Here is a 64,440-nt window from a genome sequence, read left to right on the forward strand (position 1 = left end):
CGCAAGAACTACGTGCTAACCCAACAACCCGCAACTCAATGTCACCCCAACCCTGCACCACCGTTGAGAAAACCCTATAACGGACCTCATCCATTCTGTCACACGTGTCAGCGTCATCATGCTGCTGCTACGTTGCCGCCAATGCAACCGATGCAATCGCTTTGGACACCACAGCAACACTTGCCGTGAAACCACCATTGTCCCGATTGCTCCTCCACGGGCTGCTCATTAGAGCCCTCGTCCTGTGCAAATGGCTCAACCCATTAACCAAGTGTGTGCCTGTTATAATTGTGGCAACCCTAGCCACTTCCGCAATGCGTGTCCATGACTCGCAAATGTGAAGCCGCCTCAACTTGCTCCTGCTCCGCTATTTCAACTCCAAGCTTACCAAGCCTATCAAGCCATTCAGCCACAAGTTCCTCAGTTGATGGCTAATCAAGCTCAACCGCTGCTAGCTATTCAAGCACCTGTACCCCAAGAGGGTCAAACCGCTGAAGCCGTTGCAGCTCCCCAAGATAATCGTAGGCGTGCTTTCATGATGAATGCCCACCAAGCTCAACAAAACGACGATGTGGTGAACGGTACGTTTCTTGTAGACGATCACTTTGCATCCATTTTATTTGATACCGGTGCCGATATGAGTTTCGTATCCTTAGAATTTGAACAGTTGCTTGCTAAACCTCAGTCTAAACTTAAAAGCTTGTACACTGTTGAAGTAGCGAATGGTAAGTCCGTGTCGATCGATCCCGTCATTCGAAGTTGCAAGATAAATCTTAATGGCCATGCATTCTCAATCGATAACAACTACCTGCCTATACTCACCTGCTACCCTAAGAGAGATTATCTAGAAAACCAAACGAAATGTTTCAAAACAAATGAAAAAAAAAAAAAAAGAAAGAAAAGAAAAAAAGAAAGAGAGAAATCGAAACCAAACGGGCCTATTGAAACAAAACGAGTAGAAATAATGTGAGAGTCAACACCTTTCACTATCCAATGTGAATGAATGAATCCATGTAATGAAGAAAGAAAGAAGCTTCATCCCACCTTCCTTCCTTCCTTCCTATAAAACTAAACTAAAGCCAAAGCCAAGTCAACATCTTCTTCATTATCTTCTTTCTTCGGTTTCACACATTGATTGAGAAAGAAAGAAAGAAAGAAAGAAAGATGAATAATCCCAGTAACGATGATGAAGACCGCCCCCAGTTAGCAAAAACAGTGGTAATCATCAGCATTAATCCAGACAACCCTCATTCCTCCAAAACCATCACCGCTTTCACCTTCTCCAATTCCAATCCATCACATCAACAACCACCACCACCGCCTCTACAACTCCTTCCAGGTCCATCACATCACACGAGACAATCCCTGTTTTGGACTCTTCTGGGCATCGCTTTTTTTGCGCTGCTAGCTTTCTGTTCTTTACAGTCAAAACAAATTAGCCTTATTCATTATTTAACTACAACTTCTTCCGATGATCAAAACCATGATGATGATAAAAAGCAGCCTAATTCTTTCATCTTCCCATTGTACCCTAAATTACTAGGCTTTAGAGAATTGGAGGTTAGATTGAGGAGGAGGCTTGGTGCTAAAAATGCAGTTTTGCCTCTTGATATTAATATTGATGATGGAGGATTACCCACTAAAGTTATAGCTGCCAATGCTGCGGTTTTGCCTATTAATGCTGATGATGATGATCTAATAAGAGATGGGTATATATCTACATATGCTGCTTTCTTTCATTTTAATCAAGTATTCTTTTACTTGCATTTTTAGCCAAAAATTAAAAGAATTTTCTAACCCAAGATAGAATCAGTTTGGTAGATGCAAAAACATTATATACATAAATGGATGAATGTTTCGATGCAATTCGTAGGATGCGTTTTGTTCACCAAGTATTTGAATTTTTAATGAATTTGGGTGAAAAACAAGGGGCAACTTCATAGAATAGTAACCAACTTTAAAAAGTGTTCCAATTAGGTCACTTAACTTTAAAAAGTGTTCCAATTAAGTCACTCAACTTTCGTGTTTGATTAAATTAAAAGTTTTAACATGGTTTTTTAGCCAATTTCTTTTCTGTTTCACATATGAAATCTTTTTATCTTTTTTTTGAAGTTGACGTTGAGTGGCGACGTGAATTTTATTTTTTATTTTTAAATTTTAATATAATTAACGTTTTTTAAAAATTTTTAAATTTAACTACATATATTGCAAATTCCGACACCCACATCTTATCATCCATTTCTTTCTTGACGTACACAAAAATCGGTGAGACTTGATTTGAAGATTTAGTGACCCGATTTGGGGAAACTATGCATCAGTGACCTAATTGGAACACTTTTGAAGGTTGGTTTCTATTCTATGAGATTTTCCCGAAAAAACAATCATAACTTTGGCTTGGCTACCAAGGTTGAGTCGAGCTTGGCTTTAGACTTGCATCGGCTGTAAACTAGCCAAGCCAAGTTAGGCTCATGCTCGACTTGTTTGTAGGTGTTAAGTTCGAGCTGGCTCTTTGGCTCATTGAGCAGACTTTTTTATTTAAAAAAAGGATTTTTTTACAAAATTAATACATATGTACGTTGCTTTACGATGTTTGTGTTAATTTAATAGTTATGTTTCATTGTTCTACCTTTTGATTTCAGTTGATCAGTCACATTTCATTCTAAATTGTTTGTATGCTTGTTCTTTTGAAATCCGTACAGCTTGTATTACACACAGATTCATGTTGGAAACCCACCAAAACCATATTATCTTGACATAGATACTGGTAGTGATTTGACATGGATTCAATGTGATGCCCCGTGTACCAGCTGTGCCAAGGTATAGTTCTTAAAAATTTCAATTGGTGATTTGGATTTTGTGTAATTATTTATATAATTATTCAACTGTGAATGCAGGGAGCACACCCTTACTACAAGCCTGCTAGAGCAAATATCTTATCTTCCAAAGATTCATTCTGTTTTGATGTCCAACAAAATAGCAAATTTGGGCATTGTGAGTCTTGCAGTCAGTGTGATTATGAAATTGAGTATGCGGATCATAGCTCTTCTTTGGGGGTACTTTCAAGGGACTACCTTCATTTAGTAGCTATAAACGATTCATCAATTAACCCTGAAGTTATCTTTGGGTATGTATGATTCTTTTCTTATATGCCCACTTTTTACTTATGTGGCAAAACTTACATCTTTATTGTTATGTGACAGGTGTGCGTATGATCAGCAAGGCATACTTTTAAACTCTTTGACAAAAACAGATGGGATTCTTGGTCTTAGCAAAGCTAAAGTGAGCCTGCCTTCTCAGTTGTCAAAGGAAGGTATTATTGACAATGTGATTGGCCATTGTCTTACGTCTGATTCAGTGAGTGGCGGATACATGTTCATAGGAGGTGATATTGTGCCACAAGCAAAGATGTCTTGGGTTCCTATGCTCAATGATGCTTCAATGTGAGCATTTTTTTACTTTCATTTATACCTGTCTCTCTCTTGTGTATTGTATGCTTCATTTCTGATATCTGTCTTTATTTGCGAAGGAATTATGTTGCAGAAGTTTCTAGATTGACTTATGGATCTAAGCAACTTGGTTTCGATCGTTACAAAAAAGGAAATGGACGAATAGTGTTTGATAGTGGGAGTTCTTACACGTACTTCACAAAACAAGCTTATTCTGACTTAGTTAGTATGGTAAGTGACTTATGCTTATCGGGATGATTAACTTAAAAATGTTTCTTCATGTAAAAAGTGTCATCATGAAAAATTGCATCATGATATGCGTCAGCACTAGAATCCTTCTTAGATTTTATTTGATATAGTCGATGCATATAACTTTTTGTTTGTCACCCTTACAATTTCAAGTACATAATTTGCAGCTTAAAGATATTTCTCGTGATGGCTTCATCCTGGATGCTTCAGATACAACACTGCCCATTTGCTGGCAACCCAAAACTCCAATAAGGTGCTTATAAATTGCTTATTAGTATATTGAGGGGCAAATATCTTAAATTCAATATTTAATTATTAATATTTTAAACCCATTTTTGCATTCAAAGCATTGTTTCAGCATCCTCAATTCATACCCATTTTTTTAAAATCAGTATCTTTATGATTTGGATTGGACTCATTAACAGATTTTAGATGGAATTGTATTCTAGTTTACTTAAAGATTACGGGGTACCTATACATGTAGTGAGTATATAATAAGAGATGATAAATATTTACATGCTTACAGATCAATCAAAGATGTTGGAAAAGTTTTCAAGCCGCTAGCTTTTCAGTTTTGGAGAAAGTGGTGGACTATTTCAGCATATTTACAGATTCCACCAGAGGGCTACTTGATCATAAGTGTAAGATTTAAAATTTTTTTTTTCTAAATATGTTATATGACAAAGCAATGATGACCTATATTATAATTGCATATATGTGTTTGTAGAACAAAGGAAATGTGTGCTTAGGCATCCTTGACGGTAGTGATTTGCTTGACGGATCACATATTATTATTGGAGGTATGATTTGGTTGTACATTTCTAACGTTAAAAAAATATGGTATGCAAAAAAACAATATAAATTTTCTCACGGATTAAATGGGTTGTGTTCATGTCAATCCATGACTACATTCTTCATGTTTGGTTCATGTCTCACACAATTTTCGACTTGCTAATCCGTGAAGACGGCCCATTTAACACCCCTATAACCTGCTAATAGTGGTCTCAAATCATATCTTTAAAAGTAATTAGTAGTGTATCTATCCCATAGTTTTTAGCATGTTTTAACCATATTAGTTTATAGCATTTGTTGAAAAATTTGACCTTTTGGTTTTTAAGGTCAGAACAATTTTTAGCAAGTTTTAACCATATTTTTGTTGCCTTTGCAGACGTCTCGATGCGTGGAAATCTGATCGTGTACGATAACGTGAAGCAGAAAATTGGGTGGATGAGATCAGAATGCGTCAATCCAAAGCAATCTAACGATTATCTTCCATCAATTTGAGCTAATTCACGTGTTGTACATATCATATTGTAAATTTTCAAACCACGTGTTTGACCCCTTTGTTTTGTTAACTTAAATGTACTGCTTGTCTTATAAATATACAATTGCGAGGCCACTATCTTTTTCCACATATATGTTGGCTATTATAGCCTTGGGATCAAGAAGTATGCAATATTTTTCATGCACTTAATTGGTCAACGTGGTTAAGCCCGTTTGAGAGCAAACATATGGTCACAGACTAGGACCAGCTATAGTTTAAATAGAGACCCAAGTTTGCAATCAGGTCTCCATTTGAGTTGGCATTTCAACCAATTCTTACTGTTTAACCTGTTTGCATTTCAACATTACTGGTGTCTTTCAAAATATTTTCACATACATAACAACACAACAAAATGGGTAAGAAATGTCACATTTTCACATATATAACAACACAAAAAAGATAGTTAATTGATGAGTATCACATAGCACGCAACTCTTTTTCATCTGAGTCGCTCATAGCTTGAGTCCATTGCTGCTTTAAATTTTTGGTTGAATTCATGAAATTTTCGTCTTCACCAACCACGCTAAACCTGTTTACAAAAGATTTACATATGTTCTTCAAAGGAAAAAAGAAGGCAAATTGGAAATAAATAATCTCAACTTTTGTGTATTGGTCGATAGTAATCCAAACTTTAAAAATCACTACTAGCGGTCTCAACTTTCAATTATTTTTGTCTCAATAGATCCCCGTTAAAAAGCACTTAACGCCATTATGTTTTTTTTCCCAAGTTTCAAACCGATGTTTTAGGGCTTTTGATCAGAAGAACGATACGAGTTGACCGATGTTTTAGGGCTTTTGATCGGAAGAACGATACGAGTCGACCGATGTAAAACATATCTCGAAACGGTGATTCAAATGACTTGATTTTTGTTAATTGGAAATCCAAACACCCGAATTGAAACATTGTTTCGTCGCTTGGATAACCGTTTCGAGATAAGTTTTACATCAGTCGAATCGTATCATTCTTCCGATCAAAAGCCTTAAAACATCGGTTTGAAACTCGGGAAAAAACATAATGGCGTTAAGTGTTTTTTAACAGAGGTCCATTGAGACAAAAATAGTTGAAAGTTGGGACTGCTGGTAGTGATTTTTAAAGTTGGATTATTATCGGCCAATACACAAAAGTTGGGATTATTTATTTCCAATTTGTCAAAAAAGAAATATAAAATAATATAAAGTTCGCAGGTTTAATACATTATTCAAAATATTGGTATTGATATCTTCTCCAGCATTAACATTAAAGGAGTGAAAACTTGTTTCTATTACTTTTAGTTATGGAGTAATTGAACGATCCTCAGTGACAACCTTTATTTCTGGGCAATCATAGATTACCAAGGTATGCAAGGATGGCAATGTAATATCCTCATTCCCTAAACAAAATCCTTCAAGACTTGAAAGATACCAAAGTTTCAAGGACTTTAGACAAGGAAACTTAATCTCACTCACTTTCACTTCACCATCTTCTTCTTCCTTGATAATAGCCTACATATTCCAACAGTCTTGTATATGTAGCTCTTGGAGTTGCATGACACAACCAACCATGAAAATGTAAAAACATATTCTAAACTCTCGCATTTATTACTAGATAGTCTTGTTAGGTTTGGGAACTCCAATGTTCTCCACTGATTGCTCTTCCATATATACTTCAGATTCTTCAGCCGCTCTAAGTGCACTTCTCTTAGCTTTGGAAATTTGGTAACAGTTTGTGATTCATTGTTTGTCACTTCCATTGCCACTTCAAATACCTCCATCACATTCTTACATTCATATGCATGAATTGTTTCGAGCTTTTGCAATTGTTGCAACTCATTGGATAGAAAAATCTTTGCATCATCATAACAGAGATCCAAATTGCACTTGATCAAACTATGAAATGACCAAGGTTCGGGTCTAAGACAGTAGGCCGTGATCTCATACCGTCTAAACTCGAGGATGATGTCTAGGAAACCGAAAAAACAAAAGAAAAAAAAGATAACATAAGATATATGTTACTATGTTAGATGTAGAGGTGCTTTATTTCCAAATCGTACTTTATGAAAAGAAATAAATGTTAGCACTCACTCAGCGTGTAGCTGACTTTTAGTATGCATACATGTATTGTTGATGACGTGGCAAACGTGAGGTGCGCGCGAGGCTATCCATATTGAAGATCTAATTAGAGATAGAAGTTATTATGTAAAAGTTTTAATTTCCCGCTGCAAATTGTATATGTTTCCGCTGTAACAAACCAAGTTTATGAGTAAATCCAATGTCCAATGTAGGGCACCCGGGCTCGGGGCCTTACATTTTTGCTAAAATATCAAGGACAATTCACTTAGTAATTTAAGGAATTGTCTCATCTTTAAAGTAAGTTATCTCATAAATACTTAATATAAACCACTTGCTTACATAAATGATGTTTTAGTGGAGATCATGAAGTTATGCATATATATTTTTCTTTAATTATCATGGAATAACATGACTTAGGAATAAGGTGTATTCCACATTTAATTACCAAAGCAAATTTATATCACATGTTTACCAATTAATTGTTAAACCAAATTAAGAGAAGTTCTAAAATAGTCTTTAAAAAAATAAAAACCAAAAAATATTGTCTTTAATTTATGCGTTTAAATTTCTTTTAAAAGTTGCTTGTTAAACAAAACTACTAGTATATTCACTTCCGATTAAAATAAATACAATTATTTAGTAGTAAAAATCAAACAAGTGTGTTCGTGGATCGATTGTAAGGCCCCGAGCCTGGTGCCCTACTTTGGATGTTGGATTTACTCATATACACAATCCATATATCAGAGTGAATAAAAAACTTTTTCGCGGAATAATAAAAAGGTCAACCATTCATTACATAACTTAACATTCTTGTTTAAAACATTCAAATTGTCTTAACTTAAAACATAAAGTAAAACATCGTGTCTTCCTTCTCTATATACCAGCCACTCAGTCCATACCACGTGTCATCCTCAAGCCAACTCCTTTAACCTATTTATCTACGTGCATACTAAAAGTCAGTTACGTTGAGTGAGTTCTAGTTAATTAGGCAACATACATTGCATTCACGTACTTACATATACGCATCCGAAGATACATATTATACATATACATACTTAACCTGCTTACATTTCCTTTATACATACATACATTCTTTCATACTTTCATACTACATACGTAACTATCCCTACCATCTCAGATATTATTAGGGTCTGATCCCTTCTATCTCAGACATTATTAGGGCATGGTCCCTTCTATCTCAAATATTATTAGGGTCTGGTCTCTTCCATCTTATATATTATTAGGGTCCGGTCCCTTCCATTTCCGATATTATTAGGGTCTGGTCCCTTCTATCTCAGATATTATTAGAGTCTGGTCCCTTCTTAAAGAATAACCATACAACCATTCATACATTCTGTCATATATACATATAATAATATACGTCTATACATATACATTCACATGTCATACACTTACCAAATATAATAAGTGTATTAACCTATCACATAGAGTATGCACACTGCCCCGAAAAACATAACAGAGAAAAGGGGCTAGAAACTCACCTGGATCCGGTTCCTTTATGAGTTTATGGTCACACCTCTTCTCAGTTGGGCACGACTAACTATGTAACAATTTAAAAACATTGCTTAGCTACTCCTATTCAAACCATACTTCTAGGTTAGTAAAACCCCTAACGAACGGGGGTCCGGGGGCAGCGCCTTGATAGCGGGGTTCCTGGGGCGGCGCCCCCTAGCAAGGTTCAAGGGGCAGAGCCCCTAGTTGGGGTCGAGTTACCAAGTCAGCTTGGGAAAATTTTATTTTCATTAATAAGCCTTTACTAAAAATTTCATCAGAAAATTGAAGTTTTAAACTAATCGAGTTTTTGCTAAACCATTCGAATAGAGTTTTCATTCTAATCGAATCTAGTTTTCATTCGATTCCCTTCATTTCATTTTTTGATTCAATTCGTTTTATATTCCAAACGAATCGAGTTTCTCAATAACTCGATTTGAATATACTTTTCCATGCCTTTCAGCTATAAACGTTCTCTTTCAACCCTGTATGACTGTTTTATCAATAGAACGGGTTCCGGGCCAACAACTTCATTTCCTTACTTTAACATGGTCTGAACGTCATTAGTTCGTCCCGACTCATCCCAAACAACTTGTTTACTAAAAACTTTATGTTTATCTTACACCCTACAGTCCGATTTCTCATCATACCAAAGGGTTTTGCCAAACAATATAAAATACACAACCTTTAAGATAAAACTTACCTCTTTTGGTTTCGGGTTCGAGCCTAGATGCAGATTTGAACGTGCTTCGGATCTGGTTCGACACTCAAATCTGACTATGAATCTTGTTGCATGATGATGCGAGACTCGAAACCTACTCTCTTTTAGCTTGGATTTGAATCCGGAATGGAAGGAGGAGTGTTTGTGTGTGTTTTTGATTGTGTATGGACTATGGAGGCAAGATAGTGTAAATGAGGGTTTTAGGGTTATAGAGAGGTTTATGGTGCTTATATAGGATAAGCCCATAGATCTTAAGGCCCACAACCCTTCCCCTAATCCATTATTTATTTTTCAAGATCACACTTAACTTATTATTATTCAACATAATTTAGTAATAACACACAAGTAAATAAAAAACATTCTTTTATTTATTATCAAAAGTAGAATGTTACATCAATACTTGGTTCTTACCCATACTATACTACATATACGATAGGTACATTTGTCATTTGTGTGTGCTCTAGTTAAGATAAAAATCATTTTTATAAATTTAATTAAAGCTCAACATTGTGTGAAACAAAACTTTTGAAAAACCAACACTTTTCCATACCAGACAACACATCACAAGCCTATTATAATGGTAATTACCAACAAATGGATCAAGAGATTAACATATCCAATAACCGTTGTGAGGTCCTATCTATTTCCACGTATGTAACATTTTTTGCTCAAATTCATAATTTCATATGGCTTGTACTAGCTATTGCTTTTAATTTAAAGTCAATATTCTAATCATTTTATCATTCAAACCATTTTGTCAATTTGAAATGCTACTTCTGAACGCACGTTGTTTCCAAATTGAAATTGAAGCGTGTGTAGGGCTGTGCTTTTTCTAGGCCAGACCGGTCTGAATGTCTGATTATTGTTGAAGAAACGTGGATCGACTCACTGGTAGACGATCTACTTTCCTCGGGTGTGATTATGCTATTTCACCGATGGTTCTCTGGGATCTGATGGATCTGGGTTCTTCCACCTACAAAATGAACAGCACCGTAAACTTACCCCTCAGAAAGGGACAGAGGGGTCCTCTTTGGGGTAACCCTCTGGTGTGAGAATAAGTATTTGTGGGAGAAGATAATAATATATGAGAGTAAGGAATTTGGAGTGTATTGCTTAATAGCTGAATACTCTGTTATTGTCTGTTTCAGTATGACTGTCCGTTGTTCTTGTGGAGTTGATGCTGTATTTATAGTGCTAGGGTTTCCAATGATTGGGCTCAGACCCAATTAGGGCTTTGTTGGCCTCTTCCAGTTGCTTTGCGCCACGTGTCCTTTGGGACACCTGGTGCTTTTTCATTGGTTATAATCACGTGGTAGCACATAGGTTTTGCTGAGTTGTCCACCTTTCATTGGCAGCTGTCAACATCAGCATATTCTTATTCCTTAAAAAGATACCTTCTGGAAGGTTGTCTGACGTGCACAATCAAGGTTGCCCTAATCCTGATTTGGATAAGGATGAGGCTGATTATGTGCATGTGTGATATGCGCCAATCCTGAGGATGCGCGAGGTCTTCTCTTTATTCTCACGCGCAGATGTTTCATGCGCAGATGTGATATGCACGAGCATGTGATATGCGCCGCGCGCTGATGCGCCACGCGCATATGTGATATACGTGAGCATATGTGATGCCTGGGCATCTGTGGTGCCTGGGCATATGATGCCTGAGCATGTGTGGTGCCTGGGCATATGATGCCTGAGCATGTGATGCATGAGCATATGTGATATGCGTGAGCATATGTGATATGCGCCATGCGCATAGGTTTTGGCTTTGTGCCTTCGTAATGTCTTGATTTCAAGCCTCTTGTCTATATCTTGTGGGTTGACCCGCCTTGCTCGGTGTTGAGGCGGGTACATACCTCTTCAAGCCCCCCCAGTCTAATGTGTGTCTTGTCTCGCGCGAGCGAGGCAAGATAGATATTAGACTTAACAGTTTGTTCTTTTAGTAGGGGTTTGTCTTTTTCTTCTTTTATTCATCGTTGCGCGAAATTCTATCCTCTTGGTTGAAAACGAATCGTCCCTGTACGTGGTTGGTTGTTGTTGACGTGGGCCAGTGATGGAGACGTGTCAGACCTTTCGTGTGCTCGAGGTGCTACAGTTGCCTTTCGTGTCCCCTCACATGCTGTCAGGGACACGTGTCGCGCTCGCGTTGGTCCGTTCCTGCGAGTGGTGGCGCGTGAATTCTGGCAACAGCTGTAGAGTTTCTTTTCGTTTCCCCTCACACAGTGTCAGGGACACGTGTCGCGCTCGCGTTGGCTTACACTTGCGAGTGGGGGCGCGTGAAGTCCGATCAGCACCAATATTTCTCTCTCCTGGGCCTATAAAAGCCAGCCCTTAGAGTTTTTTATCCTTCATCTTCTTGTTTATTATTCTGAGCTCTTTTCTTTCTTTCTTTCTATTCCGATTACGTGTCTTCGGCTTCCAGATTTCTGTTCTTTAGAAGCCTCCCCTGTTCGATTTTACAGTTGTATGTCTGATAGCTCAGACAACACAATCTCCCCCATCCATTGCCGTGTTAAATCGTTAGTAATGTCTACATTGAAGAAGACCGGCAAGGGGAAGAAGGCTGCTGAGGCCTCATCGGAGGAGGTAGGGAGGACCAAGGTCGTGAAGAGGTGGAATGAAATCCCCTGCAAACTGAGGCAGGCCGATCTTGACAGCCTTATCGCCTCTCAGGGTTTTCTCCCCTTGTTTGGCTGCATGTTGCCTGGGGCCGGGCAAACGGCGGCGGACCCGCCTACCGGCTATATATCCCTTTACTGCCATTTTTTCACCCACTGCAACCTTCGTCTCCCGATGACAAGGTTTGTAGGTGCGGTGCTTAGGTTCTATGGGATTCATATATCCCAAGTCCATCCGTTTGGACTTGTGCGCATGACTCATTTTGAGTTCATGTGCAAATCTCAGCGCGAGGAGCCCACCCCTCGGCGCTTTCAATTTTTTTATAAGCCCAAGATCCAAGATTCTTGGTTCTCATTTATTCCTCGCAGTCAGAAGGTGAAGTGCTCCACTGTTTCATTCAAGAGCCTTCATGACTGGTCTGAGAGGTTTTTTTACATCAGGGCTGGTGTGATCCCCATCCGCATGACCATGCGCGCGATTTCTTCTGCGCCTGCGGATGTGGGTGTCTTCAAGAACCCAACTGGCGCCTGGGTTAAAAAGTTGACCGCCGAACCATCCCCCGCCAAGAAAATTTGTGAGGAGGCGCTGGTGGGGGTGGGTATGAGCAGGAGGTGGGCTGACAGCGCGACTGAGCCCGTGATCCAAGTTGACGGCTTGTGTAAGTTGATCTCATTGCATTACTTCTGCGCGAATACTTATCTTTTTGCTGATATCATTTGATTTGTTTTGTGCAGTCAGCAAGGAGTATGTCCACGCCGCCTATGATGAGCATATGGAGGGTGGCTCCGTCGCGCTGGGCGCTGGGGAGGTTGGCTTCCCCGATCGCTTTGATGACATGTTCATCCCTGTTGATCTGGGATTTGTCTTTGACAGCGATGCGCCTGGTAAGCCTTTGTACTTATGCATTTTCCTTAATAATACCAAATTTTGCTAACACTTCTGTTGCGTGTATTGTAGACGCGCTCGAAAACTACGAGCTGGAGCTCGCGGAAGAGGAGGAGGAGGAGGAGGCGCCCCAACTAAAGCGTAAAGCTAAGGGGAAAACTGGCGCAGGGGCCTCTAAGAGACAGAAGAAAGATGTTGCCCCTGTTGTTCAGGATCCTCCTACTCAGGCGGGGGGATTTGAGAAAACCCAGGAGTTTCCCTCCAAGTTTCCCTTGTCTTCCCTGCCTCAAAAAGTGGGCAGACCTCCTGTCCACACGAGGTATGGTGCTACTACCTCCTCCCTTCGCGCGGCGGAAAAGGGTAGCGGCGTTGCGCCTTCTACAGGTATACTTTGCTTATCTTTTATGGTTCTATGAGCGCGATTCTGATAGAATTACTAATGAATCTTTGCTCACTCAAATGTTTGTAGAGCCGGCGACAGCACAACAAGATGCCGAGGCTGCGCCGGAGGTCGCTTCGAAGTCCCCTGTTTTACCCTCGAAAAAGGGTAGAATGGACTTCATGGCGATGTTTGCCTCGCGAACGGAGTTGCGCCAAGGTACGTATTGTGCTTGTATTTTCTGACTTTTTACTTTTAGACCAAGTCATGAACCATTTCTTTTTGTTGATTTTTTCATAGGAGTCGTAGCTGGCGTACAAGCTGCTGGCAAAACTCCTGGCGCTGGTGCCAGCGCCGTTGGCTCTGCTCCTGCTCCTGCAGGCGATGAATCTCCCCTCATCGGGATTACTAAGGAGCAGGAGGCCGTTTTACGCGCCGATCTGGCGGCGTCGAGACCTCCCTCACCTCCTCCTGCGCACAGCCCTCCTCGCGAGACTGATTTTGATTCTAGGTCGCAGGAGAAGAGGCCTATTTCAGAGGAGGATGAGGAGGTTCATGCTGAAGACTCCTACGGCGGCCGCGCCAGCCCTGCAGCGCCACGAGGTTTCGCGTCGCCGTCTTCTCGTGGGCCTGCCGCTGACTTTTCTGCTTCGTCCCCGCAGGTATAATTTTGTTTTTGCTCCGCTGCGCGAACTTTCATATTAGTTTTTGATGACTTAGATCATTACTTTGTGTTTGCAGGAAGCCGATCACATCTACCGCCCGAGATGGAACATTACTGAGGACAGCTCATTTCAGTCCATGGGTGTGTGTGAGGACTTCTGGGCTCATTCTGTGCCTCCAGCTGAAAGGAGGTTTCAGGAGGCCCGCGCTCGCGATGACTTGCTGAAAGACCATCTGTTTGCTGGGTCGGCTTTCTTTGCTGCCTCCCAAGAGCTTCGCTATGATTACGTAAAGGTACGTGATGCTCTTGCGGAGGCCAAGCAAGAGGCTAAAGTATCTGCTTGGCATCTTTCTGATGCTCGAGAGAGAGCTGAGAAGCTCCAAGCAGAGCTCAGTGAGAACAGGGCAAGTGCCAACACCGCGTTTGTGAAGCGCGGGCATGAGCTCCAGGCTGCGCGGGAGAAGCTTCAGGCAGCCGAGGCGGACGCGGCCAAGTACGCGCGTAGAGTGCGCGACTTGGAGCTGGACGCGGAGGCGCGTGACCAAGCTCTTGTCCAGTCTATAACTGACAAATCATCGCTGGAGAGTGAGGTTGCGCGCCTGAAGAGGGAGCTGGCGGCCGCGCAGGCCGAAAAAGATGAAGCCTTGGCGACGGCAGCGTCTAGCCAGGAATCACTCGAGCTTGCGCGGGCGGAAAAGGAAGAAGCCTTGGCGGCATCAGCGTCCGACCAAGAAGAGCTGAAACAGGCTAAGGAAACTGTTGAGTTATTAAACTCTCAGGTTCCTGCTCTTGAGACGTCTGTTGCTTCCCTCGCGCAGGATCGCCAATGGCTAATCTCACAGGGCATGACTCGTTGCGCTTACGCGATGAAATACTCAGACGAGTTTCAGGCCCTTGTGATGGATTGCAACGCTGCCGCGCGCCTGGTGGGTCGAGCTAAAGGGTTTACGGATGGCTATGAATATGGCATGTTGAAGAAGAACCCATCCGAGTACCCTTATCAGAGCGACGTTGCCTGCGCGGACATGGCCGCGATGGGGGAGAAGTATATGAATACTCCCATTCCCATCCTTGCGCAGGTATTTTAACCTTAATGAGATTACCTTGACTTATTTTCCAAGTCTTTTTGTACTCATATTTTTCCTTATGATTTGCATATATCCGCGCTTGCTGACCAGCCCGATCTCGCCGCGCTAAAGAAATTACTTGACGAGTGCGAAGGGGCTGGTGGCGGCGATGATGCCGCGGGGAATGCTGGCGTTGCTAATGAAGAAACGTGGATCGACTCACTGGTAGACGATCTACTTTCCTCTGGTGTGATTATGCTATTTCACCGATGGTTCTCTGGGATCTGATGGATCTGGGTTCTTCCACCTACAAAATGAACAGCACCGTAAACTTACCCCTCAGAAAGGGACAGAGGGGTCCTCTTTGGGGTAACCCTCCGGTGTGAGAATAAGTATTTGTGGGAGAAGATAATAATATATGAGAGTAAGGAATTTGGAGTGTATTGCTTAATAGCTGAATACTCTGTTATTGTCTGTTTCAGTATGACTGTCCGTTGTTCTTGTGGAGTTGATGCTGTATTTATAGTGCTAGGGTTTCCAATGATTGGGCTCAGACCCAATTAGGGCTTTGTTGGCCTCTTCCAGTTGCTTTGCGCCACGTGTCCTTTGGGACACCTGGTGCTTTTTCATTGGTTATAATCACGTGGTAGCACATAGGTTTTGCTGAGTTGTCCACCTTTCATTGGCAGCTGTCAACATCAGCATATTCTTATTCCTTAAAAAGATACCTTCTGGAAGGTTGTCTGACGTGCACAATCAAGGTTGCCCTAATCCTGATTTGGATAAGGATGAGGCTGATTATGTGCATGTGTGATATGCGCCAATCCTGAGGATGCGCGAGGTCATCTCTTTATTCTCACACGCAGATGTTTCATGCGCAGATGTGATATGCACGAGCATGTGATATGCGCCGCGCGCTGATGCGCCACGCGCATATGTGATATGCGTGAGCATATGTGATGCGTGAGCATATGTGATGCCTGGGCATCTGTGGTGCCTGGGCATATGATGCCTGAGCATGTGTGGTGCCTGGGCATATGATGCCTGAGCATGTGATGCATGAGCATATGTGATATGCGTGAGCATATGTGATATGCGCCATGCGCATAGGTTTTTGTAACACCCCGACCAAAGGCGGATTATACATCGGGGCGCCACATATTGTTACATTACTCGTGACACTATTGGGTGTCAATATTTAATAAATATATTCATTCGCGCACGCGCAAAGTAAACATAAGATAACATAAATCATCATAAATCAATATATTATAAATCATAATATTAAAACAGAAATAACTTGTCTTGATACATTTTAATCTAGGTCCAAAATAAAGAAAACTTCCTACGTGTCCTCGAACTCCAAAACAGCTACTGCAAACCTGAACATGTGTTAAAATAACGTCAAACACTTGCGTGTTGGTGAGAAATCAAGTTTAATACAATACATAGATAACAATAAATCTGCGCGCAACATGTGTATGTCTGGTTTTCAACAAGGGTGTAATCTGATCGGGACCAACTCTAAGATTCATAGACTGCCAGTGCTCACAATTGAGCTCACAAACAAGACAAACTGTGCATGTGTAAACAAAAGAGAAAATCATAAACGATAGTTCTCCCGTGTTCATCTAATGGTACCATGAGAACTGCGGAATAGACCGACAAGACGGTTAATGATCCACACATACAAATAAACAGCCAAGTCTACGTCCTCAACACATGGGATACTGCGCGACTAAAGTTCATAAACAGTTTAAGACTCTAAGTTTGTATGAACACATGAACATCCCAAAACATTAAAAGCAAAAAGGGATTAGATACGAGATTACTCACTTGATAAACGATGCGGTGTAAGATAAAGCAAGAACCAACTTTAAACAAGCACAAGTTAACCTATAAATAAGATTATTGTTTTAATGATTGGTTTAAGTCTTGATTATAAGTTAGCATAATTAATAAGTAAATTATTATATAATATATATTATATATTACCGGAAAAGCAGGGCAGAACAGGGAGGAAGACGGAGGCAGAGAGGAAGACGGCAGAGAGAGTAAGGAGGAGGTTAAATTAAGTGTTTGTGTGTGATGTGTTAGGAAAAATAATATTATTATTTATAGAGAAACCCTAGGAGACATGAATCCAGAAAAAGGGGAAAAGGTTCCAAGACAAACAGAACAAGACAAAACAAAAGATAACAAAAGATATCAAAAGCAAGTTCAGAAAAGTAAAAGATATTAAAAGATATGGCAGCAGGGAAAAAGAGAAAAAAAAGCTGACAGGGAACAGTAAAAAGGCATGGGCGGTTCAGATAAAGGTACTGGTCAAGCATGGAAAAAGCAGATCTCCAAAGATAATGTCAGTCACTTCTTCTGCCAACCAATGGGGTTGGTGCGCATGCTGCGCCGAAAGTAACTTTTCAGACATAAAGCAGATTAGGTCAACGGCTCAAAAGATAAGACATCACAAAAGCAAACGGCTAGATTAAACAGAAGAAAAGACTCAAGACATAGCGCGAGAAAGCTTCAAGCGCGAAGGCATACACAGAAGGTCAAGAGAGCGCGAGCGCGAAGGCAGACAGAACCAACCTTTGCGCGCCGCGGAAAGAACTATATTTCTAAGCGCGCCGCGGGAAGAACTTCAATTCTAAGCGCGTCGCGAGAAGAACTATATTCCTTAGCGCGTCGCGGGAAGAACGGTATCCATAGCGCGCCGAGGAAAGAACTAAAATCCTTAGCGCGCTGCGGGGACAGTTCGTCTCGCGTATCGCAGTAACAGGTGGTCTTCACGCAGGCTTCCTTGTAAGGAGTCTGGCGCGTGGAGCTGCGCAGACAACCTTAGGCGGGAAGGAACAAAGGACAAGCAAAGAGAAGAAAAAGAGGGAAACAAGGCGTAAGGGCGGGACGGCGACAAGAGGGAAAAGAAGGCGGAAAGAGAGAAGAAGAGGGGCGGGATGGCGGAAAGAAAGAGAGAGAAAGAGGCGGGAAGGAAAATATATTATTATTATTAAAAGTAAAATATAAGTATAAATAAATATTAAATCATAAAAGAAAGAGATCGGATAAGGGAAACGGGTACCTGGGTCGGGTCGGATTCGGGCAGATGTCACAGTCTCCCCTACTTTAAGAAATTTCGTCCCGAAATTTATCTCGAAGTAGGTTGCGCAGAGAACAGGTGCGGGTACTTGATCTTCATTTGATCTTCCCTTTCCCATGTAAACTCGGCTCCGCGCTTGGACTCCCAGCGAACTTTCACGATAGGGATGCGACTGCGCTTGGTTTGCTTAACCTCGCGATCCATAATTTCAACGGGCTTCTCAACGAAATGCATAGATTCATCAACCTGAACTTCATCAAGTGGAATGTGAAGGTTCTCGTCGGCTAAACACTTCTTGAGATTGGATACATGGAACGTTGGATGCACATTACTGAGCGCGGGCGGCAGGTCTAGTCTGTAGGCAACTTTTCCTACACGCGCGAGAATCTTAAATGGTCCAACATATCGAGGAGCAAGCTTACCTTTCTTCCCAAAGCGGACAACACCCTTCCAGGGCGACACTTTGAGGAGAACAAGATCACCAACTTGAAATTCGAGAGGCTTCCGCCTACGATCTGCGTAACTCTTCTGTCGGCTTCTGGCAGTCAGCAGATGATCACGGATCTTGGCGATTTTATCGGTTGTCTCTTGAACAAGTTCGGGTCCTGTGATTTGAGCTTCACCCACTTCGCTCCAACAAATCGGGGAGCGGCATTTACGACCGTAAAGTGCTTCAAATGGGGCCATACCGATACTGGAATGATAGCTGTTATTATAAGAGAACTCAATCAAAGGCAGGTGCGAATCCCAATTACCTCCAAAATCAAGAACACAAGATCGGAGCATATCCTCAAGAGTTTGAATAGTTCGCTCAGACTGACCGTCAGTCTGAGGATGATATGCCGTACTCATGTCCAAGCGAGTTCCTAGCGCAGATTGGAGAGACTTCCAAAAGCGAGATATAAAACGGCCATCGCGATCGGATATGATGCTCAAAGGAGTACCATGGCGGCAGACAATTTCCTTGACATAAAGCTGCGCGAGATGCTCAACACGGTAGTTTTCACGAATGGGCAGAAAGTGAGCAGACTTAGTCAAACGATCCACTATTACCCAAATGCTATCATGTTTGCTTGCTGTCAAAGGTAACTTGGTAATAAAGTCCATCGCTATACTTTCCCATTTCCACGTAGGAATTTCTGGTTGTTCGAGCAAACCAGATGGGCGTTGATGTTCAGCTTTTACCTTAGAACAAGTCAGGCATTTAGCTACGAACACAGCAATATCCTTTTTCATACCGGGCCACCAATAAGTAATGCGCAAATCCTTGTACATCTTATCAGCGCCAGGATGAACGGAATACCGAGATTTGTGCGCTTCACTCAGGATATCAGCGCGAAGATTCTCATCAAAGGGAATCCAGATGCGATTAAGATAGCAGAGAATTCCACTCAGATTAGGGACAAAGTGCGCTTTCGCGCCACACGCTAACTCGGCGCGAAGGTTACCATTACTGATGGATGCGCGCTGCGCGTCACGAATGCGCGATTCAAGGTTGCTTTGGATCGGCGCGAAGTGAAGCTGCGTGCGCGGCAAGATACAGTTAAGCTGGCAGGGTTTTCGGCTGAGCGCATCGGCTACCACATTAGCCTTACCAGGATGATACCGGATCTCACAATCGTAATCGCTGATGAGTTCGTTACATCGGCGTTGCCTCATGTTAAGTTCCTTCTGATCAAAGATATGCTGAAGGCTTTTATGGTCAGTGTAGAGGATACACTTAGTACCATAAAGGTAGTGTCTCCAGATCTTCAAGGCAAATACGACTGCGCCTAGTTCGAGGTCGTGAGTTGTATAATTCTTTTCATGAACCTTGAGTTGCCTTGATGCGTAAGCGATAACCTTGCCTCGTTGCATAAGAACACAACCGAGACCTTGGTTGGAGGCATCGCAGTACACGACAAAATCATCATTACCCTCAGGTAGCGCAAGAACAGGAGCTTCACACAACAAACGCTTGAGCGTTAGAAAGGCTTCTTCTTGCTTCGAGCCCCAAATATACGGTTTACCTTTGTGCGTCAGAGCTGTTAAAGGCAAAGCGATCTTCGAGAAGTTCGAAATGAAGCGCCGGTAATAACCAGTTAAGCCCAGAAAGGAACGGATCTCAGAAGGAGTGGTCGGCGTAATCCAGTTCTTGATTGCTTCAATCTTGGATGGGTCGACATGAATACCCATCTTGTTTACAACATGACCAAGAAACTGTACTTCATCAGACCAGAATTCACACTTGGAGAGCTTAGCATAGAGTTGCTCAGCTCTAAGCTTTTGCAACACCAACCGAAGATGTTGCTCATGCTCGGCCTTGGTCTTAGAATAAATCAGAACGTCATCGATAAACACAATCACGAATTTATCCAAGAAAGGCCTACACACCCGATTCATTAGATCCATGAAAACGGCGGGTGCGTTGGTTAAACCGAAGGACATGACCAAGAATTCAAAATGGCCATAACGAGTTCGAAAAGCAGTCTTCGGAACATCTTCATCGCGGATGCGCAACTGGTGATAGCCAGAGCGGAGATCAATCTTGGAAAAACAAGAGGCACCTTGGAGTTGATCGAAAAGGTCGTCAATACGCGGTAAGGGATACCGGTTCTTAATGGTGAGTTTGTTCAACTCGCGGTAATCAATACACATGCGAAACGATCCATCTTTCTTTTTAACGAACAACACCGGAGCACCCCAGGGCGAAGAGCTAGGGCGGATGAATCCTTTAGCAGTCAACTCTTGAAGTTGGCTTGCCAATTCTTGCATCTCAGCGGGCGCAAGACGGTAAGGAGATTTAGCTACGGGGGAAGCACCAGGGACAAGATCAATACGGAACTCGACTTTACGAGCGGGAGGGATACCAGGAAGATCATCAGGAAAAACTTCAGGGAAATCACGCACAACAGGGATATCGCGAAGCTTCTTCTTTTCATCAGCAGGTTTAACCACATGGGCTAAGAATGCAATACACCTTTTCCGCATGAGCCTTCGGGCTTCGGCGCAAGACATAAGTTTAAGACCGCTGGAGGGTTTTTCGCCGTAGATATGAAGATCACCATTTTCTCGAGGTATGCGAATCATCTTCTTGGCGCAAATAACTTCGGCGCGATTATGCGAAAGCCAGTCCATACCAATGATAACATCAAAGCTTCCAAGAGGCATGGGGATGAGGTCGATCAGAAAATCGTTTTCGTTAAGGTTAAGCGTACAATCCTTAATCACTGAGTTAATTAAAACAGTTTCGCCATTAGCCAATTCAACTGAAAAATCTTCTTTTAAGTTATCGCGCGGTCGCGCAAGCTTCTGCTCGAAGGCGCGAGAGATAAAACTTCGATCGGCGCCAGTATCAAAAAGTACAGAAGCATAAAATCCGTTAAGCAAAAATGTACCATTAACTACGTCATTATTCGCTTGCGCTTGGTGCGCGGTTATGTTAAAAGCTCGTCCACGCGTCACTTGGTTCGAAATCTGGTTCACCGGATTCGCTTGCGTAATCTGAACTTGTAGTCTCGGGCACGCGTTCCGGAAATGACTGGGATCACCGCAGTTATAGCACGACCTGGGTCGTGGGTTTTGGTAGGTTGGTTGAGGGTTCTGCGGGTAGACTGGTGGTGTTGGCGCAATTGGGTTGGCGGGAGGGACTCTACAGTTTTCTGCAAGGTGACCAGCGCGGCCACATCGGTTACAAAGTCGACATGGGACTTGAGGTGGGTGGTGGAGTCTACAGGTTGGGCAAAAGGGGTGGTTTCCTGTGTAAGGTTTCTTAGTTGGCGGGGCAGGGAGTGCTGGATTGGTCAAGGCATAGTTGTGGACTATAGGGGGAGTTGGGTAGGCTGACAGTGGGTTAGGCGCGTAAACTGGAGGTTGGTAGATGGGTTGCTGGACAATGGGCGGGTTGGTAAGCGCATAGGCTTTGCGCCTGCGCTTGAGGTTGTTACGGTTTGAGGGTTCAGGTTTGGTTTCTGTTGGTTCTGGGACAGTCTTGGTGAGTTTGGTCTTCTCAGATCCCCGCAGGAACAGGGTTCCTGCTCTGACATGGTTGTCGCTGAGCACAGCGGCCAACTCGATGGCGTCAGAAAGGGTTACTGGGTTTCTGGCCCATACAGAATCTTGAATTTCCATGGGGAGACCCCCAAGGAATTTCTCGATTGCTCGGCGTGAAGGGGTAACAAGGTGAGGGACCAGTAAGCTTAGCTCGTGGAAGCGCGTCGCGTACTCGCGCGCTTCGCCACTGTACTGCTTAAGATTCCAAAATTCCTCCTCCAGGCGCTTAACTTCGTTGGGAGGGCAGAATTCTCGCGTCAGAATTTCCTTGAATTCCTCCCATGTCATGCTAGAAGCAGCTTCTGCGCCACGCGCATGAGCTACTCCATTCCACCATGTAAGCGCTCTAGATTCCAGGACACTGGAAGCATATAGGGTTCGTCTGTCTGAGGGGCATTGGGTGTGGAGGAAAGTGTTTTCTATTTTCTCAAGCCACTGGAGCATCACGGTGGCTCCTTCAAGACCTGTGAACTTTGGAGGGTTACCCGCGTTAAAGGATTTAATGTTGTAACCAGAGGTGTTGGTATTGTTTTGGCTCAAAGCTTGGGCTATTGCGGCGGCCATTTCCTGGGAACGTTGCAGCGAACGTCTGCGCGCGGCTTCTTTCTTCTTGAGATGGCGAGCTGATAGCGGAGGCATTCTATAAAAGTTTTAATTTTTAGTTAATATCTTGGTTTTAGCGCAAAGTATGTCATCGTAAAGCTTGTTTCGCGAAGTTAGTTACTGTTAAAGTAAAATAAATGACCCTAAATGCAGACTTAATAAAGGTAACAAATTCGAATCAAGAATCGACAATTCATGTATCACCATGACTTTCCGAATTCCCAATTTAAAATATACGAGCAAACGAGTTTTGGAGATTGACGATTCATGTATCACCATGACTTTTCAATCTTCAATATAAAATATACAAGAAAATGAGTATTGGAGGTTGACAATTCATGTATCACCATGACTTTTCAAGTCTCCAACCTCAGAACATAATCGTAAATGGAAATTGAAAATCAACTATTCATGTATCACCATGACTTTTCGGATTTTCAAATCCAACAAACGAATATGTAAGTAAAATCAATAAAAATCGAAATTCAACAAAAATCGAAATATCGCGAAATAAAACATAAAATCATACACTGCGCAAGCGCGAGCATATTCATAAATAACGAGTAATTAACAATAAGCGCGCAAACATGAGATTTCTCTCATGCGCGAGAAGGGACTCTTAGGTATTCTAGGCCGTTAAGTCTAACCACCTATCCTAAAGTCAACGGGCTCTGATACCAATCTGTAACACCCCGACCAAAGGCGGATTATACATCGGGGCGCCACATATTGTTACATTACTCGTGACACTATTGGGTGTCAATATTTAATAAATATATTCATTCGCGCACGCGCAAAGTAAACATAAGATAACATAAATCATCATAAATCAATATATTATAAATCATAATATTAAAACAGAAATAACTTGTCTTGATACATTTTAATCTAGGTCCAAAATAAAGAAAACTTCCTACGTGTCCTCGAACTCCAAAACAGCTACTGCAAACCTGAACATGTGTTAAAATAACGTCAAACACTTGCGTGTTGGTGAGAAATCAAGTTTAATACAATACATAGATAACAATAAATCTGCGCGCAACATGTGTATGTCTGGTTTTCAACAAGGGTGTAATCTGATCGGGACCAACTCTAAGATTCATAGACTGCCAGTGCTCACAATTGAGCTCACAAACAAGACAAACTGTGCATGTGTAAACAAAAGAGAAAATCATAAACGATAGTTCTCCCGTGTTCATCTAATGGTACCATGAGAACTGCGGAATAGACCGACAAGACGGTTAATGATCCACACATACAAATAAACAGCCAAGTCTACGTCCTCAACACATGGGATACTGCGCGACTAAAGTTCATAAACAGTTTAAGACTCTAAGTTTGTATGAACACATGAACATCCCAAAACATTAAAAGCAAAAAGGGATTAGATACGAGATTACTCACTTGATAAACGATGCGGTGTAAGATAAAGCAAGAACCAACTTTAAACAAGCACAAGTTAACCTATAAATAAGATTATTGTTTTAATGATTGGTTTAAGTCTTGATTATAAGTTAGCATAATTAATAAGTAAATTATTATATAATATATATTATATATTACCGGAAAAGCAGGGCAGAACAGGGAGGAAGACGGAGGCAGAGAGGAAGACGGCAGAGAGAGTAAGGAGGAGGTTAAATTAAGTGTTTGTGTGTGATGTGTTAGGAAAAATAATATTATTATTTATAGAGAAACCCTAGGAGACATGAATCCAGAAAAAGGGGAAAAGGTTCCAAGACAAACAGAACAAGACAAAACAAAAGATAACAAAAGATATCAAAAGCAAGTTCAGAAAAGTAAAAGATATTAAAAGATATGGCAGCAGGGAAAAAGAGAAAAAAAAGCTGACAGGGAACAGTAAAAAGGCATGGGCGGTTCAGATAAAGGTACTGGTCAAGCATGGAAAAAGCAGATCTCCAAAGATAATGTCAGTCACTTCTTCTGCCAACCAATGGGGTTGGTGCGCATGCTGCGCCGAAAGTAACTTTTCAGACATAAAGCAGATTAGGTCAACGGCTCAAAAGATAAGACATCACAAAAGCAAACGGCTAGATTAAACAGAAGAAAAGACTCAAGACATAGCGCGAGAAAGCTTCAAGCGCGAAGGCATACACAGAAGGTCAAGAGAGCGCGAGCGCGAAGGCAGACAGAACCAACCTTTGCGCGCCGCGGAAAGAACTATATTTCTAAGCGCGCCGCGGGAAGAACTTCAATTCTAAGCGCGTCGCGAGAAGAACTATATTCCTTAGCGCGTCGCGGGAAGAAAGGTATCCATAGCGCGCCGCGGAAAGAACTAAAATCCTTAGCGCGCTGCGGGGACAGTTCGTCTCGCGTATCGCAGTAACAGGTGGTCTTCACGCAGGCTTCCTTGTAAGGAGTCTGGCGCGTGGAGCTGCGCAGACAACCTTAGGCGGGAAGGAACAAAGGACAAGCAAAGAGAAGAAAAAGAGGGAAACAAGGCGTAAGGGCGGGACGGCGACAAGAGGGAAAAGAAGGCGGAAAGAGAGAAGAAGAGGGGCGGGATGGCGGAAAGAAAGAGAGAGAAAGAGGCGGGAAGGAAAATATATTATTATTATTAAAAGTAAAATATAAGTATAAATAAATATTAAATCATAAAAGAAAGAGATCGGATAAGGGAAACGGGTACCTGGGTCGGGTCGGATTCGGGCAGATGTCACAGTTTTGGCTTTGTGCCTTCGTAATGTCTTGATTTCAAGCCTCTTGTCTATATCTTGTGGGTTGACCCGCCTTGCTCGGTGTTGAGGCGGGTACATACCTCTTCAATTGTATATGGTCCAGTTACCGGTTTGGGAAATCAGTTTATCATTTTTAAAACCATCTATCGCCAAATTTATGTCCCTGCATAACAAAAGTTAATAAACAAAGTGAAAATTAGAAGAGTGGTAGGAGCTTTTAAGAATAAATTGCCGAAACGTACAAGGCAACTTTTCAAATGTGTTTCAAGAATAATAGAAGAAAAAATCATCTACTTACTTACCTCTTGTTTTTTTGTCATTATAAAGGTATTCATGTCTTCTCCATCATTAACATTAAAGGAGCCAAAACTTGTTTCTATTACTTTTAGTTCTGGAGTAATTGAACGACCCTCGGTGAAAACCGTCATCATTGGGATTTCACTGATTACCAAGGTATCCAAGGATGGAAATGTAAAATCCTCCTTCCCTAAGCAAAATCCCTCCATACGTGGAAGATATTCAAGTTTTAAGAACTTTAGACAAGGAAACATAATCTCACTCACTTTGGCATCACAATCTCCGTCTTCTTTCTTGACAATGACCTTCATATTGGTACAAAATTGTATATTTAGCTCTTGGAGTTGCATGACACAACCAACCATTGAACATGTAAAAACATATTCTAGACTATCGCAACTTCTAAGAGAGAGTTTTGTCAGGTTCGGAAACTCCAATATTCTCCACTGATCACTCTTCCATAAATACTTTAGATTACGCAGATAGCCTATATCGACTTCTCTTAGCTTTGGAAATTTAACTACAGTTTGGGATTCATTGTTCGTTACTTCCAACGCCACTTCAAACACCTCCTTTAAATTCTCAGATCCACCTCCTGTAATTGTTTCAAGCTTTTGCAGCTGTTGCAACTCATTGGATGGAAATATCTTAGTATCATCATAACTAGCATCGAAATGGCACTCGATCAAGTTATGAAATGACCAAAATTTCCTGTCTGAGATAGTAGGCCGTGATCTCATACAGTCTAAAGTTGGGGATGGTGTCTGCCAAACCAAAAGAAAAAGAGATAACATAAGAAGTATGTTAGAGGTAGAGGTGGCAATCATGACCCATTCTTTAAACAATGGGCTGACTGGGGTGAATAATATTTGCATATGGGAATTTGGGGCAAAAACGAGCTCCGCTCGTTTAACTTACACAGAGCCCTGGCTCGAGCTTGGCTCGTGAGTAGTTTTTCAAGCTCGGGTTCAGCTAATTTACTATTTATTAATTAACTTTTATATTTTCATATTATATATATATATATATATATAGTATCAGGATCATGTGAGAACTTTTTGGGAATTGAGAACTATGAGAACCATTTTGGACCACAAAAAACCCAAAAATAAAAAAAAATCATAAAACAAAAAAAAACACAAAAGTAAAAAAAGTAAAAAAAAAATAAAATTCTCGGTTTAACTAAATTATACATATATGTATAATATGTACACATATGTTTTTTTGTTATACACATATGTATAATTTAAGGTAAATGATATTGAAAATATGTGTACATTACGTAACTAGATATTAAATGAAATTATACATATGTGTATATGTATTGTACGAATTAATTAAAAAAGAACGAAATTTTTTTTCCCGGTTTAGCTAAATTATGCATATATGTATAATATGTACACATATGTTTTTTTTGTTATACACATATGTATAATTTAAGGTAAATGATAATGTACATATGTGCACATTACGTAACTAGAGATTAAATGAAATTATACATATGTGTATAGATATTGTACGAATTAATTTTTTTTTTGGTTTTTTTTATGAAATCAGAATGAAAGATAAGAATTTTGGTTTTTTTACTTTTTTAAAATTTTTGGTTTTTTGTGGTTCAAAATGGTTCTCAAAGTTCTCAATTTTCCAATGGTTTTCTTAGGATCCTTACCCTATACACACACACACAAACACACACACACACACACACACACACACACTTTTTCAATTATAATTTTATAGGGGAAAATTAACGTACAAATGAAATTAGCGTGCTAATTGTGATAATCAAGTAGAGTAATTACATATACAAGTAGAGTAATTATGTAATATATATACACACACACACACACACACACATCAGTTAGTTATTTTCTCATACCATTATATATGTAATTGATATGAGAAAATAATTGATATTGTATATATAGGATTTGGATTGTGTGAGAAACATTTTAAAATTTCGAAATTTGATAACCATTTGAGACAAAAAAAAAACTCTTTTTTAGAAAAATAAAAAAATTTATAAAACAAAAAAAAATGAAAATAAAAAAAAATTATCTTTCATCCCGATTTCATAAAAAATATCTATTTAGCAAAATTATACATATATGTATAATACTTATTTTTTAATTTTATGCATTTTATTCTTTATACACATAAATGCATAATTAAGTGTTAGTCACAATTGGATCTTGAACTAGAAAAACAAAAAGAAGATATGGACCAGATTTCTACTAACTTTTGTAGTTGTATTTCTTATAAAAACTGATTTGTAGTAGTGGTAATGGTAGTACATAATCAAAGAAACAAACCCCTCTATTTATAGAGTGGGAAAACAAAACTACTTGACATACAAGTTGGTCTTACACCCTTATCCTACCCACTTGTTATCTTCTGCAGATTTACTTAAGCAAGCAACCTGGATTTTCAGTCCACTTGGCTTGCAACTTGTTCTATCTTTTCTACTAAACTTTAACCCAAAGTTAAATCTGAAAACTGTTTTTACTAGCTGGTAAAAAACCAAACTGAACATTAACACGGAATCAACTAACATTAAGATATAGAATAACGTACATATGTGTACATTATGTAAAGGCAGATTAAATAAAAATATATATGTGTATAATTAGTTTTTTTTATGAAACCGGGATGAAAAATAAAAATTTTTGGTTTTTTTACTTTTTTAAAATTTTCGTTTGTTTTATAATTGTTTTAAATATCTTTTCAAAGGGTTTTTTTTTGTGGTCCAAAATGGTTTTCGAAGTTCTCAATTTCAAAAGTTTCTCTTAAGATATTTACCGATGGATCTTGCGAGAATTGATTTTATAGTGAGAAGTGCGAGAAGTTAATCATAACCATTGATGATGATTGATCTATGATATACAATAAAAATGGTAATAGTGTAATTATGAGTTTCAACATCTTAATGGAAATTAATGGGGTTTCAAACAAAAAGGGTATGTTGGTATTTTGCTTTGTAGAGCCACATTTGTAACTTACATTTCATTATTACAACCCTAAATTTTAACTACATCATCTCTCAAATAAAATATGCTAATAATTTAAGCTTGCAAGAAGTTATCAAAACCTGCAAAAAAAAAAATCATATAATCTATATTACAAAAATTTTTTATTACCAAATAAGTTTGTGGGTTTAACCAAACGTTTTCTAATTTATACAAGTTAACATGTTCTTCAATGTTCATAAAAAAAGTTGACTAACAATTTGTTAAAGTTACATTATTTAGGAATTAATTAGTTCACAATTAATTAATTTACTAATTAAATTCACAATTTAAAAATGATTATGTTATAAGTTACATTATTTATTTTGTTAGTGCATGTGGTATTTCAAATTATGTATGTGTATTTTTTTCGTGTGTAGGTTCATTTATGCACTATGCAGATTCATACATTTATTATATTTGCAGTATTTTGAATTGTGTAAGTGTAATTTTTATCGTGTAGATTCATTTATGTAATATGTAAGTTCATATATGTACCATGTAAGTGGTTCGAATAGTGTAATTTTAATTTTTATCGTGTGTAGGCTCATTTATGTACTTTGTAGGTTCATATATGTACTGCATATGTGGTATTTTTGAATTATGTATGTGTATCTTTTATCACGTGTAGGTTCATTTAAGTAATGTGTATGTTCATATATGTACTGTGTAGGTGACAATTTGAATTGTGTATATGTAATTTTTTTTTATCATGTGTTGGTTCATTTATGTATTGTTATTTTGAAGTGTGTATGCATACTTTATATAAAAATCTTGAAATTAAAAATAAAATAAAAAAAGATGTAGATTTGTTTGTTGATAAACTTTAAATAAGATGTAAATAGGTTTATGTCTAAGATATGTGGTATGAGGTGTAAGATGTGTTGCTTAATGTGTAGGATATGTTTAATGATGTGTAGGACATGCTATATGATGTGTAGGATATGTTGTTAAGATTGATGTGTAGCATGTATTTTTAATGTGTAGGATATGTTGTATTATATGTATAGGATATATTATTAGCATTGACGCGTAGCGTGTATTTTTAATGTCTAGGGATAATTATTTGGAATAGGTTTTTCTTATTTTAATATAAAAAATTGAATTTGTGAAAAGAATTTGGAAATAATAAAAAATTAACAATCAATATAATATAAAAAAAGATAAAAAGAAAATCATGTCTGAAACTCCTAACTTATTTATTAGTTACCAAAAACAAATCATGAAAAATTTTACTAATATGCCCTAGTAATTAATTAAATAAAAAAAAGAAAATTATATGATTTGCTAGAATGATTTCTCGCACTTCTTATAATAAGAAAACTTCTTAAATGAACCTAATCCTCTCTCTCTCTCTCTCTCTCTCTCTATATATATATATATATATATATATATATAGGGTTGAGTTCAATTGAAAAATCAAATTAGTGTGAGAAATGTAAGAAATCCTTTAAACCAATTAGATTTTTTCTTTGTAAATTTTCTTTTAATTAATTAAAAGGGTATGATGGTAAAGATGAAAATTTTATATTTGGTAACTACTTAAATGTTGAAAGTTTCAAAAACAAATTTAATTTCTATATTTTTTAACAAAAGGTAGAGACTCATTTCGTAAATCAATTCTTCAGATCAACTTTTAATTTCTTTTTTTTTCGTCATATATTTCATTTAAAAATTCATATCTAGATACAAACATAGATAATACAAACAACCTAATATGTAAAAATTCACCTACACTTAATAGAAAACAACCTACACATAAAATCATTCATACGCAGTCATTACGTAAGAGATCATCACACAACCAAAACGTATCTACACAAATTTTGAACAACCTACACAGTCCCTGTATATTTGGAGAACTAGATCAACACATACCTACACAATTTTTTAACAACCCTCACAGTTTATATGTATTTAGAGACTCAGATCAACATATACCTACACAAACTTTTAGCAGCATACACTATCAATATTTATATTTATTTGGAGAACCATATTATACCTACACAAACTTTTAACATCCTACACTATGAAAATTTTCTCTACACAATTTGGTAGTTAAATACGCCAATTAACGATCATTGTAAAAAAGATGACAAATGTACCTACACAATTTTACAATCTATCAACACAGTTAATCCTACGTAGGTCTGTGTATTTATAATACGTAAACTATGATTTTTTATTGTTATTTGTGTAATTCAAAAAAGTTAAGTCAATCAAGTTTAGAAAAGTGTAGAAAAATTAATTAAGTTAGTTAAGTTTATGAACTCAAGTAATGTAGGTATTCAAAGTGTGAGATCGTTTATGAACTCAAGTATTTAATAGAAAAACATTAAAATAAATAAATTAAAAAAAAAACCTTAACAAACACAACCAATAATTTATTTCTTTCAATCACGAACAAGACCTTCTTAAACTAGTGACGATGAATTTTCAATTTAGCAACAATTATGTTTGGAATTCTTGACAGAATCATGTGGATATTTAGTAACTGTGGTATTTTTTAAAGATTTTAAACTGTGTTAAGAGGTAGGAAATAATATGGGGATATATATAAAGAACAAAATACCAAAGTACCCTTTTGCTTTAAAATTCATTAAATTAGGCATCTTCATATTACAAGATTGCCATCTTAAATGTGGACGTTAGATCAAACATAATCAATGGTTGTAATTAATATCTCCAACTTCTCATACTAATATGATTTTTCTGCTGAACCATCCCATATATATATATATATATATATATATATATATATATATATATATATATATATATATGCCTAACACCACTGTTTCCATGTGTTCTCATTATTTGCTCCCTCAAAAGATCGATCGATCGATATATATTCCCTGTGGTTGTCCAAATCTATATTTTTAGTCCAATAGTTTTAAATCTGGAATTTTCGTTCTTATGTTTTCATTTCACTTGCAATTAAACCCGACCCCACTAGAACTGTTAAGTCTGATAGTTAAACCTATCAACGTGCCTCTCACGTGAGGGGCAAGTTTGTCATTTTTTGTTCCCAAATACACCTCAGCCCCTCATGTGAGGGAGTTTGCGAATTAGGGTCAGGGTTTATTTGGGGAGGAAAAGGACAAAACTGCCCCTTGCGTGAGGGGCACGCTGATAAGTTTAACAACCAGAGTTAACGGGGTTAGTGAGGTCGGGTTTAATGGCAAGTGAAATGAAACCATAGATGAAAATCGCATATTTGAAACTATTGGACTAAAACCGTAGATTTTGGATAAACCAGAGGGGCGAAAACCAGAGTTATATCTTTACAAAGTGCCCATTTTGACTAGAACCCAATTTGCCCAGAATCCAGGCAGTCTCACCGGAACCTGTTGGACGAGTTAGACAACCCGACTTGGCCTTTTTGCTTGGCTTAGTTACATAGCTATTACATAACTTGTTAGGTAATTCCAACTATTTTTTTTTGTCGGTTTGTAATTTTTTGTCATAAAGAAACTTTTTCATCTAAACTCACACATAAACTAATATTAATTAATTAAGATGTTCAACGTACTATGCAAAAAAAGAAGAAAAAAAAAGCATACCTGATGCAATGTGGGTGTCACAATGTCACATTCAACATTATGTTTTCCAAGTTGTGTGTGTATGTACTTGAGCCTCATAGTCGTAGACCAACCAGATGTGAAGACCATCATTTGGGGGCAATCTTTGATCATAAGATCTTCTAATAATAGCCATTGGAAATCGATATTCATCCCTAAGTAAAAACCTTCAAGGTTTGGTAGACTGACTAGATTAATTGATTTTAGATTAGGAAAGATGATCACGTCCTTAGATGATGTGGTCGTACCCTCTCCATATTCTTCCCTAACAATCACTTTCATTGCCTTGCAATAACCTATTTCCAACATTTCGAGTTTCTTCAGGCTTTCAAGTGTGGAAAATGTGAAAATGTTTTCCAAACAATCACAACTAATGACCTTCAGTGTCTTTAGGTTGGAGAGTTTATACACAATACAATTTTTCTGTCTTGGAATTGCGACTGCAATATTACTACTACTACAATCAGTAATATAGTTATTGTTTTCCTCTTTAGTTTCAAATACCTCCTCCATTGCATCACACTCGCAAATATCCAGCTCCTGAAGCTTTTGCATTCGTCCTGCTGCATAAGATGGTATCACACTTGACAAACCATGGCATTCTTTTATTTTAATGTTTCTGGAGTATTGGCATAACGACCAGTGAACAACATCCAATTGAGAAAACTGCATTAAATGAAAATTCCACAATTATACTATCATAATCGATCCCTATTTTAATAAACCTATTTGATACAATTTGTGTGCATATAACAAATATGCGTTCATAATCTTTTTATGAAACAGAACAACAATGAAAATGTCTAATAATTGGTAGTATCAAAAGCTCTGTGTATTTCCATTGTATCAATTACAATGGATGTGAAATAGATTAAATACAAAAATCAATCGATCACTATAGAGAAAAGAGTGACGTAAGGAGGGTGGTAGCTCTAAATGGAGTGAATAGAAAATTAAGAAGAAGATCACAAGTTAGTTGATCAAGATATCCATTACTCCTCCGAAAGGTGGAGCATGCATATCGCAAACGCCCATCTTGTCAAGGAGCGTTCAAATGCTATGTGCTCCTAATCGCTTGCTCTATATCCAGCTTCTATGGAAGAATGAGAAACCACAAATTGTCTTTGTTTTTGTTTTTTGTCTTGTTTTCCAAGATATTGGTGCACCACCTAAGAGTAGAAGATATCCTGGCCGAGATTGTCGAGTGTAAGGGCATCCGAGCCAGTCGGAATCACAGTAAGCGATTAAGTTAGTTCCTACGTGTCGTGGTAGGAGGATACTTTGCCTAGTAGAGGTTGAGGTACCGCAAAACTTGTCTAGCGGCTTCTATATGTGGCTTTGACGAGGGTCGGCTACTAAATGAATTAAAACATTCAATGAATATGCGGTGTCGGGTTGGGTGGCTTGTAAGTACAAAAGTCATATGAACCAAGCCTGCATATATTGGTTGGTATTGACTAGTGGCTCTTCTTCTCTTCGGTCCAACTTCAAATTTTGTTTGAAATGAAGAGATCTTGGTCGACACCCTTGCATATTGCCAACTTCCAAGATATCCATGGTGTATTTCTTTTGACTAAGAAGCAAACCATCAGGGTGTACTAGTAATTTCTATTCCGATGAAGTATTTTAGTTGACTGAGACATTGATACTGAACCGCTTGTTGAGGGAGAACTTAGTTTGTTGTATTTTGGTCGGTTTATTCCTACAATGATGACCTCATCTACAGAGATGAGATCCGAGGCAAAGGACTCTTGTGTTTTATATGTAAACAACGAATGATCAACTTTGAATTGTTGATAAGCAAGGGTAAGAGTGATGCTCGTTCTAAACGTAATTGGATTTGCGTAAATGACAGTGTTTCGTTTTCTTTGGAGATGCCTTCAGGTATCTTCATGTGTACCTCTCCGTCCAAGTCGCCATGTAAAAAGTCATGATTCACACCAAGTTGATGAATAATCCAATCCCTTTTTAATGGCCACGACGAGAAGCGTTTTAAGCGTGACCATTTTGGCGACTGGTACAAATGTGTCATGATAGCCAATTCCTTCTATTTATGTGAATCCCTTGGTAACGAGTTGTGCCTTGTACCTCGGGCCGACCTACTCACAATTTCAAGGAAATCATCAGTGGCCATATTATTCAAGTCCAAAGAATTAGCAAAAGAAAATTTGGATTTACAAAATTTTACATCCATGCTTACAATTTTTTTCCCACTTTTTATGTCATAAATCTTGTACCCTTTGACTCCATAAGGGTATCCAAAAAAATAAATAAAATTGAACTCTCCCTTTCTTCGAATATGTCACCTTTTGTGTCGGTGTTCTGATAATAGGCGAGGCAACCGAATTTTCATGTGATCATAATTGGTCAAATACTAGATCCTATGGTGTCTTATTTTCAATGACCGAAGATGGTATGCGATTGATAATATGATCAATTGTCGCTAACGTATACCCTCCTCAAAAACTTTTAGGCAGACTGGCTTCAAACTGTAGGGCACATGCCATTAAAAGCAAGTGCCTATGTTTTCTTTCCACCACCGTGTTTTGTTGGTGTGTGTGTGAACAATATGTTTCAATCAAAATGTCATTCTTAGCATAAAAATTTTCATAAAACTTGGTGGTGGAAACATCTTGTTCACTTGTCAGACCATGTATAGGGCCTGGTGTTGCTTCAACACAGACAGTCCTCGACTTTGCTTTGTCGCCCGCTGTTTGTTTGTTTGTTTCCCGGTCACCCATCCGGGTATCCGATTCTCTTGGAGCACCCATCTTGGCGGTGGCCATCCCTACAACAAAAATCACATCGTTCAGCTTCTTCATGTCATTTTACCCCCTTTGTGGTACCCTTGCCCTGGGCCTTACTAAGCTAGAGAGAACCTTCACGTCACATGAAGGCCTTGAATGCAGCAGTTTTTGGTTGTGGCTTCCTATCGGCGGTGATGATTCACTACCTCTCATCTTCAGACACAAAGTTGTAGGATTTGTGTTTTAATCACCGTGAATTCAGAATCCAACCCCTATGAGAAATTCATGCAACTTCCCTCTCTCTTGGTGTTTCGTAAGGTGCTTCCCAACCACACATGTGCATTCTTTGCAGGAGCATTGAGGCGTGGAGAAAACTGATTGGACTGGGCACACTTTCTTTCCCGAACCTCTTGAGGAGGTCACTCCATATTTCTGATGCAGTATTCCCATTTGTCACACTTTTTTGGATGTCCTTTTTCATAGATGTGGTGAGTTTGTATCTGGAGGCTTACTGCCTCCATCGTTTTGGTTTTAAGGATTTTTTATGGTTATTTCTTGAACCACTCTGATACAATCTAATAAAAGTTCCGTGTATTCCAGTTGTATCAATTACAATGGATGCGAATTAGATTAAATACCAAAAACAATCAATCACTTGAAAAGAAAGTGCTGTTAATAGTGACACAACACTCCCATGCAAAGAGGAAAACGAAAATCACATGCATGAATAAGCTATTTGCACGTGTTGGAAGAAGTCAGAGTTGTTGAGTCTTTTGTGGTTGATTGAGTCAGTTGTCTACGTTTTCGTTTTTGAATAAGTTTGTTTGGTTGTGCGAGTCATATGCATAACCGTTTGTTTTTTTTTCTATTTAAAGAGGGTTCTCCTCTTGGTTTATATACTGCAACAATTCACAGAAATAAGAAAAGACTCAATCTCTCTCATTCAATAGTGTTGTATCCACTGGTTTATCAGTGGTGTCAGAGCACTGGTTCCTTCCCTTATTTTTCCTTCACTCGAATTTCCCATGGCAGATCAGACTAGCACTCGTCCCATTGCTCCAACTCCAATCGATGTGTTTAAGGGAGACAGGTATGAGCATTGGAACATTCGCTTGAAAACTATACTCAAATCCAGAGATCTATGGGATCTTGTTGAAGCCGGTGCTGATGAGAAAAGACTGATCCTGGCAAGCTCAAGAATCTGAAGAAAAGAGATGCTCATGCAATGGCTCTAATTCAAAAAGCTGTTCATGACACTCTTTTCTCCCGGATTGCTTCCGATCATCTGCTAAGGAAAGCTGGGAGATCTTAAGGCTTGAGTTCCAAGGTGACACTCAAGTAAAGGGTGTTAAACTGCAAGGACTCTGAAGGGATTTTGAAAATTTATCCATGAAAGAAGGAGAGTTGGTTGGTGACTATTTTTCTGGAGTCATGGCTATAGTCAGCAGAAGAGATCGTATGAAGAGGAAGTGACAGATCAAGCTGTTGTGGAGAAAATCCTGAGGAGTTTAACCTCAAAGTTTGATTTTGTGGGTCCTTCTATTGAGGTAGCTTATGATCTATCTACTTTGTCTCCAATAAAACTTATGGGATCCTTGCAGTCACAAGAGCAGAGAATGTTAAGCAGGATGAATGATAAAACAGAAAAATCTGAAGAACATGCACTTCAAGTGATTCAAGAATTCAATCGACCTCAAAATTCGAACGGATCTCGTGGCCGTGGACGTGGCTTTGCAAGAGGTTGTGGACGAGGAAGAGCCCTGGATCGTAGCAGAGTTCCCCAATGTTATGTGTGCAAGAAATATGGACACATATCAACTGACTGTTGGTACAATCAGGAGCCACAAGCAAATGTGGCAGAAACGAATGCAAAAGAAGAAGAAAGCGAAGAACAACACCTGTTCATGGCCCTTATAGAGAAAGAAAAATCCAGTCAGGTACAAAACAACAACCTATGGTTTATTGATTCTGGGTGTTCGAATCATATGATGGGTTCAAGATCAAGTTTCACTCAACTTCATGAGACATTCAAAGTAGAGGTCCAATTGGGAAACAAGAAGAAGCTTTCTATTGAAGGAAAGGGAACAGTTCCTATAAATGCGGGACACATGGGCTCAAGGCTTCTTGATGATGTGTACTATGCCCCTTCATTGGAGTATAATCTTCTTTCAGTGGGTCAATTAATGAGAAAGGATACTCTCTTCTCTTTGAGCATGATAAGTGTGTTATCAAGAATCAAGGTGTTGAAGTAATGAAGATTCATGTTCTCAGTAACAACATGTTTCTTCTGGATGCTGCCTCTCCTGAAGTAATAACTTCCAGTTTTGATGCAACCTCTCAATTGTGGCATAAGAGGTTTGGTCATTTAAACTTTGATAGTTTAAGATTACTTCATGACAATAGTATGGTGAAAGGACTTTTCCTCATATCAGGAGAATAGCTAAATGTGAAGGGTGTTTATTGGGAAAACACTCAAGGACTCCCTTCACATCTCATTCATGGGGAGCTAAGACAAGACTAGGACTTGTGCATGCAGACTTTTGTGGTCCCATGCAAGTCCTAAGTCTTGGTCATAGTCTATTATTTCCTTTTGATCGATGATTTTACAAGAATGTCATGGGTGTATTTTATCAAAAACAAATCAGAGGCTTTCAACAAATTCAAAGTTTTAAAACCTTAGTTGAAAAGCAATGTGAAAGTGCCATAAAAGTTTTGCGAACTGATAGAGGAGGAGAATTTTGCTCAAAAGAATTTGATAGCTTCTTTGAACAAAATGGGATTAGAAGGGAATTGGCAGTTCCACACACACCTCAATTGAATGGTGTTGTGGAACGCAAAAATCGCACTATAATGGGGATGGCGTGAAGTATGTTAAAAGAAAAGAAGTTGCCAAACTTCTTGTGGGCAGAAGCTGTGGCAACTGCAGTTCATGTGCTGAATAGATCACCAACAAGTGATGTCCAAGATAAAACTCCTATTCAAGCATGGTCTGGAGAAGTACCTAAGGTATCAAAGTTTTGTGTGTTTGGAAGTGTGGGTTACAAACATGTGTATGTTGAAGGAAGAAAGTAACTGGATGACCGGTCACAAAAGGTGATTGTTATTGGCTACTCTTCACAAAGTCCATCGAGTTACAGACTATTAGTCCTGTTACCAAGAAGTTTGAATCAAGTAGAGATGTTACCATAATCGAGGAAGCAACTTGGAGTTGGAACGAACTAAAAAAGGAGAAAAGGAAATGGTTGACTTGTCATTTGAAGATTCTTTTCCCATGGAAGAAATAGTACATGATGAAGGGTCAACATCTCAAGTAAATGCAACAGTAGATGCTGAGGATGTTAGGATTAAACACACACACGAAACTGAACACACACACGAAAGTAATAACAAACATGAGAATTTAACGTGGTTCGGTCTAAACTGACCTACGTCCACGGGTGGCAACTAGGTATTCTTTATTGAGTGACAAGGGATTACAAGTACATATCGTTGTTTAAAAGAGACTAGTCTAGGGTTTGTAAATTAGTGAACAGAAATCTAAACCAGGCCAGGCTTCGGTCTGGCCACCCTACACCTGCCTGCCCTTTGGACTTCAAATAATAAATCAGGCCTAAACAAAAGGCCTACGAAACCCAACAATCTCCCACTCGAAGGCCTTGAGCACTCTCGTCTGCACTCCTGATCTTACTTCTGCAATCTAAACATTTAAATTCCTCTAGTTGCCACCACTTTCTCATCAATGAACCTGAAGGCCCGTTGAAGCTCCCCGGAGCTCTAACATGTCAGTCACGGCTAAAACTTCCCTTGACCCGTTCTCGATCCCTACCGGCTCCCACTGTAATGAACTACCGGATCCTGAGATAACCTGAGAACAAACGCTCTCCATATTCAGCAAGTAATTTACCGGAGAGACTTCTACAGCTGGCGTACTGGTTTTCTTAATCCACTGTCGATCTGGAACTGTAACTGAAACACGACCTGTGCTCCCACTGTCATGATGTCCCCCAACTGATTTAATCTTCCTAGCTCGTTTATCCTGAATCTTCACTTTGGTTCTGGGTTTGTTACTTGCAAAACGAACCTTCTTCTGCCCACGAGATTCTGTGAACAGGATTTTTCCTTTCATCAAAACTGGATCCACTCCTTTCGATGACATATCGACCATATACAATGAACCCATTTTCTTGCCACGAGCAACCACGAGATTCCCTTTGACTACTTTCCACTGCCCATTCCCGAACTTAACATCGTGCCCTCGGTCATCCAACTGCCCAACTGAAATCAAACGTTTCTTCAAACTTGGAATAACCCTCACATCTTTCAAAGTCCAAGAAGTACCTGCTGAAATTATCAAATCAACATCTCCCATACCATACCCGTAACCTCTAAAATATCATCGTTCGCAAGTCGAACCTTTCCAAAATCCCCAAATTTAAGATTCTTCATCGTTTCACTATAGTGATTGGCATGAAACGATGCACCAGAATCCATCACCCAAGCATCAACGTTACTCTCAACACTGCAAACCAAAGCCTCATCACTACTGACCCCGTCATCTGTGTCGTCTTCTGTAACGTTCACCTCTTTCTTACCATTCGGACACTGATTCCTGAAGTGTCCTTTCTCTTTACAACCCCAGCATTCAATATCTTTACGAGTCTTAGACTGCTCCTCTTCCTGCTCCCACTGCCTCGTTGTTTTCCCCTACCTCTACCTTCTGTGACTAACATATTGCCTGATGATTCACATGAACTTCTGCGTCTTGAATCTTCTCCCAGAATCAGATCCCGAATCCCATCAAAGGTAATTTTTGTAGACGAACTACAAACCGCAGTCACTATTTGCGACCAACTGTCTGGTAAAGAGGATAATAACAATAGGCCTTGAACTTCATCATCAAACTTAATGTCAACTGACACTAAGCGGGACATGATCGAATTAAGATTATTAATATGCGTTGTAACTGACCCACCCTCTTTCATTCTAGTTGTCACTAGCTCTCGGATAACATAGACCTTATTTGCTGCCGAAGGCTTCTCATACATGTTGGATAGTGCCTCCATCATACCACGCGCTGTGGTTTATTTCATGATATTGAACGCCACATCTTCCGACAACGACAATGTAATACAAGCCCTAGTTTTCTTGTCTAACTTCTTCCAATCTTCATTTGACAACTTTTCTGGTTTTTCATCCTCAAGCACTACATCTAAGTCTTTCTGACAAAGTAATGCTTCAATCTGCATCTTCCACCAACCAAATTTCTGTCCATCAAACTTCTGTATCGAAACCTTTCCGTCTTCTGCCATGACAATGACTAAAACGAAAACCCGGATAAAAACAGAGACACAAACAGCAAAGGCACGGGCCTGAACTTAACGGTTGTTCTACTGAACTCTGTTAAACAATCAACCTATTTATACGCAGCGGAATAACGAACTGAAAATCAGAAACAAAAACTTTAAACTGAAACAATAAAACCTGACAAACGCGGTTGGCACTTGGTTTCAGTTTCGATAAACTGTTTCTTCTGATATAACGACTGTTCTTCAATAAAAGTAGGATCTTGATTTAGTTGTTTCTGGCTCGACTTTGCAAAACACGATCTCAACCCAAAACTATTTCCAGCCTAAACTGCCCAAGACTTGGACCACACAAAATTACCAACGGGGCCTGCTGCCCTTGTAATTCCAAGCCCAAAGATAATAATAATAATAATAATAATAATAATAATCTGGTTGAAGTAGAAAAAAGGCTAACTCCAAGAACAAAATAATTGCTCTTAAACCTTTTCTTCTGTGCAACGTATCAACAAAACGATTTGCTCTTTTCCTTTTATGGTGCAAACTCCAAGAAAAAATAATTCAATCCTTCTTCTTTCTTGAAAACAGCCGTGACATAAGAAAAGAGAGACAAATGAACGGTGTCAGATTACGCGAGATGGTGGTCAAACGGTGGTGATGCTATTTAATTTTAGATTATTTGCTTTCAACAAAAGTAATCAAACCTGCAACTCAGATTGGCGGCGGCTGGAAGTGAAACCTAGCCGACAATCACTTTTCTTATCCGCGGCGGTCGATCCTGGCGGCGCTACTGCGGCGCGCGAGAATCGAACGACGACGGCGACAAGCGGAACTGGTTCAATGTGTTCTTCGTGCCATCCAAACCTAAGCTCTGATACCACTTGTTAGGATTAAACACACACATGAAACTGAACACACACACGAAAGCAATAACGAACACGAGAATTTAACGTGGTTCGGTCTAAACTGACCTACGTCCACGGGTGGCAACTATGTATTCTTTATTGAGTAACAAGGGATTACAAGTACATATCATTGTTTAAATACAGACTAGTCTAGGGTTTGTAAATTATTGAACAAGAAATCTAAACGGGCCGGGCTTCGGTCTGGCCACCCTACACCCGTCTGCCCTTTGGACTTCAAATAATAAATCGGTCCTAAACAAATGGCCTACGAAACCCAACAGAGGAGGTGATTACTCCAGCTGGTCCAAGTCACGTGACTGAACAAGCAACTTTTGATGAAGGCTCGCAGTCATGTTCCCCTGGTACCACTCAAACTCCTATAAATATTCGCTCATTATCTGATATTTATGCTTCTACTCATGCTCTAGAACCAGAAGAATATATCCATTTACAGTTTTCTTTAAGCATATGTGATCCAATATACTATCATGATGCTATCAAAAAAGAGGAATGGCAAACAACCATGGCGGAAGAGTTGGCTGCTATAGAGAGAAATAACACATGGGAGTTGGTCTCCCTACCCACTGGAAAAAATGTTGTCGGTTTGAAATGGCTGTTTAAAACTAAACTTGATGCTACTGGTCAAGTTGTGAAGCACAAAGCCAGATTAGTGGCTAAGGGACACTCACAAAGAAAAGGCATTGATTTCGAGGAAACTTTTGCTCATGTTACTAGATTCGAGACAATCAGGGTTGTTCTTGCTGTAGCAGCTCAAAGAGGTTGGTCATTACAGCAATTGGATGTAAAGTCTGCCCTTCTGAATGGAGAGCTAGAAGAAGTATATGTTGAAAAACCAGAAGGGTATGAAGTACAAGGCTCAAGTGATAAAGTTTATAAGCTCAAGAAGCCATTATATGGGCTCAAACAAGCGCCAAGAGCATGGTATTCCAAAATAGATGGTTATTTTACTCAGAATGGGTATCTCAGAAGTCCTATTGAGCTAATGTTGTATGTGAAGAAAATTAGTGAATATGACATCATCTATGTTTGCATTTATGTGGATGATATCATATGCACTAGTTCCTATGATCAACGCATCTGTGAATTCAAGCAAGGGATGAAGGAGATCTTTGAAATGACTGATATGGGTCTTCTGAAATACTTTCTTGGGTTGGAAGTGAAGCAGTCCAGTGAGGGTGTGTTTATCAGTCAAGAAAAGTACGCCAGGAATCATCTCAAGAAATTTCAGATGCAGGAAAGTAAAGTTGAAGTTCTTCCAATGAGTCCTCATGACAAGTATCAGGTAGGTTAATGATGGTGAAGATAAGGTGAATGAAACAATGTACAGAAGTCTAGTAGGAGGACTTATGTATCTCACTCATACAAGACCAAATCTGGCATTCTCCATAGGAGTGTTGGCAAGATATATGCAGTCTCCTTCAAAAAGACATCTGGGTGCAGCTAAGAAAATGCTTAGATACATTGCTGGCACAGTCAGTTTTGGTTTATGGTATGAAAGGAAGAACAATGTTCAACTTGTTGGGTACATTGATAGCGATTGGGCTGCATGCATGCTTGGATGATAGGAAGAGTGTTTCTGCAAATGTATTTCTTCTTGGTGATGCTGCTGTGTCTTGGTGCTCAAAGAAACAAAATAATGTGGCTATCTCTACTACAGAAGCTGAGTATATCTCAGCTACAGCAGGTGCTTGTCAAGCGGTGTGGTTGAGAAGAATCCTTGATGATATGGGTGTTACTCAAAAGCAAGAGACTATTCTTTTCTGTGATAGTAAATCGGCAATAGATCTATCTAAAAATCCTGTCATGAATGGTTGCACATTGAGCTTAGGTATCATTTTATTAGAGATATGGTGAATCGAGGTCAAGTTAAGCTGGAATTCTGTGGGACTAATGAGCAATGGGCAGACCTGTTGACAAAGGCAGTTTCAAGAGAAAGATTGGTGTATTTAAGGCACAAGGTTGGTGTGCAGGAGTGTGTATCAGGGGGGGGGGGGGGTGTTAAAAGTGACACAACACTCCCATGCAAAGAGGAAAACGAAAATCACATGCATGAATAAGCTATTTGCACGTGTTGGAAGAAGTCAGAGTTGTTGAGTCTTTTGTGGTTGATTGAGTCAGTTGTTTACGTTTTGGTTTTTGAATAAGTTTGTTTGGTTATGCGAGTCATATGCATAACCGTTTGTTTTTTTTCTATTTAAAGAGGGTTCTCCTCTTGGTTTATGTACTGCAACAATTCATAAAAATAAAGACTCAAATCTCTCTCACTCAATATCTCTCTCATTCAATAGTGTTGTATCCACTGGTTTATCAAGTGCAAAATGGTAGAGAAACGTAAAGAGGGTGGTAGCTGTATAAGGAGTGAATCATGGGGAGCAAATTAAGGAGAAGATCACGAGATAATGACCAAGATATCCATTAAAATGCAATAACCATTCTATCTATTTGAACACAAAAAACATACCTTAGATTTACCGTGACTAACATTAGTTGCACCCTTGGTAGCACCACCACCAATACGCTTAAGATTATCCATGCGAGAGAGCTCAAGAAAATCAAGATGAGGGAACAAAGTGGTGGTTGTGTTGACAGCTGTAGACATCTTATTGTCTTCATCTTTATCATCTTTGTTTGAAACAACTTCTTCCATACCATGGCATTCTTTTATGTAGACGTCCTTTAAGAGGTGAAAACAGGTACTTAATGCTTTTGGAGTTGGTCAAGGATATGGTTTTGAGGTTTTGGAATGAGGATTGAGGTTGGTGTTTGTGAAGAACAAAGAATTCGTTCCAATTGCTGCACTTCCACACATGAGTCAATGTATCCATTTCAAATAAAAGTAATTTTTCAAGGTAGGGGAGTAATGGTAATGGTAATGGTAATGGCAATGGCTGCTGTTCATTTATTAGCAACTGGTCTTTGTTACTTAGAGGCTCTATCTCAAACACCACCTCCACCCCTTCAAGCCTTTCACCCATTTTTGATGCATCTTCCTCTGGCATAGTATTATTAATCTGCATTAAAATGTCCCAACACCAAATGTACTTAGCAATTCCCCTCAACACATACGTATCTATTCACAAAGATTATGCTGATTTGAATATCAAAAGGACAAAGTAAAAGACCCGAATAAATACACTATTTCCTAATTATTTCCACCTTTCACTCTAGATTCAGCATCTGTCAAGATTTCACATATGCTGCTTACATGAAACCCAATAACTAATGAATAATTTTTGGTAACAAAAGAATGACACGAGAAGGCTAAAAAATACAAGGGCATTTGTGGTTTAATCAAAAGTTTGGACTCTGTTACTATCACGATCTCTTACAAGAAACTAATTCCAGAGACAGAACAGTTAATATGTGAACTGCTTTAAATAAATAAACAAATAAACAAGCATTTAAATAATTAAGCAGATCGACGTAAATTAATTAACTATATAGAAGTTGAAAGTTATACCTCTTGCACTTGTGTACCCGCAATCAATTCATTTTTTCTCTCACTATATCCTTCCCATCCAGAAATGCGGATCTCCGTAAGTTCTCTCAAATCAAAATTGGCTATGGTAGGTGAAACTATTTTTGTAAACCTCTCACATTCACTGATATTCAAGTATCTAAGGAACTGAAAGCTAGGGATGGGGAAACCAGAGTAATTATTTTTAGCATCTTTTATCCTCCACACTTCTCTTAGTTTCTTCAGGTATTTTGCTTCAATTTTTCTCAAGTTGCTGATGCTACTAAGATGCTTAATTTTACCAACTTCTATATTGAATAACACTTCAATGGAACCACAATGTTCAACTTCAAGCTCTTCTAAATGACTTAGTAATTTCATTGGATAGCTTGGAAAGAGATTCTCAAGACTATCACAATTTTTCACTGTAATATCTCTCAACATGGAAATATTATTAACTTCCTCCTCCTCACTACTAGTAATTTCACATGGCCACACCTCCTTCAAGTTCTCCATACTACAAATTGACAATGTTTCCAACTTTGGAATCACAACCTACAAAAAAATATTCAATAACCATGATGTAAAGTTTGTCATCTCATCTCCTTCAAGTTCTCATATTTCCTTGTTTGAAAGTGACAATACACATTGATTATACCAATGGTGTACTAGCTAGTTGTCTCTGGCGAGAACACAAGATAATCGGCTGGGAGTTGAAAAAGGTGCACCGACATCTGTCTATTTTTACATGTGTGAGATTTTTATTTTTTTTAATTGTTGTGAACTCAAGGATGATAAAAGTTTTGGATCAGTCCAGAGAAACACCATAAAATATTATCTTCTAATACGGAAAACTGTATATATTTTTAAAAGTGCCATTAATCGCCATGAGTTCCAGTGATGCAAAACGTGATTTGTTATGTGTTTCAAAAGGAATGAAAAAAAATTAAAAACATATTCGGTTCTGTTTTGACATACATCAGTATATCACAACCGTGATTGGCAGAGAGTTTGCACTAGTGTAACGTAAAAGGTCGCCAATGTTAGATGGGTTATGCCTGATCATTAAGTACTCCATATGCCATGCACACGCGAGGGCAGAATGGTATATTTGAAATGCATTGTTTATTCTAAATGCCGCCATATTATGTAACAAGAATATTTTTACCAAACAGTTAAGGCATCAAATTAAACTCTGTTTAGTTTGTCAATATTTAACATCTTCAGCATATTAAACAAAAATGACAACATTTCCAAGTGATGGCAGACTCACGGTCTTGAATATGCAGTGATTTAACAAAATTGACTTTATCAGATGCATAGTTTGACCCTTTTACATATTTAACAAAAGTCTCTTTAAGCAATTACTTATTTTGACTTTATCAAGAACAAATTTTTTGACAGTTTGACCAGTTCACATATGAGTTATGACCTGTTTAAATATTTAACAAAGTTGACTTTAGCAAATTACTTATTTTGAGCCAAATCAGAAACACATATATATATATATTTTTGACAGTTTGGCCAGTTTACATATTTAACAAAAATGACTTTGGCCAAATTACTATTCTTGAGCCAAATCAAAAACATATTTTTTGACAGTTTGACTTTACAAATTGTCAATTTGACCCGTTTATTTAATGCATGCATTAGGTAATAGTTAAATCTTTTAAATGACAAATATAATTTATACTATGAAGTTTTGAATAATGTTATTTTTTTAGTTTTGACAACTTTGTAAAACTACATTTGAAAGAACGATTTTCTTACTGACCGGCATATATATCATATAATAATGGAGTAACTAGCTGAGCTTAGTTATAAAAATGGTAAATTATACCTACGTAAAATCATATACATCCTAAAAATGAGACGGCAATCTCCTAGTTTTGGAGCAAAGCCTCCAGCTTAAGTATAAGTTTTGATGCTACACCAAAGTTGCATAATACTTTAAACGAATTAGTAAACACAAATTTGAGGGATCTGATAATAATACACAATGTTTGTCAACATTTGAATCCATTCTTTTGGTTGCAAAAAGGTAAATAATATCATTGCATATGATGGAAAATAGTGCTGCAATCTTATTCACTCTTTTCTATCATAATAGCAATTATAAATAGTTATTAATATATCAAGACATGATTGAGTAATAGTGTAATATGTTAGGACGCATATTGGAGATATGAACTCCATCAACTTTCAAGCTATAAAGAATATTATGGGGTTGGACCCTGATACGGAAACTTTACATATTGTTTAATTAGATAACTGCAACCATATTCTTGTTATGTAATATGCCAGCAATTAGGGTAAACAATGCATTTCAAAATTACCGTATGCCTTCGCATGTGCGTGGCACCATCTAATGTTAGGGGACCTTTTACTTACAGTAATGCAAACTATGAAGACCCAGTCAGTAATATATAATACCTAAAGACCTGGTTCATTATTTAAACATACAACATGGACCTTTCGTGTAATTTAAAAAAAAACGAAATTGACAAGATTGTATGATTAAAATTTAATTGTTTTATATAAATTTGTTAAACATTTTGTACATTTTATTGTAAGAATGTAAATTTAATGTGTTAATACATGAAAATGGTAAAAAATAAAAATTGTTTGAGTCAAACAGGTGTTTTCAGGTTCGGTTAGTGTACCCACAAACATGGCCCGTTAGTTCAAAAATGGTTGCTTTGAAGAATGGTTGCTTTTGGTTCAAGAATGGTTGCTTTGAAGAAATGTATTTACCTTTTGGTTCAAGAATGGTTGCTTTGAAGAAATGTTAATACTATTCTCGGGAAATATACTAGTAACACTCGGAAGTCCATCAAGCTCTAATTTTGTTAACTTGTTAAATGTAATCTCCCCGTCTTCACTATTCTCATCATCATCATTTACCATCGATTTCAAAACACCACACGCACTAATTTTGAGGCTCTCAAGTTTCATCAGACCTTTTGTCACATTAACTGTGAAGAGGTATGTCAAGCCTCCACAATTCGAAATACTAAGGGCTCTTAAATTGCAAAAGGAGATGTGATGAGGATGCATTAAGATATCTTCAAGAGAACTCATATCATTAACTTCCAAATGAAGCATCTCTGTTTTCCTAAACAGCTCATTAAATTTCCATGCTATAAGTTCGCTTACGCTAGTCACAAGCTTTAAAGTATTATTATAATTCAACGAATAGTTATTCCTGCAGCCCCAGTCTCCCTGGTACTTTCCGAGTAGACAACCAACAGATATCCTGAAACTCTCCAATTTCTCAAAGGAGGCATCAGTCAGTTGGGCCGTCTCTAAGAATTCAACCTCTAATGCTGAAAGTTTGTTTAAAATCATCTTCAGTTCATTAAAATTGGCATCCGTGAACCTAATAGCAATATCTCCAGAAACTTCCATGTAAAGCTCTTCAAGTTTATCTAGGTTTTTTATGACACTCTCATCAATACAAAGGCTATCATCGCATTCTGTCAAATCAAGAATTCTTAGCTTTTTCAGCTTTCCTATTTTAGATGGTAAGCTGCAGATGCCACAGTAAGCAAGGCCAAGCACTTCCAAGTTAATAAGATTACCGAGAAAAGATATATCCTTGCCCGATAAGGTGCACGACTGAAGAGATAATACTCGAAGGTTGGTCATGTATTGCGGAAGAAACTGTAGATCCATTTCCTTGTATGCCACAACCTCAAGTTTCTCCATATTTGTAAAAAAATCTTGAGAAGACTTGAGTAGCTTCCCATCCATTAAAGTCAAAAGTGCAAGGTTTGGCTGATTAAAATTTTCTCATAACTCAAACTTATCTCCACACTTCAGTAGAATTCTTTCATATGAAACTTCTTTTCTAAGCTGCTCAGAAGTATTATTATTATTATTATTATTATTATTATTATTATTATTATAATTATTATTATTATTATGGCTGATCACTATTGAAGCTTGCTTCACTTCTGAAAAATTGCTTAAAACAAAATCACGCACGAGATCATGCATTTTGACACATTCTTCACAATCACTTTTGATCAATAAGTTTAAACCTAGAAGTGTGTCAACACAAGTGTGTACTCGGTCACTCGCGGTTGCTATAGTATGCATCTCCTTAAAAAAGTTTAACCCCCATCCGTACCTCAATAGGTCTTCTTTGTCAATATAATAGTCCTCTGGAAACAAGCCACTTAGAATAAAAATAGCTTTAAGATCGTCCTCTTTGAGATTCATGTAGCTAATCTCAAAAATTGCTCTAAGATCAAGGCCGTGAAACATTTTGTTTTGTAAGCGGTTAAGTACATCATTCCATGCATGCTTTTTCTTGTTAACTTTTAATGTTGAGGCAATGGTACTTATGGCAATGGGCAAACCACCACACCTCTTTAAGATATCTTCTCCAATCTGGTGCATGTCAGGTTCTAGATCGGTATCTGAACCCAGTCCTATTAATCCCCAAAATAAAGTTTTCGCTTCTTCTTCTAGCAAAACAACAATTTTGAAAATCAAACTAGTTTCAACACCCATCTGATTGCAAACATTTTCATCTCGAGAAGTGAGCAGAAACTTGACGCCATTTGGTAAAGGACTAGCCAGTCCAATATCTTCCAGGTTGACCTTCTCCCAAACATCATCCAGTATTACCAAAATCTTCTTTTTACCCTCTTTCAAGATGTTCTCGATTTTTTTCTTAAGACGCTCGGCCCTAGTATCTTTAGTTGTCTCGGTCAGAGCTTCTCCAAGGTACTCTGCAACAGTTTGTTGAATAGAAATTGGGTTCGGATTTTGCCCGACTACGGCCTTCACAATGTAATCAAACATTTTCTTCTCCTTGGCCGCCTTCTTCAGGTCTTCCATCATTGTGGTCTTTCCGACACCACCCATTCCACATAGAGCCATCATTTGGGACACATGGTTGTTTGGTTCAAGGGATTTCAATGCTTTTTTGAATATTAGATCTCTGGACTTGATTCGGTTTTCACTTCGGTTTTGGTCTTCCTCATGAATTCCTTGAGAGGTTGATGGTCTTGGAGGACTAACAATGCCAAGGGGTACTATCTGGTCGGTCCACTCCATCGCAGCTTTTTCGTCCATGAGATGGTTTATATCTTTGAGAATTTTAGATGATTTTTTTCCAGCTATGTACTTCGTTTTGATGTTAAAGCATCCAACTCCACTCGTTGGAATTGTCTCCTTTCTTGCTTTGATTTCTTCAACTTCTGCCAACCAACCTTGGACACCATGAGGTACCATTCGACTGTTTTCTACATTCAAATCCTGACGGGCACGCGTATCCCGTTCTGCATTTTCCAATTCTCTCAGTTTTGTATTCATGTCTGTGACCATGCTGGAGGAAGAAACTAAGAAACCCAAGTGCCTCTTAACAGGAACAAGCAAAGATTCAATAATGGGAGTTAGAATCAGAGTTACAAACTCCATCTTCCAGATATGTATTTCTGCTTTATGCATACAATAAAGTAATCAAGGGAATGAAATGTTTATTAAAGAACAAAATTTCTATCTGGAAATGTACAAAAGTCTACTTTTATAATTCTAAAACTTAAAATAACACGATAGGTATTAAAGTAAATGAAAAACACGGCTTAAATTTTTTGTGTTACAGTTAAAAAAATAATTATAATTTGTGGTAATATGTAAACAATATGGTAAACTTTGAAAAAGACATGACGCGATTATTTCTGGGCAACCAAAACATATGTGATATGGTCAGGAACTTAAAGAAATTATGGTTTATCCATCATAATGAAATTAGACAAATTGGAAATAAATAATCTCATTTTTTTGTAAAAATCTCACTTTTAAAAATTCATGCCAACAGTCCAACCTTTTAACTATTTTTCTCTCGATACAAATTTTTAGTCATATTCAATTTCAAGTTACATAATTTTTAAATTACAAGTTGTCTTTTTAATCATGAGTTTTGATGTTGATAGCACCTTTTATATAGTTTATTTGTATAATTGTATTTATTTTACCCTAAACCTTAAACCATGAACCATATGTTCGTAGTTTGCTTCATGAAAGTTTCTTTATTAAAATACATCTTTTTAAGTTTCCTCTTTTTCTATGAATACAAGTTTCATAGAAGTTAAGGGTGTGCAATGGTTGGTTTTGGTCTCAAAGTGAACCAAAAATCGAAAATTCTGTTCATAGGTCTGAAACTTTGAGCCTAAATTGATAACTGCACATTTTGGCTCAAAGCTTTTTGGCTACCATTTTTTTATCTCCTATTAATTACTTAGCATTCGAAAGTAAAAATTATAATTTCAATAACAAGATTTGATTTTAATGGTTTCTACAGGTTCGGTTTTCAGTACATGCAAAACCGAAACCAACCCGGAAGTCCGGTTCAGTTATTGAAAAACCGGAAGTCGGGTTTGGTAAGTTGTGCTGTTCATAGGAGCATTTACCGAGCCTTCAAACTTATGCATTGTAAGTTTGTAATAGGTAATTCTTGAATGCAATTTGAAACGGTGTCAAAATATGCGGACATATGATTTAGTTTTTTCTTCATGGTTATTTTTTTTAATTCATTTTTTCTTTTGATAGCTTCAGAGTTTATTAGTGTAATAAGGCAATTCAAAACGAGGTAGCGGCACAGCTTGTTGCCCGCTTGCCTTTTGTTTTGACGTAAAAAAAAGGCAATGTGCTGGAAAACTTGAACCTGGGAAAAAGCATTTTATTTAATCATTAATGTCAGGAGCTTCAAATCTTGATATTGACTACCATGAATATATCGTGGTAATCGTTAGAGGCTATGATGAAAAAGAAAGTTGTGCCAACCCTAATCAAGAAATACCGGTAATCACTAGCATGTCTTATCTCTGTTTAGGAGTGTTTGGATGTTCGTTTTGAACATGAATTTTTGATAATTAGTTTGGTTGAAATTGTAATGGTCATTTGTTTGGAAGATTCTGATCGTTTATTGAATTAATTGATAAAATTGTTATTATCTACTTACTCATGATCATGGAACTGCCAATCACAATGCTGCCATGGTGGCAAGTATGTGGTTTTTATTTTTAGTAGCATAAATATATAAAAAAGTGTTTTATTTAAACTTAGTTAAGTTGTCTGATGAACTATGTTGGTGCATTTCATAGAGTGGATCCAACTTAATTTGAAAAACTTGTTAGCTCTCTGGTTCACTCCGGAATTTCAAGTAGCAATGATCTATATAATTATGAAACTGTATTAAAGAAATATAATCATGTATTGATTTATGTTTTATCATAGAGTGCATGTGATGTTAAAAGATCGAGTCGCTCACAGATGAAGGAGCCTCATGTTACCGGGATAAAGTCGTTTGCTAGACACTATCATAAAGAGGTATTATTTTAGCCATTTTGAATTAAATTATTGGCTAGGGGTGCAAACGAGTCAAGCTGAGCCCGAGCTCGACTAGTCTCTTGTCGATCTCTATTCTCGAAGCTCATCCTTGCCTCATGAGCTCTGATGCACGAGGACAGCTTGGAGGTTAGAGTACCGGTCTCAGGGACGGCGTGGGGACGAAAACGCGTTGGAAGCGTTTCCTAAACGAACCCATTAAATGGGGACGGTCAACACACATTTCCGGGACGTATCTATAGCCAATTGCGTGGCGGACCGGCCACATACAGTATTCCCGCGAAGAATTCCGTTGCCGGAAAACCTATGAAGAAGAAGAAAGGAGGCAGCTGGATGCTTTAGTGTTTTAGGGTTAATAAGTTTAGGTTTAACATTTAACCCTTGATCTTTCACTTGTTTGCATCTTGTTAACTTTTAAATAAAAAGTACTATAAATTAGGTTATGCATTTTAACATTTAACCCTCTCTATCTAGACTAGTTTACATTTGGTCATCAATTTATAATTTTATATATAATATGTTTAAAAATGACATTATATATAGATAAAAATTGTATATTTATTTAATTTTATTAATAATTAATTACCTATATTTAATAAATTTTTATTTTCTTATATTTTTTTTGTCGTACCTATCCCGTACCCGTAACGTCCCCGTACCCCGGTCCCGTACCCATCCCATGCTACATAGCTCATGAGAAGGTTTTAAAGCTTGGACTTGTCTTGTTTACTATTTATTAATTAATTTCTATATATTTATAATTACTCATATTTTTTTATTATAATTTTATATATAACATATCATATAGTTATTATTTTACAACATTATATATATATATATATATATATATATATAAAGTAAAAATATCACACACACACACAGATATATATTATAAATTATAAAATTGTTATACTCGTTTAGGCTCGTGAGCTGGCTTGAGCTCTCGGGCTCATTTAGGCTCTGCTCGATCGAGCCTTTTCACAAACCGATCTGCAGTAGTTTGCGAGCGTCTTGGCTTGTTTGCATCCCCAAATAAGGCTAGATATGGTTGATTTCAATAGGTTATTGTCGCTTTTAGGCTAACAACTAAACCGACTAGACAAGTTAGTGTCCATATTGTTTACATATTGAAAAGTTTGTATTTTTCTTTTTAGGTACCTCCCATGATGATTGAAAATGGTGAAAGTGGTTAATGAGCGTGTTGAAGTTTTCAGTTTTTATTCAAATATTTGTTATTCTCGTTTTATGTGTTTGATATTTTGACTTATTTTAGAGTTATTAGACATTTGGTATCTGATTGAACTTTTAATTGCATTGAAGATATTATGATTTCTATATTTAGGAGTTTTATTTTATATTGTTAAATGATGTCATTAAGATCCTAAAAATTTGTGGTCACAGACCAAAAAAAATGCCACTAAAGCTTGAGTTTATAGCGGTAGACCAAAAAAGTGTCACTAAAAGATTGAAGGCTTGTAGTGGCAAACAAAAACAACACTAAAAGTTCAAAGTTTGTAGTGGCAGACAAAAAAAATGTCACCAAAAGTCTAAAAGTTTTAGTGGCAAACGAAAAAATGTCACTAAACTTTCAAATGTTTGTAGTGGTATACGAAAAAAATTAAGTGCCATAAAAGTCCAAAATTTTTTTAATGGTGAATGGAAAAAGTGTCGCTAAAAGCCCAAAAGTTTGTGATGGCAGACAAAAAAGTGCCACTAAAAGGCTTTAATGGTAGCATTTCTAGTAACACTTTTTTTTGTGTGCCACTCATTCTAAGAAGGTTTTTTAGTGGCACTTCCTTTAGTTTCTTGTGAGTGTGTCATTAAATGGCTTTTTTTTATTTGTAGTGAGTGTTTTTTCGAATTTCAAATTGATGTTTTAGGGCTTTAATCGAAAGAAAGATACAAATCAAATGATATAAAACTTATCTAGAAATGATAATTCAAATCCAATGTCGGACCACCATTGTTTTTCATATGTTATCCATAAAATTCTATTAGGTTTTCATATGATGCCCTAAAGTACTATAAGGAGGCGTTCATTTCGCATAAGTTTTTAAAGTAATTTGAATTAGATTTTGAATTGGAAATATAATGGGTTATTTGAAAAATTTATCATGTGTTTGGTTGGTAAACTTATTAAAATAATTTCGAAATATGTTTATATGTAAATTCTTTAAGAAATACATAAATTTGAGGGGTTTTTTATTTCTTTTTTTTACATGTTAAACTGTTTTTTTTATGAACGTTTACATGTTAAACAAATGGCTCTTTAGTTTTCCAACTTTTTTTTGTGGCTTATAATGAACCAAAAAATTAGTGAGTTATTAATGATTGTTTTTTTAAATTGTATATCACAGTGACAACAATCTCTTTTTCAAATTATCATAACATTTGTCATACCTCGCTACTAAATTTAAAATCCCTCTTTTAGTGTTGCTCATATTTTAAAACGTGCATATGAGTCGAGATTTAAGCTTGAAACCTCAGAAAATCAGAAAACCATAACCATAAGAAAAATATTCCGACCACCCCACCAAAATAACGACGGCTATTAATGGTTGTTACCTAATATTATTGCAAGAATGCTAAAAGGTGAGTGAGCATTTAGGGAAAAGAAACAACTAGGGTGAGGGGACATGAAGAAACACTAAGTGACCCGGTACAGATTATGGATAATCTGGGGGTTAAGTAATGTTTCCCACGGATGAGATCTAACTGAGAAGGCTGTTCTTCAGGAGACCTGCAAAACAAACACCGTAAGCTCGTCACTGAGAAGGGGGGGGGGGTTCCTCCTTGTGACCACCCTCCGGCGTGAGAATCAGACTAGGTTGCTCTGAATATAAGTGTATATTAAGAGATTGCTAGATAACTGGATAGCAGATCCCCTTACCATTCCAAGATGTTGGAGTATTTATAGCCGAAGGTAGGTTTCCAAGCAGGTACAGCCGGCTGAATAGTATTCCTGTTCTACCAACAGTGGACTATGCACAGGCCATACTGGTTGGTGGGTAGGTTACGGCCAACAGTGACAAAGTCGGCTGCACTATTCCACCAACTGTAGATTATGCACGTCCCACCTACTGTGGATTGTACGCAGGCCATGCTGGTTGGTGAAAAGGTTACGGCCAATAGTAACACTATTCCACCAACTGTAGGCTGCGCATGTCCCACAGTAAGGGTTGGTGAGTAGGCAGCGGCTAATAGTGACAAACAGTACTAGAGGGTGCTCCTCCTCGTACTGTTGTCGGTGAGCTGTCACCCTGTGATTGGCTCATGGGCTGTTCTGGTCAGATCGTCTGTCCTATCCATACCTTGGTAGGTATAGTACAAAAGATCTTTCAGAATCATACAGACTGGCTCATTTAGGCGGGATTGTTCCCGCCTTGCTCATTCCTTCATGTGACTACTGAAGTATCTATTGTCTTGTGCGTGTAGCCCTGCTGTCTGCGGGTAGCCTTCCCTGATGGCTTGTATCCGCAACTGCGGGAACAGGCGGGGTACTTCACCATTGGGAGGCTTTCCCTGCGTGTACAGCTTGCGTACTGCGCGTAAGGTTCTGTGAGCGTGGTGGGTCCTGCGGAAGCAGATGGCCTTTGCGCAGACGTCCCTGTTCAAGGTGAGTCTTGCGGGACCAACTGGGCTCTGCTGGGACCTACCTCTTCAAGTCCCCCCAGTCCAATGTTCTTCTCATGAATGTTCAATAAAGTGAGGTGAACTTTTGGACTTTAAGCAAGGGGTTTTGAAAAGGTTTTTAGTTTTAAGGTTCTCCGTGGGGATTCTTCCCGCGGATTTCCTAATGTCACTTGCAAAAATTCCCGATTTTTTTTTTGCTTGATCTTTGGGTATGATGCGGGTAGGTATGTAACCTTCTCGCAAGTCAGGAGCGTTGAGTCTCACTTGTGTGGATTCTCCCTGAGGTTTTAGTGGTTTTGAACATAGTGATCAATTATGTTTAAACCACCAATTCCATCCTGGAGCCTCAAACAATGTGGTTCTCGACGTTCCCGCTATGCGGGGATGTTATTTCCGTTTCCACAAGCATTGCCCATAAGATCCTTCTTGGTTTCAATTCCCTGCGGAGCGCTAGGTATGTGAAGGGTTTTGCCTTGACACTGTACCCGCGCTCGTCTTACGGTTACTTTACTTCCAAGGTATTCCTGGCGTCAATTCCCTGCGGGTGCTAGGTATGTGAAGGGTTTTGCCTTAACACTGTACCCGCATCCGTCTTACGGTTACTTGGTTGCCAAGTTATTCTTGGCTTCAATTCCCTGCGGGTGCTAGGTATGTGAAGGGTTTTGCCTTAACACTGTACCCGCATCCGTCTTACGGTTACTTGGTTGCCAAGTTATTCTTGGCTTCAATTCCCTGCGGGTGCTAGGTATGTGAAGGGTTTTGCCTTAACACTGTACCCGCATCCGTCTTACGGTTACTTGGTTGCCAAGGTATTCTTGGCTTCAATTCCCTGCGGGTGCTAGGTATGTGAAGGGTTTTGCCTTAACACTGTACCCGCATCCGTCTTACGGTTACTTGGTTGCCAAGGTAAGGGGTATTTTCCCGCTTACTTTTGAATCTTTTTGAATTTTTTTTGAAATTCGAAAGTTTGGTAAGGATAAGAACAGTCCAAACATCTGAAACGTCGTGCGACGGTTTCTTCTGACTGTGTCAGGACGTGCAGGAAGTTATGGTGACGTGACATGTAACATCCCGAAATTTCAAAGGTAATATTAATTATATTACTTATTAATAGATGGGAAGTTTACTCGGGTTATCAGGAAATAAATAAAAGAATAGGAGTTGGTATGGGTCGGGCTAGTGTCGGGTAATGGAAGTGGGTTATGGACTTGGGTTAATTGAGATAGGTTAAATGAGAATGGGATTTCAGGGATATAAATACCCCCAAAATCCCAAAATATCTCATTTCTCACCAAACTCCCTAACACACACTCCTTACACCCTCAAAACACACACATTCTAACCGATCTAGATTCGAAGCCGAGACCCGAGATTTGTTGATAGATCTGAGTTGGTAAGGTAAGAACTAATCTAACAAAGCTATTATTACTGAAAATGGTTAGGATTGGATGGGTTAACCGGACCCGAAACCCAACTGCCCAAATCGGACCCCTAAAACGTTGATTTCAGGCCGATTTGATGGTTGGGGTTTGTAGGCGCCGATCATATGGTTCCGTGGGTACCAAAATCGAGTTATTTGGCTAAGAAACGAAGGAGTTATGGGCAAACAGATCTGCAGCGCGACAACTTCGCCTGCAAGATTAAGTTCGCCTGATGAACTTCGCCTTCAAGCGTAACTTCGCCTTCAAGCGTAACTTCGCCTAAGGTTTAACTTCGCCTGAAGCCAAGTTCGCCTAAGGTTTAACTTCGCCTGAAGCCAAGTTCGCCTAAGGTTTAACTTCGCCTGAAGCCAAGTTCGCCTAAGGTTTAACTTCGCCTGAAGCCAAGTTCGCCTAAGGTTTAACTTCGCCTGAAGCCAAGTTCGCCCAAGGTTTAACTTCGCCTGAAGCCAAGTTCGCCTAAGGTTTAACTTCGCCTGAAGCCAAGTTCGCCTAAGGTTTAACTTCGCCTGAAGCCAAGTTCGTCTAAGGTTTAACTTCGCCTGAAGCCAAGTTCGCCTAAGGTTTAACTTCGCCTGAAGTGAGGTTCGTTTAGAAAATAAATTAAAAACCTAATGGAAAATGTGTTAAGGCAGTTATCGAAAATAAAATTTTTCCAAGCTGACCTGGCAGCTTAACCCCAGCCAGGGGCTCTGCCCCTTGGACCCCGCTAGGGGCTGCCGCCCCTAGAACCCCGCTACCAGGGGCGCTGCCCCCGGACCCCCGTTCGTTGTGGGTCATATAAAGATAGAAACGCAACATAAGTAGTAGTAGCTAATTGATACGTGTAAATATTATACAGTTAGCCGTGCACAGCTCAAGAGGGGAATAACTATTAACGGAGAGCGTAACAGTATTCAGGTGAGTTTCTAGCCCCATTTATGTGTTATGTTTTCGGGGCTGTGTGCATACTCGATGTGTTGTTAATACATTTATCCTAAGTGATAAGTGTATGCCATATGTGATATATGTGATGGATATGAATGGTTGCTTGTCGGTACGCGAACGATCTTCGGATATTGCGCGTACTGTCAGGTCAAAAATAAAGGTACGAATATTATACATCGAAGATGTATGAACATTACAAATGAATACTTGTCGGGGCGTGAACGATCTTCGGATATTGCACGTATCGACAAGAGGTATGGTTGTTAAATGAATGATGTAAAGGACGCCTAGGGTGTTCTTATGCTATGATGTAATTATTGTATATGTGAAGTAGGTGTATACAGGTACACGAATGGTATGTGAGTTCTACGTTCGACATAGTAAGTTAGGATGGCAAATCCCTCTAGCTTTTGTCGGACATAGACTCGGCTGGTGATGGCGTAGTTAAGGACTGCGGGCCTTATACGTAAAGTAGATGATAGATGTAAACGTAGTTAAGGACTGCGGGCCTTATACGTAAAGTAGATGATAGATGTAAACGTAGATAGGGACGGTGGGCCTTATACGTGTTATAGATAATAGACGACAACGTAGTTAAGGACTGCGGACCTTATACGTATTATAGATAGGCATCAGCATAGGAAAGGACTGTGGACCTTATACGTGCTGTAGTTGTATTGTGGTAGCATAGGGGAGGACTGCGGACCTCGTACGTGCTATGGTTTAGGTTGCAACATAGGGGAGGACTGTGGACCTTGTACGTGTTGTGGATGTAGGATGGTATAGGGAAGGACTGCGGACCTTGCACGTACCATAAAGGGTGAACATAGGTAAGGACTGCGGACCTTTGTACGTGTTCACGACCTTGAGTACAGGTATAGACGGTGAACTATGAACGTACTCTCGGTAGACTGAGGTTAGTGATTGTAGATATGTATGTATGTATGGTAGCAAGTATGTAAGTAGAACAGAAGGGTAACTAGTGAAGTATGGATATGTATCTACGGATATGTATGTATGTGTATGTATTGTATGGCGTTCGATTAACTAGAACTCACTCAGCGTAGCTGACTTTTAGTATGCACGCAGGTGAGCTGATTACAGAGTTAGCATGAGGATGACACACGGCATGGATTGAACGGCTGGCATCTGAAGAAAGAAGTAAAGATGTTTTAAATATAAAGTTTTGTGTTATGGTATCAAAGAAAAGGTTTAACGTTTTGTAACAAATGATTGATGTTTTATATTCCGCGAAAAGTTTTAATAAACTCTGATTTGAAGAACTGTGTTTATGAGTAAATCCGACGCTAAAGTAGGGCTACCGGGTTCGGGGCCTTACATGACAGTACATGGTCATTCCAGACGCTTTTTCAGGCGCGTGGGCGCGATTTTTCGGGCGCGTGGCCGCGAAATTACTGGCACGCGTCCTTTTGACAGCTGTTGCCAGGTTGCTTTTTGCCACGCGTCATCTTTTCATTGCACCTTCAATTTCTCTCTCCTCCGCATTAAATTCACCGCATTAATTGCGATTAGTATATAAAGGGGGTGGAGGATCCTTTCCAATTCATACTTTCACATTTTCTCTTCATCTTTACAGCGATTTCCGGTGAATACTCTAATTAGTCGAGCATTCCCCTGAAATCGTTTTCTTCTTCCTTTTGCAAGATGTCTTCACATGATTTCGAGCCTACGACCGATGATAGGAGTACTGCTGGCGAGTGCCAGTGTGCTCTGCCCGGCGATCAGTACCGGTATGTTGTTAGGAAGTTCATGCTCGATCCTCTCGAGCCTGAGTTTCCTGAATCCCACCAAACCGTGTACGATGCCCCCAGAGGCAAGATCGGGGTTTATGCAGCATTCTTTGTCTATGGGAATCTTAGGTTCCCATTGACAAAGTTTGTTTACCGTGTCCTTGAGAGGCACGGTGTTCATTTGACCGAGCTGCACCCTATGGCGGTCGCCAAGATTCGCCACTTCGAGTGGGTGTGCCGGATTCTGGGCATCGAGCCCCATGTGGACCGCCTGATGACCTTCTATACTTGGAAGTGCATCCAGGGGTGGTACACCCTGACAACCCGTATCAAAGGTTTAAAGATTTGTGCGACCGAGCGCAGTCTCCGATCGTGGAAGCGGGAGTTCTTCTACATATCCGCCCGCGCCGTCCCCCTTGCCATGAAGTTTAAAAATGGCCAAGCAATTCCGAGCCTTCACGCCCCCAACTATCAGGAGGCGGAATGGTTCTCGAAGATATCCCTGGTCCAATCTCCGGTTTACCGGTTTGCGGAGTCCGGGATGGTGATGCTGGGGATGAGCCGGGTGTGGAAGGAGGCGTCTCAGGTTCCCATCCTTCTCGAATACGGTTTGAACTCTACTCCTTATGGTATGTTTTGTTTTTCTTGCTGATATGAGTTTGTCTTCTAACTGTTTATTTTCTTTCAGAGGGGAACAATTTGGAGTCGCTCCTGTACCCGCGGGAAGCTGACGATCCTGTGCGGATGGGTACTCGTGCTCTTGATGAGAACGAGTTGCCCATCCTGGAGCAAACAGCGGATCGGTTTGTGGAGGTTTATCCGCTGGGCCACGAGATCCTGAGCCACCGGCGGCCAGGTAAGGCGTTATTCTCTCCTCCACCCCTCAGTGCTGTACCCGCTGCTGGAATTCCTTACACCCTGTCTTCTTCTGAGGAATCCGTAGATGGTCCTTCGTTAGTGCGGAAGAAGCGGGCTGCCGGCGGGAAAGGGAAGGAGAAAACGGCCTCCACAGCCGATCCAGTGCTCCTATCTGACACTGAGTCAGATAGTGAAGAGGCGGGGGGAAAGCCCGGTGGTGAGAAGACCACTGTTCCGGAGGCTACGACTGTTACCTCTGGAGAACCAATGACGACGACGGTGACCGGCATCAAGAGACCGGCTCCATCGGGTTCGTCCCCGCCCGTCCGTACTTTCAAGCTGAAGAAACCCTGTAAGTACAACTCTCTTAGCTTTTATCTTCATAGTTTAATCTTCAAGTCTTTTTAACGCTTTTCTTCTTTACGCAGGTGTGGATGTTGGCGCATTCCAGGGTGAGGGGCCGAGTACAACCTCTCCGCCAATGACGGTAGGCTTGGTCAGCCTACCTGAGGCGTCGACCCAGGCGCCTGCGCCTGCTTCCGCTGGTTCAGTTGCTCATTCTGAGCCGACTGTTCCAGCCGAGATGACGTCACCGCCGGCGGTGAGTGCAATTTTTACAGCATCGTTCACCGAGCCGGCGGTTACTGTTGCTGCTGACTCTTCGGCGGCGTCCGCGACGGACACCATGCCTCCGCCATCGACTGCGGCGGAAACCATGCCGCCTCCGCCATCGGCCTCGACGGCCGGACCTTCAGGTACGCGCGGGGCTTCTCGCCGATCTTTGTTACCTTCCCATCTGCCTGACATTTTGGATGGATTTCCCTTAGGTTCAGGTGATGGGTTCGGTGGCTATCGGCCTGTGATTGACCCTACAGGTGCGTAGGGTTCTTTTGTCCTTTATGTAATTTTTATCATCTTTTCCTAACTGCTTTGTTTCTTTTGCAGTGTCGGATTCCAATGAAGTGTATGTTCCAAGATGGAACATACGCCGAGGAACAACCCTTCGCACACCTGTGGAGTGCGTGGACTGGGCTCGCCACGCTGCTCCCCATGGTGCGTTGGGGGAAGCCATGGTTAGCTACCAGGAGGGTAGGCTAACCAACGAGCTTCGGGTTCTCCTGGCCCGGATGCAGCCACGCGTCGAGCTGCTTTGTCGTGAAAACGACAAGTTGAAAGCAGCTCGTGTTAAAGAAATATCTCAGGCGCGTGCTCTCCGGGAGGAGAACCAAAAACTGACCGCAGTATCTGCGGAGAAGGAGAAGGCCTTCAAGGCCCTCGAGGTTGAGGTTCAAGCGCGACTCGAGGCCCGCTCCAAGGCTGCCCAAGCTGTTAACGAACAGCTTCGGCTAGCTAAGGAGACTGCGAGGAACGCGACCGAGAGGGCCACCAAGGCTGAAGCTGTTGCTGAGCCTCTCCGCCTGGAGAATGAAGAACTTAAAGCTAAGTTAGAGGCTCTTCAACAGGCTCATGATGCCTTGGCTATGGAGGATGCGAAGAAACTTCAAGAGATCCTGGACCAGAGGGGTGTGCTTGCGCAGACCGAGCGGAAGCTTAAGGGCGTTGAAGAGGCCGCTGCAAAGGATGTGCTTCTCGCCAATCTTAATAAGAACGAAGCTGAACGCGCCTGCACCCAAGCTCTGGCTGCCAAGGAATGGCTTCTTCGAGAAGCGTTGCCTCAGGTATTTTAGCTTTATGTTGTCACGCTTTCCTTTGTAGAATAGAAGTTCTTATACTTGTACATTTTTTGTAGGTTGTGCATCGTGTCTTTTCAGAGACATCTTACGACGATGCTATGAGCGCAGCCCTCAACGCTTCTCATGAGGATGGGGAACGGACCGGCTTCCTGCTTGGTCTAGGGTTTGCTGAGAAAGGCGTCCCGCCTTCCAACTTCCCTTTGTATAATGCGGATACCGAAACTATTTATGACCACGCAGTGAACCAGTATGCTGCCTTCCCGCATCCGGTGGTGGAGAAGGTAAATGAAATTGCTGCTGCTGATGATGGGCTTGCTGTCCTTAGAACTTTCCTTGAATCGTCACACTCTGCTGATGGTGCGGGTCCAAGTGGGAGTGGTCCTGAAGCATGATCCAAAAGATCCCTTTCCACCACTAGCGTAGATATTTGCTCTTGTACTTCTTTTGTATGCGGGTATATACCCAGCAATGTTTGTAATATTCAAGTTGATGAAATGAAGAATGTGTTTGTCCTTTTCTTTGTTTATTTAACGCATGTTTACACTTAGCAATTTCTTTAGTACTTAGATAAGTTAACTTTTTGACATGGTAAATTATAAGTTTATTTTTGCTTCCTCTTTCATGATTGTGCGGGTAGGACCGTCACTTGCACTTAGTAGGATGGCTAAACTTACATTTATCCTGCATGGAAGTTTTCCTTATCTTTTCCTTGAAATTTTCTAAGTGTTCAGAATAAGTTAACCTTTGAACGTGGTAGATGATAGGTTGAAGTTTTGCTTCCTTGTTTGTGATTGTGCGGGTAAGACCGTCACTTGCACTTACAAGGATGGCTGAACTTTACTTACATCTGACCTGCGTGTAGGTTTTCCTTAGAACTTTTTAACATTTTTAGCGTTGTGTTTATGCGGGTTTTGCCGCCTTCCACACGCAACTACTTACTTCTTCACGCATTGATGCGGTAAATACCGGCACATGGGAAGTTCATAAGTTAAAGATAAGGCTATCAACACATTGTGTAAGGAGAATCATTTCCATTAGAAGTGGCTCTAGGCCTTTTCTTTACAAGTTTGGAATTGATCTACATATAACATTTGCGTAATTGAGCTCCATTCCATGTTCTTGGGATAGGCGTGCCATCGAGCCTTTCAAGCCGGTATGCGCCTTTTCCCAGGACTTCTTTGATAATGTATGGCCCTTCCCAGACCGGGGCCAGCTTTCCTGGGCGCTCTTGGTTTGAAGCCTCGTTGTTACGCAGTATGTAGTCTCCTTCATTGAAGTTGCAGAGTTTTACCCGTGTGTTGTAGTACTTTTGCATTTGTCGTTTGTAATTTTCTTCACGCACTGCGGCTAAGTCTCTGCGTTCCTCGGTTAGCATAAGGTCTAACCGTCTTTCCGCATCATTGTCTTCTGGCTGGATCAAGACCCTTGGTGAGGGTAAACCAATTTCGACTGGGACCATGGCTTCAGTGCCATAAGTAAGACTGAACGGGGTTTCCCCCGTACTGGCCTTTTTCAGCGTTCTGTTTGCCCAAAGGACGTGCGGGAGCTCGTCCACCCAGCCGGATCTGTGTCTCAAGAGTCTTTTCTTTATGCCATCGACGATGCTCTTGTTTGCTCTTTCCACCTCACCATTACCTTGCGGGTGTGCCACTGAGGTAAAGGTGTGGGTGATTTGAAGTTCTTTCAGCCACTGTTGTAGCTTCTTGTCAGCAAAGTTGGTGCCGTTATCGTTCACCAGATTCTGTGGAAGTCCAAAACGACAGATAATAAATTCCCAAATAAATTTTTTGATATGTTTTGCGGTTGTTTGGGCTAAAGGTTTTGCTTCTATCCACTTGGTGAAGTAATCGATGGCTACCACTAGGAACTGAACATTTCCTGCTGCTGTGGGAAATGGGCCTGTCACATCGATGGCCCACTTCTGAAATGGCCACGAAGAAGTGACTGGAACAAGTTCGTTCTTCGGGCGATGCGTGTTGGGTGCGTAAAGCTGACAAGACCTGCATTTTATAATGTATGCCAGTGCATCCATATGCATCCCCGGCCAAAAGTATCCCGCATTGTTCAGTTTAGCCACAACAGCGCGGGGACCTGCGTGAACTCCACAGATGCCTTCG

The 64,440-nt window shown here is 39.6% G+C and overlaps 3 protein-coding genes and 1 pseudogene across 3 annotated transcripts; 2 read left to right on the top strand and 2 right to left on the bottom strand.

The window, feature by feature from the left end:
- Nucleotides 1–1,164: 1,164 nt before the first annotated feature.
- LOC143621842 (aspartyl protease APCB1-like) lies at nucleotides 1,165–5,087 on the top strand. Its single transcript, XM_077093145.1, has 9 exons — nucleotides 1,165–1,709; nucleotides 2,700–2,817; nucleotides 2,895–3,124; nucleotides 3,201–3,440; nucleotides 3,527–3,677; nucleotides 3,863–3,948; nucleotides 4,222–4,336; nucleotides 4,423–4,495; nucleotides 4,864–5,087. The coding sequence occupies exons 1-9, from the start codon at nucleotides 1,165–1,167 to the stop codon at nucleotides 4,977–4,979; spliced, it is 1,674 nt and encodes a 557-aa protein (XP_076949260.1). The 3' UTR covers nucleotides 4,980–5,087.
- A 20,389-nt stretch (nucleotides 5,088–25,476) lies between these two features.
- Nucleotides 25,477–35,189, bottom strand: LOC143621912 (uncharacterized). The gene is made up of 5 exons (XM_077093193.1): nucleotides 35,109–35,189; nucleotides 34,880–35,017; nucleotides 32,212–32,895; nucleotides 25,646–26,404; nucleotides 25,477–25,506 (listed from the first exon to the last, which is right to left on the bottom strand). Exons 1-5 carry the CDS (start codon nucleotides 35,187–35,189, stop codon nucleotides 25,477–25,479), a joined length of 1,692 nt encoding a protein of 563 aa, XP_076949308.1.
- Nucleotides 35,190–36,001: 812 nt separating this feature from the next.
- Nucleotides 36,002–37,228, top strand: LOC143621913 (uncharacterized). Its single transcript, XM_077093194.1, has 2 exons — nucleotides 36,002–36,066; nucleotides 36,418–37,228. The coding sequence occupies exons 1-2, from the start codon at nucleotides 36,002–36,004 to the stop codon at nucleotides 37,226–37,228; spliced, it is 876 nt and encodes a 291-aa protein (XP_076949309.1).
- Nucleotides 37,229–43,399: 6,171 nt separating this feature from the next.
- On the bottom strand, nucleotides 43,400–50,092 carry LOC143621914 (putative disease resistance protein At5g05400; annotated as a pseudogene).
- Nucleotides 50,093–64,440: the final 14,348 nt, after the last annotated feature.

Source organism: Bidens hawaiensis, unplaced genomic scaffold, assembly GCF_021521415.1.
Source record: "Bidens hawaiensis isolate Kalapana, Puna unplaced genomic scaffold, B.hawaiensis_p1.1 tig00002977_1, whole genome shotgun sequence".
NCBI classification, from domain to species: Eukaryota; Viridiplantae; Streptophyta; class Magnoliopsida; order Asterales; family Asteraceae; genus Bidens; species Bidens hawaiensis.

What these genes read in the sequence shown, in the direction of transcription:
- LOC143621912 (XM_077093193.1), bottom strand. Translation starts at nt 35,189, where the DNA reads ATGAGAGGTAGTGAATCATCACCGCCGATAGGAAGCCACAACCAAAAA. An exon ending in AACACCAGGCCCTATACATG is followed by an intron (nt 32,896 to 34,879) that starts GTCTGACAAGTG and finishes CATTTAATGCAG; the next exon opens with TTTTCTCAATTGGATGTTGT. An exon ending in TAATGACAAAAAAACAAGAG is followed by an intron (nt 25,507 to 25,645) that starts GTAAGTAAGTAG and finishes TTTGTTATGCAG; the next exon opens with GGACATAAATTTGGCGATAG.
- LOC143621913 (XM_077093194.1), top strand. Translation starts at nt 36,002, where the DNA reads ATGGCAGATCAGACTAGCACTCGTCCCATTGCTCCAACTCCAATCGAT. An exon ending in GATGTGTTTAAGGGAGACAG is followed by an intron (nt 36,067 to 36,417) that starts GTATGAGCATTG and finishes TCATGGCTATAG; the next exon opens with TCAGCAGAAGAGATCGTATG.
- LOC143621842 (XM_077093145.1), top strand. Translation starts at nt 1,165, where the DNA reads ATGAATAATCCCAGTAACGATGATGAAGACCGCCCCCAGTTAGCAAAA. An exon ending in GATGATCTAATAAGAGATGG is followed by an intron (nt 1,710 to 2,699) that starts GTATATATCTAC and finishes AAATCCGTACAG; the next exon opens with CTTGTATTACACACAGATTC. An exon ending in ATTCTGACTTAGTTAGTATG is followed by an intron (nt 3,678 to 3,862) that starts GTAAGTGACTTA and finishes CATAATTTGCAG; the next exon opens with CTTAAAGATATTTCTCGTGA.